The sequence below is a fragment of the Camellia sinensis genome, chromosome 13 (assembly GCF_055761805.1).
Source record: "Camellia sinensis isolate YWXY chromosome 13, ASM5576180v1, whole genome shotgun sequence".
Classification (NCBI taxonomy): Eukaryota; Viridiplantae; Streptophyta; class Magnoliopsida; order Ericales; family Theaceae; genus Camellia; species Camellia sinensis.
Genome location: NC_138973.1, coordinates 7,587,169 through 7,659,257, shown reverse-complemented (window position 1 = coordinate 7,659,257; position 72,089 = coordinate 7,587,169). Strand labels below are relative to the sequence as shown.

Sequence of the window (72,089 nt, the reverse complement as noted above, 5' to 3'; positions counted from 1 at the left end):
AACTGGCTTCTCGTGCACCAAGAGGTCTCTTGTGTTTGTAACACAGTTGAGTGTTGTGTTCGTGTGTTTTGTTTGTCTCGATTCTTGTTTTGAGTCGTTTAAGTGTCAATAGATGTGTTTAGGTTGTTCTACCTTTGTTTTCCATTGTTGAGTCGTTTTGGCTGTGGTCAGTTGTAGGCTCAATACCCGGTTGAGAACTCTTTTCTCATTTCAATTTCAAAAATCGTTTTGTGCTCAGAGTGCCGTGTCGTTCTCTACATTTGTGCAAATCAGGATTGGTTCTTTCATAAAGTCGCGGGATTCAACCCAGGTCATGTGAAATCGGTAAAACCAGGACCCATCTGAAGCTATGAAAGTTCCGGGCTACAAAGTAAAAGAAAAGAGGAAAAATGTCGGGCATCCGAGATTGTTTCAACTTCGGCAAGTTTCGTCATTGCATCCTGTATGTTCAGAATGAGCAGTATCTTGTATGAGCTGTGTGCCGAATAAACAAAATATTGTGTTATGGGCTGTGAGTTCAGAATGAGTTGTGTTCTGAACGGACCGTGTGTTCAGAATCAACGGTGTCCTGCGTGAGCCGTATGTTCCAAAATAAGTAGAATATTGTGTTTTGAGCTGCGTGTTCAGAATAAGCAGTATGCCGATACGAGCTGTGTGTTCAAAGTGAACAAAATACTGTGTTGACTGTTTCACTATTTCAAGCCAGAATGGTGATCAGAAGTGCTCTCCCTAAGTACCATTCCCCGTGAGAGTAAAACGGTTTACCGCCACTCACTCCATAAGGTGTTTTCTAAAGTGCCGCTTTGTTTGTTTATTGCATTCCTTAAACATCACGCTCCGCATTGCTTGCAACATGCATCGTATCATCACACTTATTGCATTTATTTGCATCTTGTGTTATCTCTTATTGTTTATCCTTTTACGCTGAGCACCGTTTAGGATCGTCGTCCCTCGGGACTCAACTTAGGTTGCGTGGAACACGCTCCCGAGTTGTTTACCACTTTTCACGATTTCAGTGTGGTTAGAGTGTTCTTTTCCTCATACGATTTCAACGTGTTTGGATTTTATCTCAGGTTACGTTGTGCGCGCACTTGAGTGGTTGTTTTCAGACCTCTTCTCACGTTTCAACGTGGTTAGAGTGTTCTTTTCCTCACACGATTTCAGCGTGTTTGGATTTTATCTCAGGTTGCGTTGTATGCGCACTTGAGCGGTTGTTTTCGAACCTCTTCTCACGATTTCAGCGTGGTTAGAGTATTCTTTTCCTCACACGATTTCAGCGTGTTTGGATTTGATCTCATGTTGCGTTGTGCGCGCACTTGAGCGGTTGTTTTTGGACCTCTTCTCACGTTTCAGCGTGGTTAGAGTGTTCTTTTCCTCACACGATTTCAGCGTGTTTGGATTTTATCTCAGGTTGCGTTGTAGACGCGCTGTGCGGGTTGTTTTTGGACCGCCTCTCACGATTTCAGCGTGGTTAGAGTGTTCTTTTCCTCACACGATTTCAGCGTGTTTGGATTTTATCTCAGGTTGCGTTGTGCGCGCACTTCAGCGGTTGTTTTCGGACCTCTTCTCACGTTTCAGCGTGGTTAGAGTGTTCTTTTCCTCACATGATTTTAGTGTGTTTGGATTTTATCTCAGGTTGTGTTGTGCGCGCACTTGAGCGGTTGTTTTCGGACCTCTTCTCACGATTTCAGCGTGGTTAGAGTGTTCTTTTCCTCACACAATTTCAGCGTGTTTGGATTTTATCTCAGGTTACGTTGTATGCGCACTTGAGCAGTTGTTTTCGGACCTCTTATCACGATTTCAGCATGGTTAGAGTGTTCTTTTCCTCACACGATTTCAGCGTGTTTGGATTTTATCTCAGGTTGCGTTGTGCGCGCACTTGAGTGGTTGTTTTCGGACTTCTTCTCACGATTTCAGCGTGGTTAGAGTGTTCTTTTCCTCACACGATTTCAGCGTGTTTGGATTTTATCCCAGGTTGCGTTGTAGACGCGCTGGGCGGGTTGTTTTTGGACTTCCTCTCACGATTTCAGCGTGGTTTAAGTGTCCCGTTCCTCACACGATTTCAGCGTGTTTGGATTTTATCTCTGGTTGCGTTGTGTGCGCACTTGAGCAATTGTTTCCGGACCTCTTCTCACGATTTCAGCATGGTTAGAGTGTTCTTTTCCTCACACGATTTCAGCATGTTTGGAATTTATCTTAGGTTGCATGGAACGCGCTCCTGATTGATTTTCTTTGTTCTTCCTGCACTCACGAGTCCAGCGTGGTTGGCGTGTGTTCACCCTTTGCATCTATTGCATCACATCTATTACATCGTATCTATTTTACTGTCTGGTCTAAGAGACCTTAAATCCTCCGGTCTAAGGAGACCTTAAATCCTGCATCTTTATTCGCGTTGTCTTGTGCACTCCCGGGTCTAGGAGACCTTAAATCCTCTAAAGGTGCAATTCCTTTGGTGTTTGTCATGCCCGAACGACTTCCAGTGGTCTGGTATAGCCACCTGCCTGTGTTAGCAGTGAGTTCCTAGGAGATCAACTGAGACGATGGAAACTAGAGTTCGAATGGCTCTTGCCTAGAACACAAAGGTTCAGGATTTCCGAGACTAAAGTCTGGTTTAAATACCCAGGGGTATATACTCGGCTTGAAATTTGTATGGCAGCCCCATAGATTGAGATAGCATATGTATGCGCCTCAATTTTGGATACCGAATCAACCTAGTTTGTCACCTTGTTGGAGAATAGGGAAAGCTGCAACCATAGTCAGGGAGAAAAGTAGTACCTGCAGTTCGACCAAGGAGAAGCGAAAGATCCCCAGCGGCATGAGGTAAGTCATTGCCAATGGTCCCCGTAAGGTACCTTCACCTCTTAGCTATTACATTGCATTTTAGCCACTACATTACAGTGCATCGCATAAATCCTCAATTTTTAAACCGGCTTCGCGTAGCGTATAAGTCCAATCATCAAAATCTTCCCGCATATCATTTTATCCTACCCCTGAACTACGCTGGTTTGATTCCTTACAAAGGGATACGTAGGCAGCCTGCGGGCGCAACCATTTATTTTTCTGTACTTCACCTGTTTGTCTAAGTCTTCGGCCTTGTCAAAAATGGGTCGTCTTTGGGGCTTTGACATTCACTCCCGTCACTTATGACTTCCAAGTTCTGTCAAAGAGGGGCAACTGTAGACACCCCATTTTGACCGACCTTAAGACTCAGACGTCACTGATTAAGCGCTCGGTGATATTGCATATCGTGCTTGTTCAGAAGTTTCAGAGTCTCTGCTGCGAGCCTTGCCTCCAGACTTCCGGACTCTTTCGTGCCTTGCCTCGGTTTGCGAACCAGGCTCTGTTTTCTCTATTTTCTCTCCCCGAAGGGAGAGAGAGGTCTCATAGATCATCTCTCAGTGGCCGTAGGCTACGTTTCGTGGTCGTAGGCCATTTTTCCCATTTGGAGCCCGGTTTTCGATTTTTCGGAGCCGACGGCCGTGTGCCTCTGTTCAGGACCGCCTAACCACCTCCGTTTGCTTCAGTTTTTGGCACACACCTTGTTTCCTCCCTTTTGAGAAACACTGTGGCCCGAGAGACCAACTTCGTGGTCGAACGCCACCTCCGGTGCTTAACAACCAGTTTTCGGGGCCCCCAGGCCGCATGTTTCGGTCCTCGAACTTTCGCTTTGCATCCGTTTTGGTTCATTTTTGGTGGAGACCTTATTTTCATTGTTAGGAAGCTTGTAGGAGGGTGGGAGGCCAGCAATTGTTCTGAAAAGCCAGCTTTATTTCTTCATCGCTCTCCGTCGCCCGTTTTCCTCACTAAAAAGCTAATGTTGACTACCCCGGGGCCACTTTCTTTAGCCCTAAACCCCATATTTGTGTTGTGCACACCTGGGAGGCCACCAATATGTATAGGCCGGCCAGTAATTGTCCTTGACCCTTTCGAACCCCTCTAAAAAGTTGGCTTTTCTATCTCCTGGTTCACATTTTCTGGATTTTGACCACATAGTTGTGTTGTGCACACATGGGAAGCCACCTTTTTGAGGTGGCCGGCCAGCAATTTTCATTGACCCTTTTGACCCCTGGACGGCCAACCACCTGAACCTTTTGAACCTAGCCGGCCAGAATCCTCTCTCCAAATGCCTTCCAGTTATACCCTCTGTTTTCCCCCAGATTTTGTATCCGGTGGGCTGCCTTTTGGGGCAGAAATTTGAATTTGTTTTTCCCCCCCTTTCCTTGGCCTCTCTCCCTTTTTAAAACCAGCACTCTCCTTCATTTCTAAGGGTTACAAAAAATTGTTTAGGGCCATTGCATACAATCATCCCTCTCCCTCTCTTCCAAGCCTTAAAACACCCTTGGTTCTTAGCCATTTACACACCAACCCATAGCACAAGGCCTCCATCCTCCATTCCAGCATTTTGGGACTGTTTTGAAGGGGTTGAGAGCTCAGAAATTTGGTCCAAGAGCTGCTGAAGTTTGGTCTTCAAGGGTAAGTCTTCTTCTCCTCTTTTCTTGTCTTATTTTGATCTATATCTAAGCCATATTTGCTAGAATTTTTGGGCTCCAACCCAAACTGGAAATGGTCTTATTTTGAGCTTATCTTCATGTTTGATCAAGGGTTTTTCTCTGTTTGAAGCCACCTGCTACCCCTTTCCCTTTATCCCTCTTTTATGGCTATTTCTTGCATGATGTGTTAGCCCTGCTTGTAAGCATTTCTGGGCTTCGAGCCAAACTATAAAGTGCTTCATTTTGAGCCCCTCTTCAACTTTGTTGAAGGGATCTTCACTTTTTGAGGCCAGATACTGCCTCTTGCTTTCTATCTCTCTTTTAGGGCCTTTTTTACATCATATTGTAGCCCTACTTATGAGCTGTTTTGGACTTGGTCATAAACTGTAAAGTGCTTCATTTTGAGCCCCTCTTCAACTTTTTTGAAGGGCTCTTCACTGTTTGGGGCCATCTTCTGTCCCTTGTCTCTATTCTCTCTTTTAGGGCCATTTTTGCATGATAGATTAGCCCTATTTATGTTCATTTTTGAGACTTGTTATAAACTGGAAAAAGGCTTTTTTTGAAATCATCTTCATATTTTATTAAGGGAATTATTTTATTTGAGGTCACATGCTTCCTTGTATGCTTGATTGTCCCTTGTTTTGAGCCTTACACCTAAGCCCCAATTTCATGCTTTGTTTGGACTTCTAGCCACTGAAATCCAGTGGATTTTTAGTGGCTAGAACACTATTTTGAGAGCCAAGATTAGAGGGGGGTGACCCCCTCTCTCCTTCTCTTGTTTGGTGGCCTTTTTGGCCTTCCAAAGAGACCCTACCTTGCATGCTTCGAAGTCACTTTCCAAGGTCAATTTGGTGAGTTTTAGGACTACCATATTTGATTTTCATAGTTGTTTATGCCATGCTAAATGTCTACCTTGCATGTGCTTAATAACTCCTTACATGGCCCTCCAAAGTAACTCATTATTTTTGCATACCATGGTTGCATATCAGTGGTTATTTGGGCCTATTTTCACATGATTTATTCACTGATTTTTTCTAGTTTGGTGAGATTACATTTGCTTCATATACTTGCCATGTAAACCATGATTGCAAATCAAGATTGCATGCTATTTTGTCCACCATGCTAGCATCTTTTGGCCATACTTTGAACTAGAAATGTTCATGTTTTGGGACTGCCTTGGCTCTGTCTTCATGCTTCATGATCAAATAATGCATGCTTTGTATAGCTGTGAGTCATTCCGTGTGCCTAGTTTCAAGTTTCGGGTTTCATCTTATGCATCGGGTGCCATTTTTTCATGTTTCGGGGCTATTTAGCATCATATTTCAGTGCTGGAATTTGTGAGTTTGCATGCCATCTTGCATCCCTTGCCATGCCTTGTTAGAGTTACATGTTATGCCTTAGGTTCGGTCCTCGGTTTGCGTGCATGCGTGCATGCATTTTGAGAGTCTCATTTTCACCTAATGGCTACTGATGTGAGTGTGGCTGAGGTTTGCTCATGTTAGTGTAAGTCCATTATGTATTGTGTATGCCATTTCATTTCATAGCATTGTGTATGCTAGGTTGTATGTTAGAGCATTGTGTATGCCTCGTTACATCGTGCATTGTGTATGCCATTTCATAGCATTGCGTATGCTAGGTTGCATGTTAGGATTGCATTCATGCATGTCATGCATATTGCATTGTTCTTGGGATAGGAGTTAGCCCAAGTACGGGAAACGAGGGACGTTTCGTACTCCGAATGACGGAACGTGTCTCAGATCCCAGTCGCCGACACTCCGAATTATCCATGATGGAGTCTAGGCCTTGTTGTGTCCATATGTGCATGTAAAAATAAATTGATGTATATTATTGATTGATATATATTGATTGATGTATTGATATTTTTTGTCTATTACAAATGGTTCCTTATATAGATGTAGGTGTAGTGGATGGTGTGTAGTGGATGGTGATAGTGGTGTAGTGGGTTAGGTTTAGTGGAGTAGGTGAGGTGGTAGTGGTGTAGTGGGTTAGGTTTAGTGGAGTAGGTGAGGTGGTAGTGGTGGTAGGTGATGGTAAATTCTAACAGCCCCCCGCAAACTCAAGGAGGATAGAAACTAACCAACTTGAGTTTGAAGAGAGGAACAAAACAAGAAAATACATAAAAATAAAGAGGATAGGAGACACGGTATGGTCGTGTCAGACCGTTGGTGAAGACACTGAAAGGTGGTGTCATAACGTTGTAGAGGACACTGTATGGTGGTGTCATAACGTTGTAGATGACACTGTATGGGGGTGTCATAACGTGGTAGAGGACACTGTATGGCGGTGTCAGACCGATGTAGAAGACAGTTTATGGGGTCATGTCGGACCGTGGTAGAAGACAGTTTATGGGGTCATGTCGGACCGTTGTAGCAGACAATTTTGTGACAGTTGTTGTGACAGTTTACGGAGTCTTGCTGGACCCTTGTAGAAACTAACCGGAATCAATGTCGGGACAGTTTACAGAGTCTTGTCGGACCCTTGTAGAAACTAACCGGAATCTAAGTCAGGACAGTTTACAGAGTCTTGTCGGACCCATGAAGTAGCTAACCGGAATCAATGTCGGGACAGTTTACAGAGTCTTGTCGGACCCCTAAAAAGTCGCACCCTCAAAAGGTGTGCCCAATCTGTTAAAAGGCGTGCCCTCAAAAAGCGTGCCCAATCCATAAAAAGGCGTGCCATCAAAAGGCGTGCCATCAAAAGACGTGCCATCAAAAGGCGCGCCCATTTTGTCTTCGAGCGCCGAGCGGCGCATGATGCGCGTGTCTGCCTCTTCGTCAGGGTCTTTATAAACTGAGGCGGAGGCGGTGCTTGAGGCAGAAGCGAAGACAAAAAAAACTTTGTGAAAAACTTCTGAAAAAACTCTTCATTTTCTGAGAGAGATATTCGTTTTCTGAGAGATTGTCTCTAAGAGCTGCAAATCTTGAAACACTCTGTAACCAACCCTTCTCTGAAAAACTCAGCAACCCATAACATGGCCTCTTCTTCCCGTCCAGCTAACCAGAACATGGCCTCCTCTTCCCGTGGGCTGCTTACGCTCTTTCCAGAACTGAATGAGTCCACAAGAGAAATAACTGGTGTGGTGGCCAGTGAAACTCAACCAAACACCTCTGTGTTTGCTCCGTTGAACTTTCCGATGCGGTCGGTGGAGCAAAAAATGGCGGTGCAAACTGATATTGAGGCCAATCAGTATACTCTGAAGTCATGCGTGGAAACCATGACTGCGGTCACAAATTTGTCGCACCGGCTGCAGAGCAGGACAAATGAGGTGCAACAATTAAACTCCCAGCTGGCTCTGCTCCAACGCATGTATAAGGATGCGCGAGCAGAGATTAGTGTGCTAAAGGCGGAAAATAAGGAGCTGAAGCGGAAGGCCACCGTTATGTTCCGATTTGGAGGGCCGCCATATGCTGCAGTGGAGGAGCAGGGAGTTGGCAACTTGCTTGGTGGTCTAGGAAGCATGGAGGCAACACCGTCAAGGGCCGCTCAGGACGGAGGCAAGAAGAAGAGACCGGCGGCAGAGTAGAAAAGGGAAAATCCCGCCTGTGGATGTGGTTGTTTGGTTTGTTTTTTTTTTTTTTTTTTTGGTTTTTTTTTTTTTGTTTTTGTGTAAGATTGTGATCGGGGTGGATCCCTGAGATGAATAAAATATGGGTGGTTGTGCAAATTTGTAAATTGTGTTGGTTTTTTTTTTTTTTTTTTTTTAATATTTCAACCCACTCTTTCACCCCGTGCTTTGAGCAGTGATTGATTTTTTATTTTATTTTCCTCTTCTTTTTTAAAAACAAACATCATCATCTCATTTTTTAAACCCACTCTCTACGCACTAACATCTTACTATTCTTTCTTTCTTCTGTTTTTTATTTTTCTTTCCCTTTCACATGCCCCAAGATATTTCCCTTTAAAAAAAAATAAATAAATAAATAAATTCCATACGCCCTAACATATTATTATTATTTCTTTTTTTTGTTTTTGCTTTTTTCGTTCACTTTCTTTTTACCCTTTTTTTTTTCAGAAAAGCCAGAGCATTATTTGGTTTGTGGGTCTATGAACAATACAGATGCCATGCGTTGCCATAAAGCAGTTATTATATTGTTTAATCTCCTCAAATACTTTACAATAGGCCAAGGAGGACCAACACAGAATTGGGAGAGTGGGGATGCTTTCAACAGAATAAAAAAAAGAAAAGTTTGTGCAGATTTCTTTTCAAAGAAGATGGAATAAAATAATAAAAAAAAAAGAAAAAGAAAGTTAAGTGGGTTTTCAAGGTCCTGATTTACAGCTCACAGCTCACAAGCACTGGGCGGGCACCAGAATGCTCACAAGAGAGAGAGGACAATGGCAAAGCGGGCAATGTGGCTTGGAGTTTTGTCTGATAGGTATGCCAGCTTGGCATCTCTGCCACTTCACGGTTCTGCATTTCGGTCCCTTGGGATGGAGGCTCATGCCTCAATGCACCAAAGAATGTTGCCATCATCTGCAAGGCCTCCTTTGCCCGAGGCAAGAGGTGGAGCAAGGTTCGAACAAGGCTATTTCGGGTTGCCAGTATTTGTGGAAGATGACGATGCAGAGCTGTTTGGCCCGTGAGTTTTCGCCAAATTGGTGATGGAGTTACTGGTAATATGGGTTTCAACTCAGGACAAAGTTCAAACATAAATTTTGTAGCTGTGGCTCCAGCATCTCAGCCGAGGATGAAATAGCGGGTATGGATCTGACCCGACATGGTGGGTTTGCATATGTGTATCAGTATCATGATGAAGATGAGTCAAGGAGCAGCAGCTGGAGCGAAGGGGAAGAAGAAGGGAGCGATGTTCGTGATCGACTGTGCGAAGCCGGTGGAGGATAAGATCATGGAGATTGCATCACTGGAAAAGTTTCTCCAGGAAAGAATCAAGATCGGCGGGTCAGAGGGAAGAGAGTTGGAAGATGCAGGAAACTGAAGGTATGTGTAAAGGTCCGGCGGGCGGCCAAGGCGAGGCTGCCGCCCGCCGGTGAAGCAGAATTATTCGATTCTAAACCAGCTCTGATACCATGTAAAAATAAATTGATGTATATTATTGATTGATATATATTGATTGATGTATTGATATTTTTTGTCTATTACAAATGGTTCCTTATATAGATGTAGGTGTAGTGGATGGTGTGTAGTGGATGGTGATAGTGGTGTAGTGGGTTAGGTTTAGTGGAGTAGGTGAGGTGGTAGTGGTGTAGTGGGTTAGGTTTAGTGGAGTAGGTGAGGTGGTAGTGGTGGTAGGTGATGGTAAATTCTAACAGTGCATTCATTTCATATTGAGTCATGCAATTCGACTTCTCGGCCATCATGCATCGAGATGCGTGATTGGTGGCACGAGGATCGAGGACTACACTTCCTGAAGAGTAGTCATGCTTACATATGTGAAAATACTTTGCCATGCCCCTTTGTTGCTCTCTATTGTAGCAAATTAGAAATCAGCAACCTTCCGGAGCCTGGCACGCATCGCAAGAATAATTGCAAACAGAGGCAAACCGGGGCATCGCAAGGGATTCTCCGCACAAGGCAACCCGAGCATGCATCATTCATCATTTGGAACAGAGCTGAGGTGGTCCATGGATTTGCGTGCCAATTTACTGCTTTTCTAGATTAATTTGTTAATTAATTAGATTCTGTATTTATTCGGGACTGTATTATTTATTCATTTGGGACTGTATTATTTATTCGGACCCTCTGCACGAGGGCCATGTTGTAATAAGTGTGCGTGTGTGTGATGTATGTCTTCCAACCCCACGTCTTTCTCCCTTTTATTTATCAGCTTATGATGGTTAGATTAGGGCATGTTTCAATTGGCATATAGTATGATAGCATGTTTGCATTCATTCATCTGTCTTGCATGCACCGGGCTCGGCGCATCATACTAACTGCATTTGTATCTCAATTCCAAGTTGAATACATGTTAGTTGTAGCATTTCACGTGCCATCTTTAGAATAACCGAGCCTATCTTAGTTGCATTTTGCATGTGTTGCATTAGGCATTTCTGTATAGTTAGGATCATGCATGGATTTCTAACATAGCTTTTGTTTTGGCTTGGAGTACTCGGTAAGTTTTATGCTTTAGCATCCTTGTATGCGTGTGAATGACTGCCATGATAGCATGCTTACCATGAGGCTATATGCTTATGTGACATAACTGCCTGAATGCCTGTGGGTGAAGGTTGGATTATTTGAATTGGGATAAATGCATTGATTGTGAGTTTTAAGCCCACTAGATAGTGGCAAAATCATGTTTTTCTAAGCCCACCTGAGGGTGGCAAATCCACATTTTAGCCTACTTGCGAGTAGCAAACCGTTTTCAAAACAAACATGAGATGTTTCGTTCCAATTCAGGCGATCCAGTCTATACTTGTATGCTGTGCGCATCACATAGTAAATCTAGGCTAATAACCGGAATAAGAAAGCATAAAGTTTTCAAAACTAGATATCATGGTTAGTAGAGGCCGATTTTTGATCGGGCGAGCGGGGGTGCTCACGAAGTGACCTTCCCCAATCGTACCCAAGTTCCCGAGCTGAGGCAACTTTGGTGATGACGGACACGTGGCCTTAGGTAACGAGTCAGGGTTTCCTAAATTTCCCAAAAATAAAATATTTAGGTGGCGACTCTGTATCTGGCAAAGCAGTCCATGTTTGGCACTTCTTTCAAAAAAATCTGTTTTCTCAAAACGATTTGCCGGATTTGGACTCTTTGGTTCAGATTAAGAACCGTGACATTTGAGAGTCCGAACTTGTAGTGAGCCCAAATGAACAGAACGGGACTCATCCTCCCGGGGCGTTCGGGGACGTCTACAGGAGGACTTAGCCAACTTCTAGACTTGTTAGTTAAATGACGAAATTAACCCTTAAGTATATATATATATAATTTATTTGGGTATATTACACTTACCTCCCCTGAGGTTTCTAACAAATACAGAGACCTTCCATGTAGTTTCAATAATTACAATAACCTCCCTACTTTATCTGACAATGTCAAGATTCTCCCATTTTTTGACTGTCATTTACACACTTCACAGAATATGCTGATGTCATCAAAGCTAAACACTAAAATGCCTAAAATGCCCTTAGGTGTCCTCAACCCATCTATATATACCAATACCAAATATTGGCTCGTCGTCCACCCGAACGTCTGGAACAGTGCTCCTTGTTTTCTTTTTCTTTTCTTTTTTTTTTTTACAATTGCAACCTTTTACTTAAAAACACAATAACAAGTAGGCTATCCACAACTATTAAAATTTATTCTTATTTATTTATTTTATAGTAGTACTCCAATCAAAATTTTAGCTTACAATAAGGTGAACACTAGAAGCATAAACAATTAATTGGAAAAACAATAACAAAGAAACATACACTTTAAGTCAAATTTCAATTTAATCCTTCTATTCAAATTTGGTTAATGTTTTGTACGATTGATAAATGCAAAATCATTAATTTTAACTTCCAATTTAAGCAGAATAACCAAATTAAAATTAGATTTAAAGTATAAACAATCAAAATAAAATTTGAATCAAACTACGGGCATCAAAAGTATAATTAACTTATTTTTTTCGTTTGAATGCCGGCACAGATTAGTATTAAATCAATCATGTGACATAATAGTCCAACATAGACTTAATGTTTCATTTTATGCATAAGTTATTTTCAATTGACTTCACTACTGAATCCATTATAGGGTGAATTATATAAAATTGGTAAATCACTTAGAAAATATTTTTCAAAGCCATGGTGGATTCTCAACCAACTAAATCCATTTTAGAGTGAATTATATAAAATTGGTGAATCACTTAGAAAATATTTTTAAAAGCAATGGTAGATTTTCAACCCAAAATTATTCAGTTTGACATGTAATTGCATAAAAACAAAGTAGATAGAGTGTGCCATGTCTCTCTTCCCTTTTTTTCAAAAATAAAAATTTGAGAATTATTAAAACATGAAGGTAGCCACTAGAATCTATGAATTTATTGAAACAAAAAACTAAACTTGATCAAGGACCCTATATTCATCCACAGCTTTTCATCCTAAAACATCCTCAGTCATAAAGATTTACTAAACTCAAATGGTACAATAGCTAAACTTAACAGTAAAAAAGAAACATATGCTAATATATGGTATGAACATCTAGTATTTTTCTCGATCTTTTATTCCCCATCTTCTCCACCTACTATTCCATTCCGTTCAATTCCATTCGCTTGTCTCTAGCTCTGCCTAAAATCGAGTTCTGATCTATACTTAACATATTCGCAACCTCCACTATTAGGTTATCCATCAACAATTTCTCAATTTCCGTACCTATCATATCCACGCCATCCCCAGAATCGAGTCACTATATCTTCCTATCCAATACCCTCTCTGTCACGTCCTCATGCATGCTTTTCTCTTCACTTGCCAACAACTTATGCAGCTTGTAACTGATCCCATGTTTCTACCTTGTAAGGCCCACCTTCCCTGTTGGTTGCTTCACCCACGGGAGTGAGTCCACGAACCGATGGAACATTTCAAAGAGCCCAGAATTTATGCGGTCAAACAGGAGCTTTCTTCCAGACCTCAATAACGTTGTTTCATTGGAATACTTCTTCTTGACGTTGTCAAATAAACAAGGGTCCAGAGGGCAATCGAGAGAGTACCATGTTGACACGAAAATGGCAGGGTCAGCATCATCATATCTAGAGTCGATTAGCACTTCAGCTAGATAGATAGATTCCCACTCTCATCATTAAATACTTCATTGTCCTCGGAGACGTAGACAAATCCTTGGCCAACATCATTGTCACTTGGTGTGAGCATTAGTCCATCTGCATTTGCTCCAGACTCCATCTTGAGTAGCTTAAGCTGCATTGAAGGCCCTACCAGTAACAAAGAACATAAAGAGAAATTAAAGCAGAGTAGTTAAATTGTAGTTTATCATACAATGATTGATGTAGTATATGGAATTTATCGTTCAATGACCGATGTGGTATGTGGAATGGGCTTGATCTATGCTTACTAAAGGCCAAAAAAAGGTGAGATAAAAAATTGACTTAGCTTACAAAGATTCATGTACCCTAATCCAAGATAAATGGTATAAAGCTGGTGAATCATACCATTTTGGGCTAGATTCTAAGTTGCTCACACTATACTACTCATTAAAAATCAGAACGGTATCAATTCATTAACTGTTTAAGATAAATGCTAACCCATTGCACCTATAGCTTGTGTATAACTGTATGATGTCCCAATATTGCAATGAATTTTTTGTTATCATTTGTTAACATCATGGCTTTTGTATATGGGCCTAGCCAACACAACCTACAGGACAAATTAGATACAACGACCATAATTCCAACAGTTCCGACACACTAGTAAATGAATAAAAAGTTTTTGTTTGGGTTACCGTGAAGATCGGCATTGACTCTCTCAAAGCATTCTAAACCAGGTGATATTAGGTTTATATCTTCCACAAATGGGGCTTCCAAACCTAAAACCCAAGTCGGATGATCAGCCTTCTTTGAGCTTGTTGGAGATTGTGGTTCAGGTACTGGACACTGCAGCTGAACCGTCTCTTCTTCAGATGGCCCAATTTGAGGTACCTGGGACATCATAAATGAATAAGAAGAATATCTTCAAATGAAAAAAGAAACATCGTTAATTTAATTATATTCACAGGAAGTATTTTGCAAGCATTTAATGTATGTATAATGCATTTATTGATGATAATGTAAAATAGAAAGAACTATCGAACAATTAAGAATTTCCAAATAAATATTTATATTATGCACCATCAATTGTCTACAAGTTTCTAGAAAATCAATCCATTTCTAGCAAAATCAAGCCTCCCAAAAAGAAGCGAATGATGAATAGATCAAGATATAAAGCAAACTGATTCTGGTTTGGGAGAGGGCGGGGAACCAAAAAAAGTAAAAATACATAAAGTTGCGATTACACATTTGTATGTGCATACAAATGCGATTCCATACTTGTTCACTCTGTGTGGGTCCTCGTATGTCAATATCTATACAAAGACCAAACTGGGATTGACAGATTTGTTAAAACAAATTTTGGATATAATTAACAAAGTACCACAGAAACAATTACAAAAACCATAAGGGCAATGGAGAGTTTTGAATCAACTGAAAATGAAAGAAAATAAAATAAAACAGAAGATAAACAATTAGCATCAGGATAAAAATATTCTGAACTCTAAAGCTTTCTCAACAAACATTTTTTTTCCAACAAATTTTAAAATTAAAAATAAATGAACTCCTGCAATGTCTCACTTTCTGATAAATTCTATGGTGGATAAACACTTACAAAAAGTCAAACCACCAATATCATGCAATCAGCCCACTCTTGTAAGAAAGGAAACATTTGGTTTGGTTAAGATGTGGATTCAAAATGCTAACAAGGATCTACAATATAAAATACCAAGAGAAAGAAAAGATACAGTAGTTCGTTAATGAACAAATCACACTGATACTTATACTTCCTAACTCAAAATACTTCTCAAAATGTTTGTGACTCTGGATACTTTCTATATCATATACAAAATTAATGCTTTTGATCTTATGATACACGTTAACGTCAAAATATATAAAAACATAAACAAACATAAAAGTAAATCAAAATATATAAACATATGTGTAAAAAAAAATTTAATGATTAGATAGTGATATACAAAGCAGCTGTGAATGTACAAATCACACTGAAACTACTTTCCAAACTTAAACATACTTCTCAAAATATATGAAGCCAATATTGACTTATTCAATCTAATAATATAAGTTAACTACTTAGTCCATGCACAATAATCAGTGCGGGATACTCATACTTCCAAACTCAAAATACTTCTCAAAATGTTTGCCACTCTGGATACTTTCTATATCATATACTGTATCAATGCTTTTGATTTATGATACACGTTAACGTCAAAATATATAAAAAACAGAAACAAACATAAAAGTAAATCAAAATATATAAACATATGTGCAAAAAAAAATTAATGATTAGATAGTGATATGCAGAGTAGCTGTGAATTGGGCTGTGCAAAATGCCTCTCAATCTGCTAAAACCGCTCTGATCCGCATCAATCCGCACCGCTCTAACCGCTAACCGCGGTTTAAACTTTAAAATTTATAATCCGCCAACCGAACCGCTCCGCTCTGCTATAGTTAATACATACATATTTTTTAATTTCCAATGAAATATCAATGTAAAAATGAGTGTGAAAGAGATTTAAGATATGAGATTTATTACAAATTGGTGGTTATATATATGAAACATATTATGTAAAATTACTTTATGTTATATATCTAAAAAATATTATACAAATTAGTGTTATATATTATGCAAATATATGATAATTAGTTAAAATATTATTCAATCCGCCAAAAATAGCCCAAACTGCAATTTGTCAATCCGCTAATCCGCTAACCCGCTATTCGGTTTGTAATTTTACTCTCAAACCGCCCGAACCGCACCATGCACACCCCTAGCTGTGAATGTACAAATCACACTGAAACTGATTTCTAAACTTAAAAATACTTCTCAAAATGTTTGCAACTGTGTGGGACTTTCTATATAATGCGTCGTATCAATGCTTTTGACCTTATGATACACATTAACCTCAAAATATATAAAAATACAAACAAACATAAAAATAAATCAAAATATATAAACATATGTGCAAAAAATTTAATTATTAGATAGCGATATACAGAGCGGTAATGTGTTATGCTCATGCATAATATATGAAGCCAATATTGACTTATTCAATCTAATAATATAAGTTAACTACTTAGTCCATGCACAATAATCAGTGCAGGACAAAATTTGATAATTGTAGTAATTCAAAAATGATATTTGTGTTGTAGTAAGCAGGCATGGAAATTAACAAAAAGGAAGCTAGTATGTGCTTGCACTCAACAATTATATAGAATAATGTAAATGGTTGGAATGAATATATATATATATATATAAGAGCAATTATTAAATTCCAAGCAACATGAGAAAAATGTGGCATTAAATTCCAAGAAATGTAGAGAGATATAGATGCAAAGGAGGGCAAGGAAAGCATCAACTGGTAGACCTGAACTGCCCTACCCTATTAAGATAGGAGCGCGACAAGGTTAAGTGGGGTACGCTTGGGAATGGGACAAGCTGAGTTAAATTAGATTTGGAGCGAGTACAAGTTTGGAATGCAAGCTTGCTAGAGAGTATTTTAAAAATCACTATTAACTTAGTGGCTTTGCATAGATAAGATGTCAAGCAAGGACACTCCTAATTCCACAAAAGAACTGGTGGTTTTCAATTTGGCCAAGTCAATGTAGATGGGCATTATAACATGACGCAAAATGACATGAGGCAACCTCGATTGAACATAACAATAACGACACAAATAACACAAGATAATTAGATGATTACATAACCATCCATCTTAGAGGAAAATGCACTCTAGTGTGTATTATAAAAGGAAAGTTTATTATAATAGGAATCGGGAACTTTATATTTAAAATAAAATAAAAAATGTGAGAGACAGAGGAGGGTCATTCTAAGAGAGATATATATGAGGGTATATATGTGAATGAAGGATAGAGGGAGTAAAATAGTAATTTTACTTCGGGGGGAACCAGGGCCGGGGACGGGACGGGCCGGGGCTGAAAGCCTGCACCTCCAAACTTACTGCTCTCAGGGGCCACGTCGGCATTCCATTAAACCCGACCATTGGACCATTGGATTGTTCCAGGTCATCTTGGTGAAGGTCAAGCTCCTTGTAAAATCTGACATACATGATGTCACAAGAGTTGCCCTAGTCGATTAGAATTCGCTTTACCTGGCACTCTCCAATCTGGAGGGATATTACCAAGGCATCGTTATGTGGATGTTGCACCATCTCTAGGTCGCCTTTAGTAAATGACACCACTGGTCCCTAGCACTCGTCTGCCCTAAGTCTCTTCTGCCGAACCTGATACACATGTTGCAAGTGTTTTACCTTATGAGTTTCCCCATGTATCTTGTTCTCATTGACCTTCGAGTGAATCACATTGATACTCAAGGTCCGTCTGCTTGTAGTTGTGGTGCTGGTAGAGGCGGTGCTACCGGTGCCTGAGGCAGTCTCGCTTGCTCCTCCATTGTCCTTAGGAATGGCAACGGGGCGGGGCGGGGCGGGGCCGGGGATCACCCTCCCCGTCCCCGATCCCCGAAACTACAAAAATCCCCGTCCCCGGCCCCGATCCCCGACGGGGAACCCACCACTCCCCCCCACCCCCACCTCCAACGGGGATCGGGTTTCTCCGACCCTGGAAAATCTCCGTACTCATCATCATCAACATCATTCAGCAACATCATCCAAAAAAAAAAAAAAATCATCAACAAAGACATGGCAGCAACATCATCAAAAAAAATTCATCATCATCAAGGCAGCAACATCAACAAAAAAAAAAAAAAGATACAGATGATCTGTTGTTACAGATCATGTATAAACACAACAGATCTATAAAAAAAAAACGATCTATTACAGATCTGTTACCGATCATGTATAAACACAAAGATAGAGATGATCTGTTACCGATCACCATCGGTGAGATCTGTTACCGATCATGTATAAACACAAAGATAAAGATCAAAGATCGGCACGATGGGTGGAAGGAGAGGACGTCGGAGAAGCTGCTGCCAACACCATTGGTGATGGTGAGATCGGAGGGAACGACGTTGTCGTCGGAGGTCTCGGAGGAGAATGAGGTGGCCCTCGTCGGAGGAGGAGGAGGAGGAAGAGGAGTTGGCGCTCCTCGTCGGAGGAGGAGGAGGAGGGTCTGAATCTGTAGACACCTATCTATCTGCCATTGATCTTCAATCTACACAAGAGAGAGAGAAAGAGGGAGAGAGGCTGAGAGTGTGATGTGAGTGAGAGAGAGGACCTAAACAAATAATATAATATATATAGTACCCTAAACAAATAATATAATATATATATATATATATACTATAATTACTCAGCGGGGATCAGTCGGGGATTAGTCGGGCCGGGGCCGGGGCCGGGGTTGGAGAACTGATCCCCGTCCCCGGCCCGAAAATCATCGGGGATTTAATTTTTAATACCATCCCCGGCCCTATGGGGATAATTTTCGGGGAAAAACCGTTCCGATCGGGGTCGAGGGATCGGGTCCCCATCAGGCCGGGTTTAAATTGCCATCCCTAATTGTCCTAGCCTCACTACGAGGTCCCTTAAATGACCCTATCTTACCAGGTCTTCCAGATGTGTTTTTAGGGCTCTACATCCTTGAGTTAGATGCCCATCCTCATTGTGGTAGGCACAACATTTCCCCAGACTTCTTTTCATAAATTCATCAGGAATCTTCTTTGGTGCTCTATAATAGGGCTGATTCTGGATTCTTTCCAAGACTTTGTAGACCGAAATTCAAAATACGGTTGTGACTGCCTGTGCAACCCTCAATCCTGTCTCTTGTTTATTGTATCCACCATTACCTCGGCCTCGCTTCGGCGAGTTGTTTCTCTTCTCTTATTTTGACGCCTTTGTCCCCGGTGTGTCCTCATCGGCCCTGACATACTTTTCTATCCTGGCCATAAGTTCCTCCATACTTTTTGGCAATGTCTTTGCTAGTGATTTTAGAAGCAGACAATCATCGTTCAGGCCGTTCTTAAAAGACACGATTGCTACCTCTTGGTTGCATCATGGTATTCAGTTGAACACCTCATAATACCTTTTGGCATAGGTCCTAAGGCTTTCATCCTCGCCAATTCTCAGAGCCATCAGGGAGTCTACCCTCAACGGTTATAGTTTGTTTGTCACGAATCTAGCCACAAACATCTCGGCTAGGCCTTTCCAGCTTTTCACAGTTCCTTTCGGCAACTTGTGAAACTAGTCTAACGCGATTTCCCCAAAGGAGGAGGGGAACACCTTGCAGAGTAACGACTCATTCCCGGTGTACAATGCCATTGAGTTCAGGTACAAGTCGACGTGAAAGTTAGGGTCAGACTTACCGTCTTATATTTGGAATCACGGCATATGAAACCTCTTTGGGGCTTCAAATTTGTCAAATTCTACCGAGAACGGTGTTCTCGACTTGACCGGAAAGGTTACCTTGGCATCTTGTCGCTTCCTCTGGAGATAATCTCTCAGATCCTCTATGGTCCGTCTAGGAGCTCGGCTATCTAAGGATTTTAGCCTCTTTGGCACGCTACTCCCGGTGTCGTTATGGGTCCTCTTGGACCTCCCTCCCTCCATTGGTCGTGTCAAAATAAAGTTCCTTCCCTTGAACATGTCGATGTTCTTTGGGATCAGCTTCTTTGGTACGATGTGTCCTCCGAGAATCTCCCTTCATTGACTCTCCTCGCCCGACCTCCCTTGAAGGCCGGTGAGAGTGTTCCTTGGTCCTGGTATACTGGGGGACTGGAGGAACTGTTTTCTACCCTCCTTTCTGGACATCTTTTTTGGCCGCTAGAATCGGCGTATCTTGTAACAAAAACTGTGGCTACATGACGTTGTTCTACATCATGAAATTGACGACCGATTGTAGGTCTGCAAATTTGTTCACCATTCCGTTCATCTCGCCGTCCCTCCTTAGGCATCTATTTTTCCATACTTGGAAGTCGTCCTCGTTATAATACCCGCCTCGATCTCACTTCTTTGGTATGTCGCCCTCCTGGCCAACGTCTTTCTCTTCGAGATTCTGATCCCGAGTTTCTTCATTGCAGTTGTCCTCTTCTACGTTAGGATCAAAGTGTTTACCACTTCTAGTAGGAATGTCGTCCCCAATCTTCTCTTTCTGTTCATTGTTGGCCATCTATTCTCCTTTCTTTCCCATAAACGATGCCAAATTGTGTGTGTTGTTTTCTGACCACACTGCCAAACAGGTACTTAGCTAGAGAACACTAGTAGAATAGATTGTGCCCGAACGACCTGTCACAAAAAGAAAAGACTCTGGCAGTGGTTCTTCCACCCGGGGGCACTCCGATGATCAAGTCAATACTCAGTTATCTCTCAAAGATAATAATTAGTGCTTAACTCACTAGCCAGAATACAAAAAGCGTACCTTAGACCCACGACGGTGCCCTTCTTTTATAGCTAGTACTAACCTAATCCCTATAGAAGCCTAGCTCCTCTTGAACTCTGGCTCAATGCTTATCCTAGACTCTCCAATAGATAGAGATAAACTCCCTAAGAGCTTTATCCTTATCTAGGCTGAGGTCCTTCTCCAATCTAGGATTCTTATTCCTTATCCGTTCATCTCGGATTCTGGTATCTCCTCAGATAATCTCAGCCTAGCTGAGATCACCTCAGTGCCATGACCAGGACAAGTAGCAACTCGGCAAGGCACTTCGGTGCTACCTTGACCACGTGTCGTTATTCAAAAAATATGTCCCCACAGTACCCACTTCATTAAGCAATTGACAAAGGCTAACAACATCTGTGCCGGAATAGAAAGTCCTCCCATTACCCTTCAAAATTGAAGATTGTAGTTTATAATCCAAACACAATAACACTTGAATTAGATCAAATATATAAGAAGCCACAAAGCTAACGTTGATAATACGGAAGCATTAGGGAAGAAGCCCAAGTATGAGGGTACTGTCAACTTTGGAAAGATGCACAGCAAAATTGGACGTGTTGATAGCCTTGATAATGATGGTTTTCCATTCATTGGAGCAAATCTCCAGAATGTTGATATTGTCATTGGGAAATGTGCTGAATCCAGGGTAGACCACAGTACAAAATTGAAGCACACTGAAAGAGGCATGGTTCAGAAAGTCGTGCTATCTGCTAATGATGATGGGAAAAACTTTGTTGTAGTATCTTTCAGCCAGGTAATTTCATTTTATAATTGTGATTGAATTTTGGTATGCATATATGTTCATGAAAGTGATTTGCTTGATACTTTCAGTGTTCAGGTTTTGCCTTTTTCTTTCTATAACAGTTGTTTGCCATAAAAAGTTCAATTCCTGATTAACAATTGAATTCTTAACTGTTTATTTCTTGCACAGGTTTGAACGCCATGTCTCGGTAACAAGTTCTCTAGCATGCATGGGCAGAAAGGTGTTTTGGGTTTTCTGGAATCTCAAGAGAATTTCCCTTTCACAATTCAAGGGATTGTCCCGGATATTGTCATAAATTCTCATGCATTTCCTTCACGTCAGACTCCTAGTCAATTGCTAGAGACTGCCTTGGGAAAGGGCATTGTATGTGGTGGTTCGCTAAGATACACCACCCCGTTTTCCACTATTTCTATTGATGCCATAACGGATCAGCTTCATAGGTAACAATACCATAACGAAGGCATCTTTTTACATTGTGTCGTGCTTATTGCAATGCATGTTGGCCTATATTTCATATGTGCTCCATACATTTTCTAGAAAACGTTTTATATATCTTTTGACATTTGGTACGATGAAAACAAAAGTTAATGGAAAACATTTTTTTTTGTCAACGGAAAACAATCTTATTTGGATGGAAAATATTTTTCACTTTTAAAAGATTGAAAACTTTTTTCCAAATTGAACTCTTCCTAATACCACCACTGCCGACGCCGCCGCCACCACCACCATCACAACCACCACTAACACCATAACTAATACAATCACTCACACATTAGTTCCAAGGTTGCAACCAAACATAGGAAAATGCTTTCTATGGAGAAAATGTTTCTGCCAAAACAAATGGAGTGATGCTATCACTCATTTTGTCATATAAATATAGATATGGCAGGGCTGGATTTTCAAGATGGGGGAATGAAATAGTGTACAAAGGCCGAACTGGTGAGATGAAACACTCTCTTGTATTTATGGCCCCAACATGCTACCAGCGTCTGACTCATATGTCCGAAGACAAAGTGAAATTCCGCAACACTGGACCTGTCCATCCGCTCACCAGACAGCCCGTGGCAGACAGGAAGCGCTTCGGAGGGATCAAATTTGGCGAGATGGAGCGTGACTGCCTTATAGCCCATGGTGTAGCAGCCAATCTCCATGAACGACTCTTCACGCTCAGTGACTCCTCCCAAATGCACATCTGCCGAAAATGTAAGAATATCGCAAATGTTATTCAGCGGCCAGTGTCTGGCAGTCGTAAGATTAAGGGTCCGTATTGCCGATTTTGCGAGTTTGTGGAAGATATTGTCAGAGTGAATGTGCCCTACGAAGCGAAGTTGCTGTGTCAAGAGCTTTTCTCCATGGACATATCTCTGAAGTTAGATAATGAAGTCTTTTGAGTTGTGAAAACTTTATCTGTTAATGTTTGGAGCAAAGACATATATATGTACTTATAACTTATCTAGTTGTATTGCAACCATGTATTAAGCCATGAAGGGTGAACTAGTCTTTTGCTCTTGTGTTTTAATGGGTTGGTTTTTTATTTTATTTTATTTTATTTTTTTTCAGTATTTACATTGTAGTTCTGAGACAGGTAAAGTCAATGGAAGGTGAGCGAGCCAGAACCAGAAAGAGTTGCTTAACTACATGCTATGATTCATTTGGCACCTCTTATAAGCTCATTTTGCCAAAAAGAGTGTCAAAAGTGTCTTTACTCGGCTTCAAGTGTCATTAGAGAGGATTCTATATATGTACATTGAGTTTAATAATTTACAAAAAAAAAAAATTGACATTTTTATTTAATAAAAATAAATTGATGATTTATATTGTAAATAAATTTAAAAAATCGAATTTAAATTAACAAAAGAAAAAATACAGGGTTTGTTTTGTTACAAGACTCAAATTTTGAAATTTTTTTAAATAAATTATTAAATAGAGTAAATAAAAGCAAAACATGAGAGAAAGCAGGCTGAAGGAAACACAACTTGATTACATGATAGGAAATACAAATTTGGAAGACGACGGAGCAAGTAATATTTCAATTATTACAGCTCCTTTTTGGGGGGTTTGTTCTCTTATTATTGATGTTTTTATTTAATAGCTCATTCTAGGCCTTCATTGGTTGCTTCATCCACTAAATGAAGGAACAAAAGGAGTGGGAACTAAGCACAACCCATTTCTCTTCCTGACAATAGCTCCATGCCCCTCATTCATATCCAAATCTTCTGGCTTCATCTCCCCTGGAAGCTCCCAATCGAAGTGGTAGAGAAGTAGAGCTAGAGGCAGCTCAACATTTGCCAATCCAAACAACATCCCCGGACATATCCTCCTCCCGGCTCCAAACGGAATAAACTCAAAGTTATTTCCTGTAAAATAGTGTTGTAAGAAGAATAATAGAGAGAATCAAACTAATTATAATACGGTCTGTTTTGTTAGGATCAAACACACACCCAGAAAATATCACACACACACAGAGAACACAATATTTACGTGGTTCGGCCCAATGCCTACATCCACGGACAGAAATGAGAATTTTCACTAAAATGGAGCAAAATACAAAATACAGAGGAGGAGATGAAACTCACTCAACTCACAGCTCTTACTCTCCAATTTCTGATATCTCTCATCCTCTCCCTCCCATCTCTATTTATACACACAAGGAGTAGGTGGGAGAGCCTTCATTCTTGACTTGGCTAGCCTCCATTCTTGACCTTTGCTATGGTTGGTGGCTGCCAAGCTTGACTTGGTTGGTTCCCATGTTTTTCATGCATGTGGGTTGGAACAACAATTCTCCCCCTCCATACCCAGATGCATGACTGACTTCTCACTTGAAGTCCATCCCGGCAATGTCTCTGCAAATTTCGAGTTTGTCTCTCGAGACCACCTTTGTAAGCATGTCAGCTGGATTCTTATCTGTGTGAATCTTGGTCAGTTCCAATAACTGCTTGTTCATCACTTCGCGTATCCAATGATACCGAACATCAATGTGCTTTGTGCGAGAATGGTACATTGAATTCTTGCTCAGGTCTATGGCACTCTGACTATCACAATGTACCGTGAACTTTTCTTGCTTTAATCCCAATTCTTGGAGAAACCGTTTCAACCACAACATTTCTTTCCCGGCTTCCGCTGCGGCAATATACTCTGCCTCAGTTGTGGATAAAGCAACACACTTTTGCAGCTTGGACTGCCAAGACACAGCTCCCCCTGCGAAAGTGAACAGCAATCCTGATGTAGATTTCCTACCATCAAGATCGCCTGCCATATCTGAATCAGTATAGCCTTCCAAGACTGGTTTAGCATCTCTAAAGCACAAACACATTTTTGCTGTACCCTTGAGGTACCTCAGAATCCACTTGACTGCTTCCCAATGCTCTTTTCCTGGATTGGAAAGGAATCTGCTTACAACTCCAACCGCATGAGCAATATCTGGTCGGGTGGACACCATTGCATACATCAAACTCCCTACAGCGGATGAGTAGGGAATCGCCTCCATCTCTTGTCTTTCCTTCGTAGATGAGGGACAAGAATTCTTGCTCAGCTTGAAATGATTAGCCAGCGGAGTACTGACTGGCTTGGCATCTTTCATGTTGAACTTCTCAATTACTCGTTCAATGTACTTCTCCTGTGACAGCCACAACTTCTTGGCTTTCCTGTCACGCACAATATTCATGCCCAAAATTTGCTGTGCAGGGCCTAGGTCCTTCATGTCAAAGGACTGTAATAACTCCTTCTTCAGTGATCTGATTGTTGTGGCATCTTGTCCAACGATCAACATGTCATCAACATAGAGTAGAAGTATGATAAAGTTTCCACCGGGAAATGTCCTGACATAAACACACTGGTCTGCAACAGTTCTCTTGTACTCATGACCTACCATGAATGAGTCAAACTTCTTGTACCACTGTCTCGGCGCTTGTTTGAGGCCGTAGAGACTCTTCTTCAATCTGCAGACTAAGTTTTCTTTCCCTTTGACTTCAAAACCTTCTGGCTGCTCCATGTAAATTTCTTCCTTTAGATCACCATGGAGAAATGCTGTCTTCACATCCATTTGTTCAAGTTCCAAATTCAAACTAGCTGCTAGTCCCAAAACTACTCGAATGGATGTCATTTTTACAACTGGCGAAAAGATTTCATCAAAATCAATACCTTTCTTCTGCCCAAAACCTTTGACAACCAATCGAGCCTTATACTTGACTAGCTTTCCGCTGCCATCTTTCTTCAACTTGAACACCCATTTGTTCTGCAATGCTTTTCGACCCTGGGGAAGTTTCACCAAATCATAAGTCTGATTCTTCTGCAAGGATTGCATTTCTTCTTGCATAGATTGCTGCCAGCTACTCTTCTCCTTATGATTTTGAGCTTCTTGAAAACTTTCTGGCTCCCCCTCATCGGTAAGCAAAATATACTCAGAAGCAGGGTATTTGGTTGACGGCTTAAATTCTCTTGTTGATCTTCGTAACTGTGGACCAACAGTCTCTGGTAGAGGGGGTTGTGGCTCCCCCTGCTCAACACCCTCTGCTTCTGGATCTTCTTCTTCTAGAAATCCATCCTGCAACTGTACATTATTGACTGCATGCTGCGGTAACTCTTCTTCATCAGTGGCATGCTGTGATGGTGCAGGGTTTGGAATAATTTCTGAAACATCATCAACTTTGGGTTTGGCTGGTTGCCCAAAGTCTTCAAAGGTCTGGCCTTCTTGAAACACCACATCTCGGCTTCGAATGACCTTTTTGTGTTTCGGATCCCACAATCTGTATCCAAATTCTTCATCTCCATAGCCAATAAAGATGCATGGAGTGGCTTTGTCATCCAGCTTCTGTCTGTGCTCTTTGGATACATGTGCAAATGCTTTGCACCCAAACACTCTCAAGTGAGAGTAAGAAATCTCCCTTCCAGACCATACTTCTTCTGGAATCTGAAAATTCAGTGGAACTGATGGCGATCTGTTGATCAAATAGCAAGCAACACGAACAGCTTCTCCCCAAAATGGCTTTGGTAGCTTTGCCATTTTGAGCATACATCTGACCTTCTCCACAATGGTTCGGTTCATTCTCTCGGCTATACCATTGTGTTGTGGGGTTCCAGGAACAGTCTTCTCATGCCGGATGCCGTGAGTAGCACAGTAGGCTTTAAATTCCTTTGACGTGTACTCGCCTCCATTGTCTGTTCGGAGACATTTCAGCTTCTTTTCAGTCTCCCTTTCCACCATAGCATGGAATGTCTGAAAATGCTGGAACACCTCAGCTTTGGTCTTTAAGACATAAACCCATACCTTCCGTGATGCATCATCAATGAACGTCAGAAAGTATTTTCTACCACCCAACGATTCCACTTCAATGGGACCGCAAACATCAGAGTATACTCTGCTCAACAACTCTGATTGTCTTCTGGATGATGAATGGAAAGCTACTCTATGATGCTTCCCAAACAAGCAGTTGTCACAAGGATTTAATTTTGCATCTTTGGCAAAGGGAATAAGTGACTTCTTTGCCAAAATCTGTAACCCTTTCTCACTCATGTGACCCAGCCTTTTGTGCCACAAATTTGGTGAAGTCTCATCTTCTGCTGCGTTGAGACTATTTGAATTCACCTCCACATGAGTCTTGTATAGTGTGCCAATTGCCTGTCCTTTGGCTACCACGAGAGATCCCTTTTTCAACTTCCATATGCCTTTGCCAAAGTAGTTCTCATAGCCTTGTCGATCTAAGGCTATCCCTGAAATAAGATTCAGGCGTAAATCGGGAACATGCCTGACATCTTTCAACACCATTGTGCACCCAACTTTGGTTTGGATATGAACATCACCAATTCCCACAATTTTTGAAAAACTGGAGTTACCCATTTTCACTGTACCAAAATCTCCAGCTTGGTACGTACTGAAGAACTCCTTCTGGGATGTAGCGTGGTAGGAAGCTGCTGTATCTACCACCCACTCGGTGTCGTTGTCTGACATATGGAGGCATTCTTCTTCTTCAACAGAGAATAATGCAATATCCTCTGAGACAGAAACTGCAGTGGTCCCATCTTCGGTCTTTGGCTGTCTATTGCCTTGTTGTTGTTCTCCCTTCAAGGCATAGCAATACTTCTTTATGTGACCCTCCTGGCCACAATGGTAACATTTGAACCTTGGCCGGCTCGTTCCTTCTTTGAATTTCCCTCTGTCTTGAGATCTTCCTCTGCTGCGTCCTCTACTTTTGCTTCTTCCCCTGCCCCTGCCTCTGCTTTTATTTTCTGTGACGAGGGCATGGGATTGATCTCCACCCATTTCTTTCTTTCTTGCCTCTTCACTAAATAAGGCATCTGTAACCATGCTCATGGTCAGTTTCCCTTCTGGGGCAGAGTTGCTGAGAGACACCACCAATGTCTCCCAACTGTCTGGCAAAGAACTGAGCAGCAATAGGGCCTGCATTTCATCATCTAACTCCATTTTGACAGTTGTTAGTTGGTTCACCAAATTTTGAAACTCACTGGTATGTTCAGCAACAGAGATACCGCCTTTCAACTTCAAATTCACAAGTCTCCTCATCAGGAGGGCTTTGTTCCGAGCAGTCTTCGACTGGTACATGCCTTCTAACTTTATCCAGAGAGCATAGGCATCAGTCTCCTGTGCGACATGGTGGAAGACACTGTGATCAATCCATTGTCTGATCTGGCCAATGGTCTTTCGGTTCTTCCGCTTCCAGTCTTCGTCTTTTTCCGTTGGTGGTTTAACGCCATTAAGCTCAATGGGGTCAAACAAATCTCGGCAATACAAGACATCTTCCATTCTAGGCTTCCAAATGGCATAATTGGAAGCATTTAACTTTATCATAGAACCTGAAGTCGACGTTGATTCCTCCATCATACAATAATGATCGTTGGCTGAAAAACAAGTTTTGCTGTGGAGTCCGGACTGGTCAAATTAGCCGAAAAAGCACTTCGGATTGCCAAAATAAAAACTTCAAATTTTTAAAAACTTATTTGCAAAATCTGACCGTACGGATGTGTCCGGAATACTCCAAATAGTCGGAAACCACTATTGGATCACCCAAATCGGATCTCAAATGGCTTAGATCAAGCCAAAACAGATTGAATGGTTCAGATGGGCAGAATCTGGTGCGCCTGCGAAGCACCAGATTATTCCTCCGGTTCTGCTGACGTCAGCGGCTCAGTCAGCGGCTTGGTCAGCGGCTTGGTCAGCGGCTTGGTCAACTCGGCTTCGGCTCGGCTTGGGGCGCGCGTGCTGATGGCGCGTGTAAGACACGCGCTGGTCCTCAGTCGTCTTCCTCCTTGAACCGCGCGTGTAGCGCGTGTCTGAGAGTGGGATCACGCGCCGGGTACCTGAACGGCGCGTGTGGGCGCGTGTCTGAGAGTGGGATCACTCGCCAACTTCCAGGAGCGCGTGGAAGCGCGTGCAGCCTCCGTTTGGTGTCTGTTTTATATTTCTGGACTCCTCTCGTCGAGTCCTTGCTCCTGGTATGCTCAAAATCGGATTTCGAGCAATACGATTTCTGGGCAGTTTCGAAACAATACTCTGTTTTTCCGAAAAACGTATAATTTGGCTCTGATACCACTTTGTTAGGATCAAACACACACCCAGAAAATATCACACACACACAGAGAACACAATATTTACGTGGTTCGGCCCAATGCCTACATCCACGGACAGAAATGAGAATTTTCACTAAAATGGAGCAAAATACAAAATACAGAGGAGGAGATGAAACTCACTCAACTCACAGCTCTTACTCTCCAATTTCTGATATCTCTCATCCTCTCCCTCCCATCTCTATTTATACACACAAGGAGTAGGTGGGAGAGCCTTCATTCTTGACTTGGCTAGCCTCCATTCTTGACCTTTGCTATGGTTGGTGGCTGCCAAGCTTGACTTGGTTGGTTCCCATGTTTTTCATGCATGTGGGTTGGAACAACATGTTTCTCAAACCGATGGAACTTAACCAATCATGGTGTCGGTTTTTTTTGTTTTTAAATTTAACACAAATATCAACATAAATAATATATTTAAATACTTTTTATTTTTTTGAATATTAGAAAATAAATTATAAATGCTATATGTTTTACATTAAAGATTAGGATAGAAAACATTTATGAAGCATCCTTTCTATCTCTTTTAATTTATTCTAATGGAGGAATCTATAAATTTTTATAAAAGGAATATATACTCACTACTTGAGTTTCAAATCTAAATTAGAGAGTGTTGTTCGGATGGTTCACAACAAGTTTTGTTTTAATGATTTATATCATTGTAAGCTTTATGATGGGCACCGCAAAGGCCCAATAATCACCAACTGGAAAGAAATCTGCATTACTATTTTATAGAACTCTTAAAACTTCATATTGGTAACGGTTAAAATCGAACCCTAACATGCCATTTCAATTTCTCAACTAATAATAATAATAACAAATAAATAAATAAATAAAGAGTGTGCTTTCTTTCAAGTTGATAGTGTTTGGATTTTGTAGGTCTATTTTGACATTAATTTCAATGATCCAAACAGTTTACTTTTTAAGATTTGTTGAGTAAAATATTTAAGTACAAAATTAAAATGATTAAATATCAGTAATTATATATTTTAATCATATTTATTTTTTTTTTTAAAATAGGCAAGAAATATAATTTCAAAAATAATCGACCTACCTGCAAAATCAATGGAACTGAGTTCGAATCTCTCCGGCATGAAGGTCTGAGCATCATCCCAATAGTTGGGGTCTCTTCCGATGGCCCAAGCATTGACAAGGACTTGGGTATTGGCGGGTATGTTGTATCCATCAATATTGCAAGGCTCTCTGCTTTCTCTTGGGAGCAACAATGGTGATGGAGGGTGAAGCCTTAGGGTTTCTTTGATCACCATTTTAAGGTAAGTTAGTTTTTGAATGCGAGTCTCATGGGGGAACCTTCGCTTTTCATTGAGCTTTAAGAGTGATTGTCTCAACTCTGCTTGTGCTTTCTTCATTACAATTGGGTTTTTCATCAGCTCTGCCATTGCCCATTCGACCGTTGTTGATGAAGTTTCAGTTGAACCAGTGAACATGTCCTGCATATTCAATTCAACACACATATGGGGCTACCTTGTTGGGTTCACAAAATACACTAATGATCTTCAATGTATGTACTGTTCCAATGTCATTTTTGGTTATCAGAGTTCCAATTTTTATAATTTAATCCTTATACAATGTTATATAGGCCCGTTTGGTAAAGCTGTGGAAAAGTGATTATAGCTTGTACTTTAACAGCTTATAACTTATAACTGTGAATATAAGCTGGTTTTTGACTTATAAATTAAGCTTCTCCCCCCCTACTCAAAGAATAAGTTGATTTTTGACTTACAAAATGCTATAAGATGTATTGTTAAACTGAACCAAACACATCAAAATAGCTTAAATTAAGCTAAAAGCTGAAATAAGTTAGAAATAAGCCCTACCAAACAGGGCCATAGAAAATAAAAACATGGGATGATGGAGCAGGGAAATTTGACAAACTATAATATAGAGAAGAAAAGCACATATGGTGTAAATTAATTGTTAGGAAATATGGATACGGATATGATATGATGCGGATATGATGATATGACAAAATCTAGAAAAATAGGATATGGATACGACTAGGTTACGTTTGTAAAAAAAATATTTTTGAAAATATTAACTTAGTAGTTAGTTATGAGCTCAAAAATGTTGTGAAACTATACTATAATTTTATAATGCAAAATAATAATTGTTAAGAAATAGGTAATAATTTAAGTTGGTAGCTAGTTTACTTCTTTTACTTTTTAATTGGTCTTATAAATATTTCATTTTAATATCAAGTTTAATATGTTTATATTACAATAACAGAAAAACGATATTTAATTTAATTAATTCTTACTTTCTATGTAGTTATGAAAATAAGTCAATTTGACAAATTATACTCTAATTAACTATATTCTTCTTATCAAAGAACTAAGTAAAGTATTGAAAAAAAAGTTATTGTTTTTATCCTCATATATAATTATATTATATTATAATACTATGCAAGAAATACTACAATTCTAATTTTGTGACTTGGAGTATTCGATATTTTAAAATTAATGAAAAATTAATTAAGAAGTATCCGATACTTTTAGTAAGTATCTGATACGTATATTCTGTCCTTTTAAAAGTATTCATACTTCATAGATTAACAGAATTAGAACTTTGGGAACATATGTGAGAGGGAACACATATTTTAGTTACATATGTATATTCTAATACACAATCATCATTTGAAATTGGATCATTAAGACACAAATTAAAAAATTAAAATTAATTTTAGACAACCAAATTAAGAAACAAACGAACACATAATTTAGGTTGCTTTTATCTAAAAACAAAATTATGGAATTATATATAATACTATAACACAAGAACTTACAAAAATGATAGCTTTAATGTTGTCGTCTGTGATGGGAAACTGAAGGCCACCAGTTTTCTCAAGCCTTAGTAGAACATCTAGTAGATCTTCGTCTCTTTGTTCACTTTCTTCTTTGCTTGCCATTCTTCTCTCTCTGATAATGCTTTCAAGGACATCATCAATCTTCCTATGCATTTTCATCAACTTAGGCTTCATCCCACTAACCACATGTAGCAACTTTATGGATGGAAACAAATCAGCCAAGTCAAAACCTCCTGCCAAAGATGTGGTGTCTTTCATCAGCTCCATTAATACTTCTTGGTCTCTGCACTTCTTTCCTATTCAAAAAAGCAAAATCATGAAAATCAAGCAATCAAAAAACAGTAAATAATAATAATAATAATAATAATAATAATAATAAGGGGGAATTAAATGCAGTTTGGAAAAGGAAAACAAAAATTATCAACATAGGGAGTGTATAAGTATGTTTGTGGTGGAGTGCAATTGAAACTTACCCTCCCATGTATTTATTATTTTTTTCTCCTTTTGTTTCACTTACATGTAATTTTCCCTAATAATAATAAAAGTATGAAAAGGAAAATAGCTTGCGAAATTAATGCGAAATACGACAAGTTATTGTACAACTATATTCCCCTCCCTTCCTGCAGAAAGAGATGTGGGCCCTATATTCATAGGAAGAATTACAATTAAGTGGATTTTGAAAAACTAATTACAGATGCATGCAAAAAATTAAGAATTTTAGTTAGTAATATTTATAAAGCTCACCCTTGATGAATAATTTATTTCCTAAATCTACACTTAATTGTATGTTTCCCATATATTTATAAATAATGGACATGTAAACATAACTTCTTATTATCAATATCCGTGGTGCCACATGCACTAATTAATGTACTAACTAATGTACCAACTAGTGTTATGACATTATTATTGATCTCATCCATTATACAAATTGCAAATATTTAAAAATTCTAAAATTATGCTATATCATTGATTAATACACTAAGTTCATACACTAATTAATATATATAACAATTATTCTGTCAATATTGTTGCTTAATTAACTTTCCAACATTACCCACTGCTGCTTTGCAAGTTATGTTACTTGTCAGATCATAAAGTTTTTCTGACAGATTGACTGGGACTCCGGATGACAACTTTATGTATTCAATAAGATCCGAGACTTCATTTTCTCGAATGCCACGGAAATACCGGACTTTACTGGCACTCAAGAGTTCCTCCGTGCAAATTTTCCGCATTTGTCGCAAATAACCACCGTAGGGAGAGAAACCGATGTCAGAGCAGTACAGAAGAGTCTCGGCGACAAGAAGTCTCGGCCTGTTTGCTAGGGCAAGATCATGGGTTGTCATCACCATTTTGGCTAGCCGAGGCGATGATATGACAACCGCAGAGACCTCGCCGAGCTGGAGGTGCATTAGAGGCCCGTGTTTGGTCGCTAAGTCTTGAAGACTGCGGTGAGGAAGAGAGGATAGCTGGTGGATGTTTCCGATGAGAGGTAGCTTCCAAGGACCTGGAGGGAGGTTTCGAATGGTGGTTCGGGTTTTGGGTCTTATCCATTGCTTTACTAGCATGAACAAGAACAGGATGAGGAAGAAAAGAGTGGTTAGAGAGAAGGGAAATGGGGCCACCATGGTAGATAGAGAGAAGAGAGTGTTATGCGTAACCTATTCTCCAAGATTTTCGTAACATATATACGGTGATATTTGGGAATTGAGTTTTTTTTTTTTGTAGATTTTTTTAGTTATAGGATATTTTTGGAATTTTTTTTTTTTTTTTTGTGTTTGGTAAAATAGTTGGGTTTTTTTTGTGGTTAGATGTGATTGTGAGGGAAAAAAAAATGATTATGAGATTTGATGTGATATTTTGTTTGAATTTATTTTTTTTTCTTGATTTTGTAACTAATTTGTCTTTTAGTGAAAAAAAAATTAAAAAAAAAAAACCTAAAAACTAACTTCCCAAACACCCTAGGGTGTTTACGAAATGCTATTTTTTAGCTTTTTGAATTAAAATTTACTAAAAGATAAAATATGTTAAAATAGTCAATAAAATAAAATATCACATCAAAATCGTTATTATTTCATTTTTTCTCTCACAAATATCATATCAAATTAAAAAAAAATTCAACTATCTTTCCAAGCACAAAAAATTTAGCCTACTAAAATAGCCCAAAACTAAAATAGCAACTTCCTAAACATCCATAATATATCATTAATAAAAGGTAAATTACAAATACACTCTCTTAGATTTGCTTAAAGTACAAATTACTTCTTATGCTTTAGAAAATTATAAATACTCTTATGAGAATTTTGTATTGGATAAATTATATTGACACCCCTTAAGGTTTGCAACTAATACAATGTGTCCCTCACATTTTAGAAATTACAACATATTTTCCAAGATTTAAAATAACATTATCAATTACCCCTCTGGTAGTTGACTGTTTAGTCAACACACAGTTTTTACTTATGTCAGCAATAGTTCTTTTTAAAATAACGCATTTACCATTGATCTTTTATCTATGATTTTCTTTTTCATTCATTTCATTCCTTCCACACCACTCTGTATTACATAAATCAACCAGAACCTTACAATACTTTAATTACCCTATTTTAACAATACTAACTATTTAACCGTCCTTAAAAAAGGAAAGAAAAATCTAGAATATTACACCCCACCCAACGTTGACTTAGCATGCATTCAAAAATAAAAAAATTCTACAATCCCATAAATAAAATGAGAAAAAAAAAATCAAAATATCAAATCACGCCACCGCCACCACCACCACCACCATCACTACTATACCGCCACCACCATCATCGCTATGCCACAACTATTACTATCACCATCACCATCGCCGCTATTATCACTACCACCACTACTACCATCACTTTCATCACCATTATTATTATTGTCATAAACAATCGCTACCTCCACCACCACTATGCTATCGCTACCGCCATCACTACAACTACCACTAACACTACTACCACTGTCACAATATAAAAATTAAAATGTACAATTTGAAATAAATAAATTTCAAATTTGATCTAATACATATCAAACAATTTATTTTTAATTCAGTACTTAAATTTTCATCGAACAGTTTTAATTTAACAAATTAAGCATTTAGTTTTTAATACTTAATTTTCAATATTTAGTTTTCAGTTTTATTAAACACCACCTAAGTGTTGTGAGCCAATACTTTAAATAAATCTAGACCACTAATATTCAATTTGGCATATATATATATATATATATATATGTGTGTGTGTATTTTCTTAAGGAATTATAAACCCATAGTGTAGCGGTGAGAGAGTCGTTGTGCTAGTAGCATTGAGAGTAGAAGAGAACAATGAATGGGGGAAGAGATGATAGTAATTCCATAAATTAATATCTTTAGTGGAGGGTATTAATTTCATTACACTTTTTCCATTAGTCTTTTAAAAAACAAACATTGACAGGGAGGGAAGTGTAATTTCTGAAATGTCAGGGGGATTAGTATTAAATTGAAATCTTGGGGGGTGTCAATGTAATTTATCCTTTTTGATTTAACAGAATTAATTAAAAAAATAAAATTCATAATTACTCTCTTATACAATAATAAAATTACTTAAATTATTAATTGAAACATATTTCTAACATCATTAAAAACAGCTAATTAAATTGATGATTTATTAATAAAATGAGCAATTTCTTATGAAATTAGAAATCTCAGGAGGTGGAATATAATTTTCAGAATCACATGAGACAATTTGTATTTTAATCAAATCTCAAAAAATGTATTTATAATTTATCCTTTATTTTTTATTATCATTTTGTATTTCATCATTTATTTCATTTATCATTTATTTTAACCTTTTACTTATATAATTGGGCAAATTATGATGTAGTCGTTGTACTTTATTTCTCGTATCATTTTAGTTTTTGTATTTTTAATTGGTTCGATTTTAATCATAAATTTATAATATTGTGTCAATTTAGTTCAATTAGTTATAATTCTTAACATTTTTTTTTTTATAAAAAATGAGTACATAAGTGCCTTGTGTCATATTTTTAAGGCAAAATTATAAACTCACTCAACCTAGTTAATTAATCTCAACCAATTTAACAATATTTAAAATAAAAAAAAAACACTAAAGACATTATTAATTGAACCAAATTAAAACAAAATCCGGAATTAAGAGCCAAAATTGAGCTAATTAAAGTATAGAAACCAAAATAATACAAAGATAAAATATATAAACTACTAATATAATTTGCCCTATATAATTATGAAGTTGGATCATCTTTACATCTTTACCGTATGATCGGTTTGTCAAATTTGATCGTAATGGGGAGAGTCTCAATACGAAAAATTATTGATTGGTCTAGGGGTATGTGGTCATGCTCCGGTCAATCACAAAGTTCTATACTCCTCATATTTCTTAATTACTAAATACAAAATTATAAATTTCAATATTTATCAATCAAAATACACCTAGAGCACTATGTGACTGTATCCTCAGACCAATGAATAACTTCTCCTCAATACGTGGGATAGGTGAGACACCTTGCGAAAAATTCTATCTAAAAATTCAGGAACTAGCAGAAGGCCCACGATCACCAAGTCCAAGCTCTAACAATAACCACTAATTTATACACAAATTTGGGAGAGAAATAAATATTATAAAAAATTCAATTCCTAGACATAGGATTTGAAATCGTAACTTCACGGCAAAAAAAGTATTCCCACACGATCATTAGACCAAACACCCCTATTGTAATTTGAGATCGGAACACTTTACCTCTTTATAGTTCAAACATAATTAGAAAGTTTTTATATGACTTTGAACAACAATGTAACCATTAATTCCGTTAATTATATATGTGAAATCATTATAATACCTTCAAACCTTATGCCTCTGTTTTATTATTTTCTCTCTCTCTCTCTTCTTTTATACACATAATTTATAATTTCTAACATTGATTCAGTTAAATTACAATTAATCATAAATTCTAAATTATTTATCGTAATTTTTAACTTTTAATATAATTATATTTTAAATCACAATTAATCCGAAATCTTTAATTATTTATTGTAATTCCTAACTTTTTAATCTAATTATCTTCTAGATCACAATTAATCCTAAATCTTTAATTATTTATTATATTTCTGAACATCTTAATCTAATTTTAATTTAATTATATTTTAGATCAATCTTTAATTATATTTTATATTTAGATCAATTCATTATTACATTTTAATCTAATTACTCTGGTCTAGGTATAAAATGAATTTTATCTTTCTTTTTTCAACTGTTTCACTTGCGTTGAAGTTTTATATAAAGTTTCATTAATTTGTAATTTGTTTCTCACCTTTCACTGAGACGTAATTTCCACTTTTTTGCTCTGTAGACATTTTACAAATTTCATTCGAAACTTTCAGAACTAATAATTAATGGGAAAATTACTGTCCAGTAATATGCCCCACAAAATTATTACAAATTGATGAAAAAGTTTAAGAATTTTATTATTAATATTTATAAAATTTCTCAATTGATCTATAATTATTTCTTTTTTACATATATACTGATTTTAAATTTCCCCATAATTAATCAACAATGTATGTTTTGGGAGCTTATTGTGGCAGTACTACCACATGATTGATAAAAAATAATATAGGGTTAGTTACACTGACAATCCTAAGATTTCTATTTAATATAAATGCTTCTTTACATATGAGAAATTACGCTTACTTTTTTATTAAATTAAAATGACATATTTGTTTCTTAATTTTTATACATATAAAATAATATAAATATTTTGTTCATATCATTTTCAGATAAATAATAAGCATTTTCTTTGGTTTAACTCACACAAAAAATTGAGTTTTTTATTTTTCAATTTTTACTGAATTTTTTATTATTTTAAGAATTTTTTTTTTAATTTTTAGATACACCAAATCTAAATATACTTAAGAAGTATAATATTTTGTGATTTTTTTTAAATTCGCCAAATACAAAAAAAAATACAAAAATTTAATATTTTATTTGTTGTATTCAATTGATTTGTTTTAATTTTTTTTGTAAAAATTTTGTACTTTTTAAATATATTTAGATTAAATTGATCTAATCTAGATATAATGGTGGAAATAAAAATGAAAAATTATATTCATATAGAAAAGTTTATACAAAAAATATCATAAAAATATTGTGATAGTGATATTGTTGTAAATATTTATTCATATTTATGTGTGTTTTGTTTTAAAGTAAAAGGTTGCCATTAAGATATTATTGTGTTTAAAAATTCTATATAAAATTTATATTTGTATATCATCATTCAATAAAAATATGTTCAAGTATAATTTAATGATAGAAAGTTGTATAATGTAGTCATAATCTGTGGCGGAGGGAGCATGGGACCGGGGGGTCATGTGCCCCCTGGATTTTGGGTTTTTTTTTTTTTTTTTTTTTGCAAACATAAAGAAAATATTTTAAATAAAAAATTACAAAAATATTATTATATTGAAATGTCAATGACATTTTAAAAATTATGAGAACAATAATGATTATTTTGATTGAAAATGAAGAGACTACTATAAATAAACCATATTATACATGAAAATTTTATGAAATTTTTGTAATATAACGGTAATATCATTATTAGTAATATGCAAGTATAAGCAATCTCACTATAAAGATATGAAATTTCTTGAATTGTTAGTTACATTTGACATGTAAGGTTCACTCTTTATGTGTTTTTTTACTGGGTGACATCACATACCAATGATGACGTGGTATTACCATTGTATTGAATTTTTAATCAAATTTTGCATAAAAAAAATAGTTTATCATTATATAATTTATTTTAAGGCTTATATCGATATAATTTTTTTTTGTGTTGTTCATGATACACTAGTTACAAATAATATTATCATTTTTTTTATATTTCTCAAAATCAATTGTAAAAACTTGCGTGAAATATTTTTATAAAAATTATTGTGATTAATAAGTGCCGTATCTAATTTAATTTTCTGGCTTTGCCACTAGTCATAATGATACGAAGAAAAAATGGTAGAAAAAATGACAAGATGGTCATTTAAAAAATTTTAAGTCATGATATCAGTAATTCAAGAAGCAATTTATAATGAGATTACAATCTTTGGAAAGAGTAATATAATTTTTCAAATATAAGAAAATATTTATATTAAACAAAAGTTTCAAAATTGTTAGTGTAATTTATCTAAAAATAAAAAATAAAAGATTCAAAATGTGCACCACGTGTCTATAACTATTTCACTATTTATATCTCAATGAAATGATATGATATTGATTTGATTTATACAGCTTTTACAAAAAAAAAAAAAAAAAAAACAAAACAAAAAAATTTTTTTGATACTTTTTGTAGTAGTGTTTATTTATATGTTATTATGGGGGTTGTGGTAGTTTGTTAGGCGGGCTTAGACTTATGCTTAGGTGATTGTGTTGACTTTCTATTTATGATTAATTAATAGTCTTTTTTATGATATAATATTTTTGTATTTATAAATATTGAGAAAAAAAAAATGTTCCAAAACTGATTTTTATTCGTTAAACTCGTTAATTACTGATTCATCATTTTAATCATATTTTCTCAACAAACATGTTAAAACTTCTAAAAATTTTAACCATTATACTAAATATTTACATAAGTGGTTCGCGTCTTGCACGCATGTGAATATTATATAAAATATTTTATAATTCATTTGGAATTGCACGTTACTCATGAATTCGAAGCTTGTGAGTATTACCAGGGACATGTATTTTCTTCCATCTTCCTTCGCTCCTGCATTTCCTGCTTTGTCTCGTACGATTTTTTTTTGTTTTGTTAAAGAAGTGGGGTGGGAATGAGTTTTGCTTCCCCCACCCCATTTTAACTCACCCTACCCCATTTGTATCTAGTAAATAAATTTATATGTATATAATATATCATTTAGGTTTTTTTTTTTTTTTAATATGATAAAAGTAAAACATAAAATATTACATTATTTATTTTTATTCATTTATTTCACATCTTGCATCTTTTGGCTATCATTAATTATAAATTACTATCTACAATATATTGTATTATTTATAATTTTTGTTAGTATTTCTATATTTTTTTAAGTTATAAAATTAAGCTATCCCCGCCTGCTCCCCCCCGCCCCCGCCCCCGCCATCAATCCAATTTGTCACATCCCCATATGATACGGGATGAGAACAGAGGATGGCAAAACCATTTCATAGCCATCCTTTTTTTTTTTTTTTTTTATCAGCAAAAAAAGAAGAGAGCTACTATTAGCACCCCAACAATTATTTTGGATCTCCTATTTTTTAGGTTTTTTTTATTACAATAATAACCTCAAATGAAATTACTAAAAATGACATCAACAATTTTGGGACACCTCATTTCACAATTAAGCTCACACATTCACTACATTATGAGTTAGGGTTTATGAGAGCACCCACTTCCATCACTGTTACACCCCGAAAATAATACAATAATTCAACCGTAAAGACTAATGCAAATGACATAAACATAGTATTAGACTTTCATTAATCAAAGTCCATTTACAAAAGGGCACATGCATTACACATTCATAAACTGTACCCTGAATCTATAGCATGTGACACCAAACTAAGTGATCAACGAAATAAATGCCTTACGGGCTTAAATCTTTCTGTAAATCAAAGTATTATATTACAGCGGGAAAAAATATCAGAATCATACCTTGTGGCGAAGAACCTCGTGGGTAAATCACATGCTTCCAAAATCTGAACAACGAACCCAGCAGTGGAGTGATACTACAAAATGAGTATCACCCACACAAGTCACAGTGCAAAATGACTTGATCATTGTTTTATGGGAGAGAGTCAGAGAGAGAGTATGGGAAAAATGGTTATGGGTAAAAAACCACATAACGTATATCTGATATACGTATCTCATTAGATTAACCATATAATCTAATATATAACCATATATATATATCAATCTATCCATCTATCCATATCTACTAATATGATAGATATAGATATCCTGAATGGTTATCCAAATAAGTTTTGAATTCAAATTCAAACTTATATGGATAAGGTTCAAAAGGTTCAAGTTCAAAGGGTCATGCCACATGGGCGCCCAATTTCTAACATCTCCCACTCGGACATGAGTTGGCATGACACTGCCACATCTCTATCTCAATCTTCCCAAAAAATAAACAATCTCATACTAGCTACTGCACCGTGCGACGGTTGAGAACACCTGCATGTGGGAGCTTTATACTAGAAACTCAAAATGAGCCAGTATAGAGACATCAACTCAAAAAGAACAAAAATAGTGTTTCATATACCCCAGACCCATCTAATTACACCGGTCCAAAAAACATCTCTAATCCCTCAAAAGTGCATGTTTGACCCTCTCAATTCTTGCAATATATTCACACTCAATCCACTTCCCATACAAAGCGATGTGAGTTGCCGACAGTGAATATACAACAGTGGTGTAATACTAGATGATCTTCCCTTTGCCCTCATGATATTTAGTTTTGGATTGACCGCTTTCCCAGTGATGTCCCTTAAGGCCGAATCATACATGACCGCAGGCAACATACCAAAGTAGCAGAACATCAACCCCTTACCTTATGACATAGTCAAAAGTCACAAAAGGGTACATAAATGAAAGTCATATCAATAATGACAAGTAAGACTCACACGGTGAGGAAACAGGGATCCATTCTCTCACCTCATTACTCAGTCGCCAAGCACATATAGTATAAATACATGTTACGGTGGAGTAACTCTTCCAAAAGAGTGACGTCATCCTCGATACACCGTACAGATATAAGTCTAGTCGCTTTCTAGCGCCTAACCCAAATTCTCTATTTGCTCGCCTTCTCGGCGACAAATGAGATCTCGTATCTGGCTAATCATAACAGGCACAACATGGAAAGTGGGTACTAATATCCATGTTTGATCCTTAACACGACCTCATCTTGGTTGTAACCAACGCGACATATATAGTGGATTATTTAAGCCTCTCTTGGCTCCAAATAAAAATAAACCACTAGTCTCATCCTTGCTCGCTCCCAAGCGCCAAGGGTGATTGCTCGTGTGAGTGAGCTAATCTTGCCTGCTGACATCATCATCTGCTAATCATTATGACACAAACCATAATAGTGTCAACATACTATCATCTCAAAATAAGTGATCGATAAAAAAAAAATTTGACCACAACTTGCGCAATTCTAGATTCCAAATATAAGCCTTATCAGCACCTCTTGCGATAAGTATATACAACGGAATCCACTATGTGCGCCTCACATGAAGTGATTCAAGATCACAATTCTAGATTCCAAACATAGACCTTATCAGCACCTCTTGCAATAAGTATATACAACGGAATCCACCATGTGCGCCTCACATGAAGTGATTTAAGATCACTACCTCTTGCGCAATAACCTCTCTAAAGATATTTTGGTGACCAATTAGCGTTCATTCTTGATGCGCCCAACTAGTGCATATGCACCCAACTAGCGCATTGAATCTTACAAGGAGCAAATTAATATACTACTAGTAAAGCATTTTATCCACAGTTTAATGAGTAAGGTCAATGTCTAAACAACTCAGTTGACCATTTACCAAAGATAACACTTATCATGCCGAATACGCCCACATAGCGTACTTTAGGCTCCCACAACAAAGAAAAGATCAAGGAATATAGGCCATTTGTTTCTCCCAAAGACAATCCGAGGATTCACTCAATAGCTAAGGCTCTGGCTTTTACCGATAAGTAGGTCAATGGGTTTGCAATTTTGCATCTAGAATCGTTCTAGGATATTCCTTATGTAAGTCATCGAAGACAAAACATGAATTCTCCCAAAGCAATCCCTAAGGATCGTACATCCGAGCATATAAATTACATCACCCATGTCCATCATATCTAAAATAGAGGACTGTCCACCCTAGGTGGCGACAACCTTATAAATTCCTGGCTCATAATGACTAAGTAAGGAAAAACTTCTTTTGGACCATTGATCATGCCTCAGTGGTCTTCATCGACTATCGTTGGCCTATCATGGCTTGACGAAATCTAAGAACCACTATTTGGATAACTGTTTTAGGCTGTAAAAGATTTATTGGAACTAACAACCTTTTTGCGCTCCTAACTTTTCACCATAAAAACAGAAGGTAAATCCCTACGGATCTACTTATCAAATTCTCTAACGAGAAAGTTGGGTCACAATGTCCACAAATCAATGTTCCAAACTTATGTCAATCATAGCCTAAGTCAAAATAACCTCACTCCCTAGGAGGAAGTCTTCTCATGGTCTACACTTCCCTCAATGGTGCGATCTTTCGGTATCTAACGAGCCTTATGCCTCAACAATGACTATCCAAATTATGCATAACTTTATAACAGTTTTGCGTCATAATGGAAAGTCAACCAAATTATAAAAATGGTTAATCCTCAAAGACTTTGTCTTAAACTGCGCAACATTGATCCACTTTCTAAAAATAGGGGACTAGAGCCTTAGGCATTATCCTTGGCTCTTTATCATTTTGCGGAGCAATCATGAATGTTTCCCTCTCAATCACCCAGTGATGACGTGAAAAATTTTCACATTCGCTACCACGCAACTAAGAATGTAGAGTATTCTTCTCTAATGGAGTAATCCATTAGTAGGCACATCGCTCCCACTGTCCCTAGGATATTAGAAATTTCTTTCCATTCTCAACTAGGCTACATAGAGCGCTATGCTTAGAATTCTCTATCTTATAGAGTTCCAAAAACTCTATTCACGTCACATTTACTAATAAAACTTTATGTGACTTAGTTACACTACCACAAAGCTGCTTACCTATATGCACATGACCCAGAGGGTTTGCATGACCATATAATAATGCGCCACATGACCCTTTGTGTTTACAAGACAGCATACAATAATGCGCTATAGAACCCTAGGTCTTAATTTCGCAATCTTATGAGAAGTAAAATAAAGATAAGCTGCTTAACGGTTACAGATCGCCCATAGATGGCTCTCCGCTAACCTATTACTCAAAATGGAGTGTAAAATCTGATATGGAGGGCACTTAGTTAGGGATATAGGCAACAAACTAGTGCAATTTTCAATTGGGAAACATTTTGCGCCATTATCCACCTAACATTAACAATATTTAATCCCTTATCTCTACTACACCATTGTGTTGTTGAGTACTAGGAATAATCAATTTTCTAAGTATCCATCTCTCTTTACAGAGTTTTCTAAAAATAACTCAAATAGATACTTGCCACCTTGGTCAAAACTAAAAGCACGAAAGCTGTTATCTAATTGATCTCAACCTCATATGTGCAATGTCAAAAATCATCTCAAAACTTTTGACTTATGGGAGATCAAATAGTCTTGGCTCAGATGTGTATCATAATCTATAAATGTGTCGAGATTGAGGCTTAGCTATCATACCCTTACACATATCTAGTCACAAATATCATAGTGGACTAAATGCGCCAAAACAAATGACCTTCTACGGCTTTCCTACTTACTTGTGCGCACCCATTGCGAACAAAGTTACACATTCACATGAGAGCAGGATGTCATAAGCGAGTGGGCCCGAGAAGGCCTACTCAAACCATCGTGTCATCATCTCATTAATGTGATTAAGTATAATAAGCCACTGGTTCATGACCAATGTCATAAACTAATTCCAATCATCTTAATGTGTGAGTTCTCGAAAACAAGTTTTAAAGGTTTAGGCCCAACTAGGTAATGACTCACGACTAATTCATATTCACTAGATCATAAAAGGATGTCATGGAGATATCAAGTGCGCCTAAATCGCAAATTTAACTAGTAAGTGCTAATCCCCTGCACCTTCAAGTCAATTTTATTCTCCATACACTTTACCGCATCTAGTTGAAAGATGACGATACTCCTTTTGCCATATCTATTTCTTGCTTCATAGTTATTTGCAATTAATTCTACTATCCACAAGAATGAGAGAATAAGCTATCAACTATGACAGCTCCCAAGTAACTTAAGTGCAAATTAGGTTAAAGAGTCTAATTTAACATAATGCTTTCACAAGCGATGCGTCACATTCTTAGAGTCATAACAACCTTGTCGGCCTTGACCTTTTCATCACTATGCCGCAAGTTCGCACTTAGTGCTAAACGTTATTAAAAAACGTTAGCCTAGCTAAGGAATCATACAAAGAAGCCCCTCCTCATGTCTCACACTCAAGTGTGGAAACAGTAAGTGTCCAGACTTAGATAAATTGGCAATGCTAATAGATTTTGCAGTTTCTAAGCGCTAATCTTTTCACTTAGTGTTAATAGATTTTGCAGCTTCTAAGCACTAATCTTTTAACTTCACGTGATATTTCAACACACACTATTATAGTGCATGAAATTTTGCTCCATCCACTCTCAATAATTGGGTAGAGAGCAAAACACTGCTTATACTGGCTACTCGTTTTACACTTAATGACTAATTTATTTAAGCTTGCATTTCTTGGATGACGTGACTCTTGAATGTTACTTCATCTAATGATGTAACATTATTTACAAGTCAAATTACAAAGTCAATCTGCGCAGCTCAATAGTCAAGATCATATACAGATCTATTGAGGGCTTACTAATTTCATAACTCCAAAACTCGCCAACCAAAACTACGTAGCGTGCCGCTAACCATAGCGCACACATTAATTTTATTATGCCAAACAAGGCAATAAAACCACGGCGACTTTGAGTCATATTTCCTTACTTTGGCTCAATTAAGACTTGACCTAAAGTCTCCAAGACTTTTGCTCATCTAAAGAATGGGATTATATTGTTCACATTTGAACATCTTTACTAAGTCTAGGTCAACCAATTAACTTTCATAAGTTAAGTCAATTTAGAGAGAAATTCGCATTGGGATTAATTTGATTAGCATAATATAATTTTGCCACAAAAATCTAAATTAAATAGTGACAATATTACACAAGTCGCAAGATCGAAAATCCGCTATGCTCGTAATCATCTCTTGCGCCACAGGTGACAATTATCCAAAATTTAATTTAATTAATGCGCAAAATATTAGTTTTCGGGAGTTAATCTACAAAGATTTCTCTCAACCGAATAACCTCCCACTGACTATGGCATGTCTAAAAGCATGATAAAATATTCTAATTCCATATAATAGAATCATAATGTAGATTCACAATCAATACATGTTATGTTACATTTAATAACGGAATTAAAATAAAAAACAATTAATCATGCTATTCTAATCACAACATATTACAAACCCTAAAAAAAATAATATGTTGTATTTAATATTCAAATTATGCCATAACAGAAACTGTATCACTTCTGAAATTTTCTGGAATTTTTTTGAAATTTTCTGGAATTCTAAATAACTAATAAACACACATTAAATTAGAAATAAAAAATTTCAGAATCTGATAAACTGAAAAAATTATTCCAATAAATAAAAAAACATTTCAGAAGTCTACAATAAAAAATTCAACCCCAGAAAATAATTTATGCAATACTAGAAGCATTTTAAAGCATAAATAATGATTGTAATCACAGGAAAAATACTTTTTATTTTCATAAAATTTTCAAAATTTTACAAAAGATAGAAAATATAATTCTGAGTTTAACGGTACTAACCACGCTTAAAACAAAGCTATAACGAATTACTTATGATGATTTAAAACAGAGCCTTAGAACCAAGCCAGCTGGGAAAAATGGCACGGCTCGGCTCGGCTCGCGCTGCTCAACTCAGCACAACTCGGCGCGAGGCGGCTCAACGGCGGCGCGGCGCATGGCGCACACGTGACTGCGCATGTGGCGCGGCGAGAAACGGCGCGGCTAACGCGCACGTGGGAAAGGCGTAGACAGCGCACGCGTGGAGCGCGTGGGAAGAGCGCCTAACGTGTGGTGGCGCGTGGAAGCGCGTGGTGGCGCGTGGAAGTGCGTGGAACCGCTGGGCGGCATTATATAGCGCGTGAGGCACACACGTCACCTTCGACGGTGTTTTCTGGTTTAATTTTGGTACTGCCGGACTCCACTTTTCACAATAAATACATTTATAGTCTAAAAAATGACATTTAATAGACATAAAAATGAGATGTATCACATTCTCAATCTAATTTTCATGCAAATAATATGTATGTATATTTGAATAAAATTATACACATTTTATCACATACAACTAAGCACGAAAATACCCATATTAGGCTCTGATACCAATGTAAATCAAAGTATTATATTACAGCAGGAAAAAATATCAGAATCATACCTTGTGACGAAGAACCTCGTGGGTAAATCACGTGCTTCCAAAATCTGAACAACGAACCTAGCAGTGGACTGATACTACAAAATGAGTACCACCCACACAAGTCACAGTGCAAAATGACTTGATCGTTGTTTTATGGGAGAGAGTCAGAGAGAGAGTATGGGAAAAATGGTTATGGATAAAAAACCACATAACGTATATCTTATATATAACCACATATATATCAATCTATCCATCTATCCATATCTACTGATATGATAGATATAGATATCCTGAATGGTTATCCAAATAAGTTTTGAATTCAAATTCAAACTTATATGGATAAGGTTCAAAATGTTCAGGTTCAAAGGGTCATGCTACATAGGCGCCCAATTTCTAACACTTTCCAACACAGTTCTTGCTTACAACAAAAGTGTGCCTAGCTCAACACGATTTAAAGCCATTGACCATACAAAAATAGATATAACAAAATAGAAGCTCTTGCTCCCAATCCCTTTAAGCTACAGCCTTGGTGGAGGCATATTACTAGCACTTGAAAATAATTTTTCCCAAATAGAGTGAGCCAAAGCCCAGTAGAGACAATCTAGCACAATATATGAATTTTAACAAGATTATAAACGTGATGCACATGGCCAATGCTCAAAATAAAATCATTTACAACTCTCCTTCCCAAATCCATATTATGCCAAGTATGATACCCCAATCCATTTTATATCAATTCGTTTCATGTCATTTTATATCTCCTCAATTCATGAGTCATATCCATTGTTATCCAGACAACCTAACTGAGATTACAACTAAGTGGTTTTCTTACCACACAACCATTACACACAAACACTTCAATTTGCTATTTTACGAAAATTTTGTCCGCAAGAATCGGCACCCATGTATACACAATGTTTTTGAGACTATCACCCTGGACGTATAGGCCAACTTAATTCAATGGAGTCCATCACCTTTCTCCTTCCAAACGTAGAGTATATCCCCTTTCTCCTCCCAAACATCATACATATATAATGTATTAAACTCAGTCATATTCAATGACAATCAATAAGAAATTGGTTTCAATTTACCTAATCTTCATGCAATTTCTACAACAATCATAGTTATCCTCCACCGATAGCTCAAAACAGATATTTCTAAACATATACAATCTTCTCAACAGATAAATTATTCAAATTTCCATATGTGGGAGGTGATACACATCCAATGTCATTATTTATGCAAAATAATTCCTTGAACATTTTAGGGCGAAACTCTCTTCTTCTTCTTTTTTCCAATTTCATCCCAATCACTAAAAATTAACCATTTATAGCATAACCCAAGGTCATATTGTAGACGTCCCCGAACGACCCGGGAGGGATGAGCTCCCGTTCCATTCAATATTGGGCTCACTACAGCTCAGGACACTCAAATTGTCACGGTTCTTAATCTGAACCAAAGAGTCCAAATCCGGCAAATCGTTTTGAGAAACAGATTTTTGAAAAGAAGTGCCAAACATGGACTGCTTTGCCAGATACAGAGTCACCACCTAAATGTTTTATTTTGGTGAAATTTAGGAAACCCTGACTCGTTTGCCTAAGGCCACGTGTCCGTCATCACCAAAGTTGCCTCGGCTCGGGAACTTGGGTACGATTGGGGAAGGTCACTTCGTGAGCACCCCCGCTTGCCCGATCAAAGATCGGCCTCTACTAACCATGATATCTATTTTTGAAAAACTTTATGTGTTCTTATTCCGGTTATTAGTCTAAATTTATTATGTGATGCGCACAGCATACAAGTATAGACTGGATCGTCTGGATTGGAACAAAACATTTCATGTTTGTTTATTTGAAAGTGGTTTGATGGTGCTACCCGCAAGTAGGCTAAGACGTGGATTTGCCACCCTCGGGTGGGCTTAGAGAAACATGATTTTTCCACTATCTAGTGGGCTTAAAACACACATTTGATGAATTGTTCCAATTCAAATAACCCAACCTTCACCCACAGGCATTCAGGCAGTTATATCACATAAGCATATAGCCTCATGGTAAGCATGCTATCATGGCAGTCACTCACACGCATGCAAGGATGCTAAAGCATAAAACTTACCGAGTACTCCAAGCCAAAACAAAAGCTAATTAGAAATCCATGCATGATCCTAATTATATAGAAATGCCTAATGCAACACATGCAAAAGTGCAACTATAGCAGGCTCGGCTATTCTAAACATGGCATATGAGGTGCAACAGCTAACAAGTATTCAATCTTGGAATTGAAATACAAATGCAGTTAGTATGATGCGCCGAGGCCGGTGCATGCAAAACAGATGAATGAATGCAACATGCTATCATACTGTATGCTAATTGAAACATGCCCTAATCTAACCATCATAAGCTGGTAAATAAAAGGGAGAAAGACGTGGGGTTGGAAGACATGCATCACACTCACGCAAGCTTATTACACTCACGCAGAGGGTCCAAAAGAATAATACAGTCCCGAATAAATATTACAGTCCAAATAACATAGTCCGAATAAATAATACAGTCCAAATATGTACAAAAATCCTAATTAATTAACCAATTAAACTAGGAAAACAATAAACTGGCATGCAAGCCAGGGACTGCCTTGACTCTTCTTCGGATGATGAATGATGCATGCTTGGGTTGCCTTTGCACGGAAATCCATTGCGATGCCCCAATTAGCCTCTGTTTTGCAATGGTTTCTTGGAAAGCGCGCCAAGCCCCGGAAGACTGCTGATTCTTGGTTTGCTGCAACAGAGAGCAGGAAAAGGGCATGGCAATATATTTTCACAAGTGTATGCATGCCTCGATCCTCGTACCACCAATCACGCATCTTGATGCATGATGGCCGAGGAGTCAAATTGTGCAACTCAATGTAGAATGAATGCACATAAAAACAAAACAAAACCTACACTCCATCATGGATAATCCGGAGTGTCGGCGATTGGGAATTGAGACACGTTCCGTCACTCGGAGTACGAAACGTACCTCGTTTCCCGTGCCTGGGCTAATTCCTATCCCAAGCACAATGCAACATGCATGATATGCATGAAATGCAACTAAGATACAACCTAACATACACAATACTATGAAATGGCATACACGATGCACGAGGCAACATGTCATACACAATGCGCTAACATACCACCTAGCATGCACAATGCTATGAAATGAAATGGCATACACAATGCAATATGGGCTTACACCAACATGAGTAGACCTCAGCCACACTCACATAAGAGGCCATGAGATGAAAATGAGACAACTCGAGATGCGTACACACATGCACGCAAACCGAGGACCGACCCTACGGCACCAAATGCCACTCTAACAAGACATGGCAAGGCATGAAATATGATATGCAAACATGCAAATTTCAGCGCTAAAATATGACCCAAAACAGTCCCGAATCATGGAAACATGGCACCCGATGCATGGAATGTGACCCGAAATGCAAAACTAGGCATGCGCAATGGCCTATAGCTATACAAAACATGCACTATTTGATCATGAAATGTGAAGACAGATTCAAGGCAGCCCCAAAACAAGCATGTTTACAGTATCAAGCAAGGCCAAACAATGAACACAAATGGGGCTAAACTAGCATACGAAAATGGCCCTAAATATGAGATAAAGAAACAAGTCACAGCTGCTGATCCCAAATAAGAGAGGGCCCTTCAACAAAGTTGAAGAGGGACCCAAAACATGGCATTTTTCAGTTTATGATCAAATCCAAAACAGTGCACAAGCATGCTCAAAATACTATGCAAAACAAGGCCAAAAAGAGAGCTATAACACAAAGTACAAAAAGGATGCCTCAAACAGTAAAAGACCCTTAATTAAACATGAAGAGGGGTTCAAAATAAGGCCATTTATAGTTCAGACCAAAGCTCAAAAACAGAAGCATAAGAGGCTAACAAATAATGTAAAAATGGAGCCAAAAGAGAGATACAATGGAAAGTGGAAAATGGAAGCGTCAAACAGTGATGATCCCTTCAATAATGTTGAAGAAAAGCTCAAAATAAGCCACTTTACAGTTTATGACATGCCTCAAAACAATTTATACATAGGCCAAAAATACTACACAAGAAAATGGCATACAAGAGAGGCAATGAAGCAAGTGCAACAAGGAGGCCTCAAACAGTGAGAGGCCCTTAAACAAACATGAAAAATAGCTCAAAATAAGCCTAGCTCCAGTTAGGGTCGAATCCCAAAACAACAAGCAAGTATGGCTAATGTATTGAACAAAATAAAGCACAAAAAGGAGAATAGGGACTCACCCTTGAAGACCAATCTTTGACAGCTCCTTGGCTTGAGTTTGGTGGCTCCTTAGCTCTAAAAATAGCTCTGAAGCTGCTGGAATGGATGATGGTGATGTGGTGCTAGGTGGTGGTGTGGAAATGGTGAAGGGCTTGAGGGTTTGGAGCTTGGAAATATAGAGAGAGAAAGAGATACAAGGCAAGAGGCTTGGGGGGAATTTTTGTAACCCTAAATATGCAGCCGGAGGGCCTGCTATATAGGCAAAAGAGGGGGGAAAATGGAGGGAAATGAATCAAGTTTCCCCCCCAAAATGCAGCCCCCCGGATACAGAATCTAGGGGGAAAAGGAGGGTGTATCTGCACTGTACTTGATGTAAGGATTCTGGCCGGCCAGTTATTGAGACTATAGATAGCCGACCGGCCCTCCTCATGGCCAGCCGGCCAAGGGTCAAAAGGTTCAAGTAGATTAATGGCCGGCCACCATATATTGGTGGCCTCCCATGTGTGGTCAACACAATCATGTGGTCAAAAACTGGGGATAGTGAACCAGGAGAGAGAACAACCCACTTTTCAAAGGGGTTCAAAAAGTTCAAAAGCAATTATTGGCTGGCCACCAAATATTGGTGGCCTCCCAGATGTGTACATCACAAATATGGGGTTTAGGGTGCAAGAAAATGGCCCAAGGGTGGTCAACATTGGCTTTGAAGTGAGAAAGAACGGGCGAAGGAGGGTGATGAAGGGATAAAGTTGGCTTACAGAACAATTACTGGCCTCCCATCCTTCTGTGACCTTACTAGCAATGAAATGGAGGTCCCTGCCAAAAACAAACCAAAACCGATGCAAAAAGAAGGTTCGGGGGCCGAAACGCGCAGCCCAGGGCCCCGAAAACTGACTGTTAGGCACCGGGAGTGGTGTTCGAACACGAAGTCGGTTTCTCGGACCACAGTGTCCCTCAAAAGGGAGAAAATAAGATGTATGCCAAAAACCGGGGCAAACAGAGGTGGTTAAGCGGTCCCGAACCGAGGCACACGGCCAACGGCTCCGAAAAATCGGAAATCGGACTCCAAACGGGCAAAATGGCCATCGACCACGAAACGTAGCCTATGGCCACTGAGAGATGATCTACGAGACCTCTCCCTCCCTTCGGGAAGAGAAAACAAAGAAAATGGAGCCTAGTTCGCAAACCGAGGCAAAGCACAAAAGAGTCTGGAAGTCCGGAGGCAAGGCTCGCAGCTGAGACTCTGAAATTTCTGAACAAGCACAATATGCAATATCACCGAGCGCTCAACTGGTGACGTCTGAGTCTCAAGGTTGGTCAAAAATGGGGTGTCTACAGTTGCCCCTCTTTGACAGAACTCGAAAGTCATAAATGACGGGAGTGAATGTTAAAGCCTAGAGACGACCCATTTTTGACAAGGCCAAAGACTTAGACAAACATACAAAATAACACAGATGTGCCCGCAGGCAGGAAAAAAATGCAACTGCCAATGCAAGAAGCTGAACATAACTTATGATCATCCAAAGAAAGCTGTAGTGAAGCATACCATGCAACAGTTTTAAGCAAGTGAATACAAATCTAACTACATTTCATGCAGAAAGGATGTAAGAAAATTATGCAATTCTCACTGCATTTCACGCGGAGAAGGCTGAAAGCGACTACTGAGAATACCCGGAGTCTTACACACAACATCTCTCTGCGTATCACACATAGGAGAGGAAGAAGGTAAATCTCTCAGCGTATCACACGCAAAAGAGGAAAGGTAAACTTCTCAGCATAGCACACGCAAGAGAAGAAAGGCAAATTCCTCAGCGTATCACACGCAAGAGAAAACCTCTCAGCATATCACATGCAAGAGAGGGAAGGCAAATTTCTCAGCGTATCATACGCAAGAGAAAACCTCTCAGCATATCACATGCAAGAGAAAAAAAAGAAATTTCTCAGCATATCACAAGCAAGAGAAAACCTCTCAGCATATCACATGCAAGAGAGAAAAGGGAAATTTCTCAGCGTATCACACGCAAGAGAAAACCTCTCAGCATATCACATGCAAGAGAGAAAAGGGAAATTTCTCAGCGTATCACACGTAAGAGAAAACCTCTCAGCATATCACATGAAAGAGAGAAAAGGGAAATTTCTCAGCGTATCACACGCAAGAGAAAACCTCTCAGCATATCACATGCGAGAGAGAAAAGGTAAATTTCTCAGCGTATCACACGCAAGAGAAAACCTCTCAGCATATCACATGCAAGAGGGAAAAGGTAAATTTCTCAACGTATCACACGCAAGAGAAAACCTCTCAGCATATCACATGCAAGAGAGAAAAGGGAAATTTCTCAGCATATCACACGCAAGAGAAAACCTCTCAGCATATCACATGCAAGCGAGAAAAGGAAAATTTCTCAGCGTATCACACGCAAGAGAAAAACCTCTCAGCATATCACATGCAAGAGAGAAAAGGGAAATTTCTCAGCGTATCACACGCAAGAGAAAACCTCTCAGCATATCACATGCAAGAGAGAAAAGGGAAATTTCTCAGCGTATCACACGCAAGAGAAACCTCTCAGTATATCACATGCAAGGGAGAAAAGGGAAATTTCTCAGCGTATCACACGCAAGAGAAACCTCTCAGTATATCACATGCAAGAGAGAAAAGGGAAATTTCTCAGCGTATCACACGCAAGAGAAAACCTCTCAGCATATCACATGCAAGAAAGAAAAGGGAAATTTCTCAGCGTATCACACGCTAGAGAAAACCTCTCAGCATATCACATGCAAGAGAGAAAAGGGAAATGAATGAACATCGGAACTCGTCCGAATGTTGAGGTGAACACACAGCACACACTAGTTGAGAGTAGAACACGCAGCCCAAACTGTTGAATTTCTGAACACGCAGCCCATTTTTTGAGGTGAACACACATCACACACTAGTTGAAAGTCGAACACGCAGCCCAAACTTTTGAATTTCTGAACAGGCAGCCCATTTTTTGATTGTGAACACGCGGCGCACACTTTGTTGAAAGTCGAAAACGCAACCCATTTTTTGATTGTGAACACGCGGCGCACACTTTGTTGAAAGTTGAACACGCGGCTCAAACTTTTGAATTTCTGAACACGCAGCCCGTTTTTGATTGTGAACACGCAGCACACATTTGTTGAAAGTTGAACACGCAGCTCAAACTTTTGAACTTCTGAACACGCAACCCATTTTTTGATTGTGAACACGCGGCGCACACTTGTTGAAAGTTGAACACGTAGCTCAAACTTTTGAACTTCTGAACATGCAGCCCATTTTTGATTGTGAACACGCAGCACACATTCGTTGAAAGTTTGAACACGCAGCTCAAACTTTGAACTTCTGAACACGCAGCCCATTTTTGAAAGTTGAACACGCAGTCCGAACTCTTGATGGTGAACACACAGCCCACAGTTTTTAGAAGTCGAACACGCAGCTCATTCATTTCATTTGCACGCTGCTTATACATCACACTTTGAACACACAGCTCACACATTTCACTTGTGAACACGCAGCCCACACATTTCTCTTCTGAACACGCAGCTCATTCATTTCATTTGCACGCAGCTTATACTGAACACACAGTTCATACACTTTACTTCTGAACACACAGCTCATTCACTTCAGTTTGAACACGCAGCTCACATATTTCAATTCTGAACGCGCAGCTCATTCATTTTCATTTGCACGCAGCTCATTCTTAATTCTGAACACGCAGCTCATAAATTTTCACTTCTGAACTCACAGCTCATTCACTTCATGTTGAACACGCAGCTCACATACTTCAATTTCTGAACACACAGCTCATATACTTTATGTTGAACACGCAGCTCACATACTTCAATTCTGAACACACAGCTCATAGACTTCAATTCTGAACACACAGCTCATATACTTTATGTTGAACACGCAGCTCACGTATTGCAATTGTGAACACACAGCTCATATGCTTCAATTTTTGAACACGCAGCTCATAACATAACACTGCTCAATTTGAACACACGGCCCATAACTCAGTAGTCTTTTAATTTTGAACACACAGCTCATTCTGAACCTACAGGATACGATGACGGAACTTACAAAAGTTGAAACAAACTCAGATGTCCGACATCTTCCTCTTTTCCTTTTGCTTTGAAGTTTGGAACCTATATAGCTTCAGATGGGTTCTGGCTTTACTGTTCCCAAATGGCTCTGGTTGAACCCTGCGTTTTTTGAAAGAACAAAATCTTGTTTTGCACAAATGTGGAGAACGACACGGCACTCTGAGCACAAGACAATTTTTTGAAATTGAGAAATGTGTTCTTAACTGGGCATTGAGCCTACGACTGAACACAAAGAAAAAGACTGAACAATGGAAAAGAAAAGGTAAACAACCTAAACGCATCGAGACACACTCGGAACGACTCAAAGCAAGAATCGAGACAAACAAAACAAAAGACACGACACACAAACGTGTTACAAAGACGAGAGACCTCTCAGTACGCGAGGAGCCAGTTTCTTCGGGTATTGTTTCTCACCCTTTCTCATTTGTGATTCTCACACCACTCGGCCCTCAGGCTCTGTTTTTCTGAAAAAGCCCTTTCCTCACTTCTTCTCTCAGCGCACACCTCTCTATTCTTCAATCTCTCATTTTGTTATCCCTCCCTTAGGTGGTTGATGGATAAGCGGGAAGTTGTAGGCTTTTGCCCCCGGTATTTTACCAGATTCTTCTTCTTGTTCACAACAGTGAGTTTCTTCTACAGAAGGGCTGTGCTACAATTGGGTGTGTAGCAAATCTGCAGCTGACATCGGTTGACGATGCTCTGTTGGGGAGTTCGGACGTGATCAGATCTGTCCAGATAAGGGAGTGGAATATCTTGTCCCACTCCGGTTCGTGCTTCGCACTTGGCTTGATACCTTGTTGCTTGGAGGATGAGAGAGCTTTTAGCCCTTTGTTGTTAACTTCAGTTGTGCCCTATTCTGGTAGGTAGAGTGCCCTTCTTGGCAAGTATGTTGACAATGGGAAAGATAGGAAGCCTGACTCAACTGTGCCCCTAGTTCATCATTTTGACCATTTTTTGTTTTAGTTTTCTCCTAAAAAAAAATTTGACCAAAATGAGAGTTAGATTAACATGCTTGTTCAATTTTCTGATTTAAAATCATGCAAGTCAGGCCATGAGCACTGAAAATTTTCCTCTTTTGGGTCCAAGAAATGGTCCAATTTTGAAAATGGAATACTTTTCGAGAAGATTAGTCAACCTCAGTAAAAATTCTCAAAAACTATTTTTGCAAACGACCACTGCTCAACGAGCACAGAACCTACTCTTGAGATGCGCAACCTCGGATCCATGGCAATGGAAAATTGCCCCTTGTCTGAAGGACACTGCATGGCAACGAAAAGTTGCCCCTTGTTTGAAATGACATTGCGGCGTTTTGAATGGCAACGGAAAGTTGCCCCTTGTTTAGATAGCACCGCAGCGCATTGTAGTCAGTCTTCAGAGCGACGAACACAACCAGACTCTCAGATACAGAGAAGACAAAGATGACCAAAACCATCGCATGGACACAATCGAATTTGGAAGTGTTTGTGGCTGGACTTCAGAATGAAGTTGCCTACGTATCCCAAACATGGGAATCAAGCCTTACGTAGTTCAGGGTTAAGGTACACTCGGGTATTTAACCTCTCCTTTTTATGCTCTAACTTTTTCCAAGGCGCCCGTTGCGGGTTTTCGACCTTGTGAGCTTTGTTTTTCTTCTTTTCAATTTTTGTGTTCTTTTATTTTCTTTTCATTTCTTTTTTTGATTTTCTTTTTTTGTTCTTTTCTTTGCATCTTTCTTTTTCGTTCTTTCGTTCTTTTCTCTTTTTTGTTCTTTTTCTTCTTTTCTTGCTCTAACTTTTGCCTGGGCCGTCCTTCCGGGTTTTCGGCCCAGCGAGCCTCTCAAGGGTAAAAGTGTAGCTTTGTCCATGTCCAATGGTTTTGAGATCCTGAAGTCGTCTGAATCCAGGAGAATGGCTGTTATTTGCTGACGAAGTAGAAGTCCATCCAATGGGGGCTGAATTTGCCCCTAGTGTTGTGGATAGGAACTCGGCTGTCCTTCAGCAATACTTTCTTCTTTCCTCCCTTCTGGGATTTGGCATTCTTGCCGATCTTCATTGACTTGCGGAATGATCCACCTTTGGCTCTTCGAGCTGTTTGACATTTTTTTTGCCCCTAGTTCGAAGGGTGCTTCTGACCTAGCTTCGCAAGCTTCTTTTGATGACATCTGGTCTTCTTAATCTGACTTCCTTGCCTCTTGTTCGAGGGCTGCTTTGAATCTGGCCACACAGGCCTCACATTGTAGTTGACCGTCGAACGTTCTGAATTTGAGTTCAAGGTTTTGAAAGCAGAGGGGTCGAGTCTCGAGGCTGAAAGCGATCCTAAGCTGCACAATCTCAAGAGCGATTCTACACAGGTCTTCGCAGGACCGCGCAAAACATTTTTTGAAATCTTTTAAGAAAGCGACCAGTCGCTCGCGCTGAAGACAGTGTAGAACCAATCTGGATCAAGTCAAGATCCTTCCCAGTACTCACACTAACAAGTATGATTTCATTCATTAAGGGCTTAGCACGCCTTTCTTTCTCTCGAATGATCAAAGTTTTGCAAAACCCGAGGAATTCCTTCCTCTTCGTTTTCACCGCAGTGTTCGAAAAGTTTTGAAAAACTTAGGTCGATGCAATGAATTCAAAGCACAGAAAAGACACAGCTTCTAATCAAATAATGCCATCTCATTTGGAATTTCTGGTACAACTGGCACAAGGCAGAAGCAAAAATGCGAGAGCGTGAAAATCACTGCTGTTTCATTCAAATCTGTTGGCATTACTGGCTCCTAGACAGAAACAGACTCAAAAGAAAGCAAAAAGACAAACACAAAACAAAACAGTGATGCCCGAGGTAACACCCCTGGAATCACCTGACTCCAACAAAACAGGACTGACTCGGTACAACAAGACAGACCCAACTGACTCAGTAAGAAAAGACTGACTCTGTACGACACAACAAGACTGACCCAATACCCAAGTCAGAAAACACAAAAACTGGTATTTGCATATTGCTCAGAACAGTGCATGCCATTCCCACGTCTGGAGTTAATCGAGCGCTGCCTGCAGGTGGTTTATCTCCCGATCATATAGTCACATTATTCCCCCCCAAGTTCACTGATCAAGTGTTGATAGACTTTGCAGGACTTGGTGCGACGATGACCCCGTTGTCGATCAGATCTTGTATTTCGTGGCGGAGATGAAAGCACATGTCAGTGTCATGGCCAGTTCGCTGATGGAATGCACAGTATTCGGCTGGGTTGTGTGAGAGAGGGAGGTTCTTTGGTAATGGCTGCGGCTCCAGTGGCTTCAGATGCCCTTTCTTGATCAAAACCCCTAGAGCCTTTGACAAAGGCATATAAAGTGGGGTGAAAACCTTATTGGCTTGGGGTGGATATTTGGCTGCTTGCGAGCTACTCCCGAATGCACCGGTGAATGGGGTAGCTTTTTTTAATGTGGTAGTGGTGACCATGCCCACTTCAGAAGATCTTGCAGCTGCATCACCACTGGTGGTCACATTCGAACTGCGGGTAAACGCCCTCCTGGGCTGCTCCTTCTCCTGGTCAATGAGGCCCTACTTCATAGCATCCTCGATCTGTACTCCTATCTCATGTAAATCTGAAATGGTGGGGAAGGGGAGAGCGATCATTTTCTGCATAAGCTTGGGCTGGAGATTGCGCACAATCATCCGAATTTGATCTTTGTCAGTGGGCCTAAGGGTCATCATTAAGGCTTTGGCCCTCCAGCAGGCCACGAATTCTGAGAAGCTCTTCTTAGGCTCCTGTCTCGTCGTCTCAAGATCACGGGTTGTAATCTCGATTTGGGTATTGTATGAATATTGTGCGACGAAGGCCTCGGCCATCTCCTCCCAGCTTCGTTTCACAGAATCCTCCAATTTGGCGTACCAGATGGCCGCGATACCCGACAGGGTCTTGTCAAAAAGGGAAAGCTTCTGTAATCTTGTCAAGCCTATCGGGCGCAGAACATCTGAAAACAAACTCAGGTGGACCATGGGATCTCCTGACCCGTCAAAACGATCGATGTGAGGCATCTTGAACCTGTCCGGCAGGGTCACAACTACGTCGGTGTACCCGTCCTCAATGTCCGGGATGGACTTTACCTCCTGGGATTTCTTGAACAACTTTTCAAGCTTGCTCAACTTCAACGCTGTATGGTCTACCTCGAACTCAAAGGGAGAGTCCGATGGGTTGATTGGTGCTTTAGACAGCTGGGGTAAGATTGGGGGCGGAGCCAGCCCTGTCGGAATGTCCGTACCTTCTTGGACATTTGGTGTCTCCCTGGGTATTGGATCTACTGGTGGGAGGGGAGCTTGATGCGAAGCAGATGCTCCGTTTTGCTGTTACAATCTGGTGATTAGCTCTGCCTGTTGGGCCATGACCGCAGCCTGCTATTTGGCGAATTCAGCTTGGCGGACAGCATCTTGCTGCATGAGTTTCATACTTTCTTTCATCTGGCGTATCATTGCCTCCATCCCTGATGTGTTCTGCTGATCCATCTAACTGACTGGTATCTATCCCTACAGTAGAAACTGAGACCTCAGCCTGACTGTTCACTGGTGGGGTAGATAAGGGCCACTGATCTAGTAACTGCTGAACTGGTGATTTGTGCCTGACTGGCCCTTTTACCTTGCCTCTGGCAAAGGAACACCGATTGCCCTTGAACTGAATCTCTGACCTGACAAAGTCTATTAGCACAAGTTCGATGAACCTCGGGGGATATCGGAGCCTTCTGAAGCTATAGTTCCCAGACTATCTAGCAAAAGAGAAAACATGCAGCATCTCAGCCTAACTTCACCAAAATAGATACGAGCATAGTAGGATGACTTTGCCCCCTACTGAATTCTGCCCCCAAAATTCTACCTCAAATCTGATACCCTCGGGTAAAACTGATTCTTCAGATTCTGATGCCCGCAGACCTGATACCTAGACTTGCAAACTGATACATGCATTCCTGCAGAGACGCACTCTAAAAGCACATAACAAGCAAGTGAGAGCTAAAACACCCCTATGTTGGGGTAGGGTTTCCCTGTCCTATTTTGTCAGGAGCTAGGGTTTCACTATGCACGCAGCGGTTTCAAACAACCTACGATCGGGTAAGCAACCTGTCCTAGCTTGGAATGGTCACTACGGATTCTAAATATGCACTAGGTCGAATGGTCAAAAGGGTGCCCTGGTAAAACTGGGGTTTGTGTTCCCATACTGGCAGAGCCCACAACCGGTCAGCCTTATGGTCATGCCTTGACAAGACAAGCCTCCGGCAAACTGTTCAGGAATAGCAGATGGCAAACATGGTGTCCTAGGCGCACCAATGCAAATGCAATGCAGAGAAACACATAAGTGTAGTCAAAACCAGATATCATGAGTTCGAGTCAAGTTCTCTAAGTCCCCAGCAGAGTCGCCAGAAACTGTAGACGTCCCCGAACGACTCGGGAGGGATGAGCTCCCGTTCCGTTCGATATTGGGCTCACTACAGCTCAGGACTCTCAAATTGTCACGGTTCTTAATCTGAACCAAAGAGTCCAAATCCGGCAAATCGTTTTGAGAAACAGATTTTTGAAAAGAAGTGCCAAACATGGACTGCTTTGCCAGATACAGAGTCACCACCTAAATGTTTTATTTTGGAGAAATTTAGGAAACCCTGACTCGTTTGCCTGAGGCCACGTGTCCGTCATCACCAAAGTTGCCTCGGCCCGGGAACTTGGGTACGATTGGGGAAGGTCACTTCGTGAGCACCCCCGCTCGCCCGATCAAGGATCGACCTCTATTAACCATGATATCTATTTTTGAAAAACTTTATGTGTTCTTATTCCGGTTATTAGTCTAGATTTACTATGTGATGTGCACAGCATACAAGTATAGACTGGATCGTCTGGATTGGAACAAAACATTTCATGTTTGTTTATTTGAAAGTGGTTTGATGGTGCTACCCGCAAGTAGGCTAAGACGTGGATTTGCCACCCTCGGGTGGGCTTAGAGAAACATGATTTTGCCACTATCTAGTGGGCTTAAAACACACATTTGATGAATTGTTCCAATTCAAATAACCCAACCTTCACCCATAGGCATTCAGGCAGTTATATCACATAAGCATATAGCCTCATGGTAAGCATGCTATCATGGCAGTCACTCACACGCATGCAAGGATGCTAAAGCATAAAACTTACCGAGTACTCCAAGCCAAAACAAAAGCTAATTAGAAATCCATGCATGATCCTAATTATATAGAAATGCCTAATGCAACACATACAAAAGTGCAACTATAGCAGGCTCGGCTATTCTAAACATGGCATATGAGGTGCAATAGCTAACAAGTATTCAATCTTGGAATTGAAATACAAATGCAGTTAGTATGATGCGCCGAGGCCGGTGCATGCAAAACAGATGAATGAATTCAACATGCTATCATACTGTATGCTTATTGAAACATGCCCTAATCTAACCATCATAAGCTGGTAAATAAAAGGGAGAAAGACGTGGGGTTGGAAGACATGCATCACACTCACGCAAGTTTATTACAACATTGCCCTCACGCAGAGGGTCCAAAAGAATAATACAGTCCCGAATAAATATTACAGTCCAAATAACACAGTCTGAATAAATAATACAGTCCAAATATGTACAAAAATCCTAATTAATTAACCAATTAAACTAGGAAAACAATACTCTTCTTCGGATGATGAATGATGCATGCTCGGGTTGCCTTTGCACGGAAATCCACTGCGATGCCCCAATTAACCTCTGTTTTGCAATGGTTTCTTGGAAAGCGCGCCAAGCCCCGGAAGACTGCTGATTCTTGGTTTGCTGCAACAGAGAGCAGGAAAAGGGCATGGCAATATATTTTCACAAGTGTATGCATGCCTCGATCCTCGTGCCACCAATCACGCATCTCGATGCATGATGGCCGAGGAGTCAAATTGTGCAACTCAATGTAGAATGAATGCACATAAAAACAAAACAAAACCTAGACTCCATCATGGATAATCCGGAGTGTCGGCGACTGGGAATTGAGACACGTTCCGTCACTCGGAGTACGAAACGTACTTCGTTTCCCGTGCCTGGGCTAATTCCTATCCCAAGCACAATGCAACATGCATAAGATACAACCTAACATACACAATGCTATGAAATGGCATACACGATGCATGAGGCAACATGACATACACAATGCGCTAACATACCACCTAGCATGAACAATGCTATGAAATGAAACGGCATACACAATGCAATATGGGCTTACACCAACATGAGTAGACCTCAGCCACACTCACATAAGAGGCCATGAGATGAAAATAAGACAACTCGAGATGCGTACATGTATGCACGCAAACCGAGGACCGACCCTAAGGCACCAAATGCCACTCTAACAAGACATGGCAAGGCATGACATATGATATGCAAACATGCAAATTTCAGCACTAAAATATGACCCAAAAAAGTCCCGAATCATGGAAACATGGCACCCGATGCATGGAATGTGACCCGAAATACAAAACTAGGCATGCGCAATGGCCTATAGCTATACAAAACATGCACTATTTGATCATGAAATGTGAAGACAAATTCAAGGAAGCCCCAAAACAAGAATGTTTACAGTTTCAAGCAAGGCCAAACAATGAACAAAAATGAGGCTAAACTAGCATGCGAAAATGGCCCTAAATGTGAGATATAGAAGCAAGTCACAGCTGCTGACCCCAAATAAGAGAGTGCCCTTCAACAAAGTTTAAGAGGGACCCAAAACATGGCATTTTTCAGTTTATGATCAAATCCAAAACAGTGCAAAAGCATGCTCAAAATACTATGCAAAACAAGGCCAAAAAGAGAGCTATAACACAAATTACAAAAAGGATGCCTCAAACAGTAAAAGATCCTGAATGAAACATGAAGAAGGGGTCAAAATAAGGCCATTTTTAGTTCGGACCAAAGCTCAAAAACAGAAGCATAAGAGGCTAACAAATCATGCAAAAATGGAGCCAAAAGAGAGATACAAAGGCAAGTGGAAAATGGAAGCCTCAAACAGTGATGAGCCCTTCAAAAATATTTAAGAATAGCTCAAAATAAGCCACTTTACAGTTTATGACATGCCTCAAAACAATTTATACATAGGCCAAAAATACTACACAAGAAAATGGCATACAAGAGAGGCAATGAAGCAAGTGCAAAAAGGAGGCCTCAAACAGTGAGAGGCCCTTAAACAAACATGAAAAATAGCTCAAAATAAGCTTATCTCCAGTTAGGGTCGGAGCCCAAAATAGCAAGCAAGTATGGCTAATGTATTGAACAAAATAAAGCACAAAAAGGAGAATAGGGACTCACCCTTGAAGACCAATCTTTGACAGCTCCTTGGCTTGAGTTTGGTGGCTCCTTAGCTCTGAAAATAGCCTTGAAGCTGCTGGAATGGATGATGGTGATGTGGTGCTAGGTGGTGGTGTGGAAATGGTGAAGGGCTTGAGGGTTTGGAGCTTGGAAATATAGAGAGAGAGAGATACAAGGCAAGAGGCTTGGGGGGAATTTTTGTAACCCTAAATATGCAGCTGGAGGGCCTGCTATATAGGCAAAAGAGAGGGGAAAAAGGGGGGAAAAATGGAGGGAAATGAATCAAGTTTCCCCCAAAAAATGCAGCCCCCCGGATACAGAATCTGGGGGGAAAAGGAGGGTGTATCTGCACTGTACTTGATTGTCACGACCCAAACCCGGCCCTATGGGTTTAGCACCGTAACCGGCCAGTAATCCGAGATTACCGAAGGCCTGCAGAACAGTAATACAGTAAAACAGAGTACAGGGCCTGGCGGAAGCCAGTACAGTAAGTAAATAGTGTCCATTGAGCTGTGACAGTCTGTATGCAAAAAGGCTTTTCATGCATTCATACATAAACGGTACAGAACAGTATGAACAATATTCACATCCATTCAAACTAGGGACTCAACCCTACATAACAGTACAGAAAACATTCCGTCTGTACAAAACAGTACGGTCTATACAAAATTTACAGTCACACAGTACAGGGACCTAATCCCTGTATAACAGTACAGTAAACAGTCAGTCTATACAGAACAGTTAGACAGTACAGAAGACAGGCGGGGGAAAACAAACAAAACACCCCCAAGCCATAGCATGGCAACTCGGAACCTCGCAGTGAGGCGCAAAGGCTGGCTTGACAAAACTGGAGTAACCCTGACGTCTCTAGCTGCGGTCTGGCGCCTGAACACCTACATATATATATGAGCAGTGAGCTAAAGCCCAGTGAATAACATAAAGCGTAAAGAGGTTCAGAATGAATGTCCTTACAGTAATGAAGACAGTTCAATTCAATCAGTATTTCAGTCATTCAGTACAGTAAACAGTCATATGTGGTACATCCATTAGCATAACAGTAACAGTAGGTCTTGAAAGACCGAACAGTAATGATGGCCATCAGTCAGTAAACAGTAGTGGTTCCACGAGGGAACCGACAGAGATCTCTGTAATAGTAACAGTAACAGTAAACCGTAGATACTAAGGATGCCACAGTACAGTTCAGAAATAAAGGACATACATTCATTCAGTAAATAATACCAGTTCAGTAAACAGTTCAGTTCAGTATTCAAAAGATAATCAGTTGAACATATCTTTACACAATTGTTACTCACAGAGTTCTGGGCTACAGTATGCTAGAGCGTGTCTCCCCAGTTGCCAACCCTACACAGTTCACAGGTTGAACACACTAAGCTACACAGTTGGGAAATCTTATAACTTAATCCCTAATTTGCCTTGGTGTGTTCTACAACGATATCCTCATCTAAATGTCTTAAACTAGGCCTAAGAATGCCTAGGATGGGATGAGGATGCAAAAATACACTTAGAAAACATTTCGCAAACTTTGCTGAAAATAGGGGCTTCGCTCGAGCGAGACTTTCTCCGCTCGAGCGTAAGTCCAAAATCAAAGGCTTCGCTCGAGCGAGGAATCCTTCGCTCGAGCGGTCTGCAAAACAGTAAAAGTACTGGATGCTGAAATTTTACGCGCGATGGTCGCTCGATGGTCGCTCGAGCGGAGCCCTGGACAAAGGTGCTCGCTCGAGCGGGGAATCCTTCGCTCGAGCGAGGAAGCCAAATCTGGAATTTCCAGATCTGCCTCCCAAGCTCAAACCAAGCATTCTACCACTCCAAACTCGACCTCTTGGGCCCAAATTCTGGAAAACATCACTAAATTCAATGTATAACAAGTTTCAAAGCTCAATTTATGAATTTAAGCCCCAAAGGTGAGTCAATTAAAACCATATTCAAACCCATTTTCAAGAACAGCATTCAAACATGCATGAATGAGTTTCAAACCAAATCGAAGCTCCAAAGCTTGCTCAAATGAGCTCATTTCTTTCCAAAACCAGATGAAAACATGGTCTATAACAACAATATGAGCATGCATGTACTAATGTCCATGTAATTAACCTCAAAATGCAATAATACCAACATGCATGCAAGAGATGAGCTTCAATCCAACATGTATGCACCAAAACATGGCTTAACTCTACAATTAAAGCATGAATTGTGCAAGAATGAACTCAAGAACAGCAACAAGAAGATGGATGTCCTACCTTAGTCTTGTATTCAAGGTCTAGGAGCTCAAAGTAGCAATCACACTTCAATTCTCAAACAATTCCAAGCGATTCAAGATGAAAACCAACTCCTCAAGTCTCTCTCTCTCTAAGGTCGGTTGAGGCAAGAAGAGGAGAAGAAATGTTTGGTTTGATCACATACGTGGAGTGTAAAAGGCTCAAGTGTGTGTATATGAGATAGTGGCAAAATGGTAAATATGGCAAACTCTTTAATTGGCTTATTTTAATCTAATTTAATCATACCTAGTCAGTTTTCAGATAAATATACCATAAAATCACATTAATTATGAGGGTCACGGAACATCAATCGGTTTCTAATTCGGCCGCCGATAAGGCCTTCAATTACCAGTTTAAACATATAAACATGAACAGATAATCAGACAATCAAACAGATAGAATGCAATTAACTAACATATACTCAGTCAATTCAGTTTCAATTTCGGTCAGTCAGTTCAGTATTTCATTCAGTTCGATTATCAGTCAGTTATCAGTTCCGTTTAGCAGTAATCGGTGATTATCGGTAATCAATCAGTCCTTAATCAGTAAACAGTATGAGGGTTGTTACAGTCTCCCCTCCTTATAAAGAGTTTAGTCCTCTAAACTCGAGTTACCTTCATTCTGGAAGAAAACAGGATTCAGTGGAAACAGTTCGGGATATCTTTTGGCCATGTCATCTTCCCTTTCCCAAGTGGCATACACGCCACCGTGGTTCTGCCAGTCAACTTTTACTAGCGGGATCTCTTTGTTCCTCAGTTTCTTGATTCGTCTGTTTACAATCTGTATAGGCCGCTCCTCGTAAGTGTAGTCATCACTCAACACTATCCGAGCAGGCTCAATCACATGGAAGGGATCCCGGAGGTAGTCTCTCAACATGGAAATATGGAAGACGTTATGCATATGCTCCATTTCAGGAGGAAGCGCAACTTGATACGCCACCGGATTGATTTTCTCAATGATCTCATATGGTCCGACGTATCTCGGTGCTAACTTGCCTTTGACTCCAAAACGAGTCTGGCCTTTCATTGGTGTCATTTTCACAAAAACGTGATCACCCACTTCATACTCTCTGTCCCGTCTTCTGACATCTGCATAACTTTTCTGTCTACTCTGTGCAGTTTTCAGTCTTTGCTGTATCAGTTTCACCTTCTCAGTTGTTTCATACACAATCTCGGGCCCAAGCAAAGGCCCATCTCCAACTTCTGCCCAGCAAATTGGAGATCTACATTTTCTGCCATACAATGCCTCAAAAGGCGCCATACCAATACTCGAATGGTAGCTGTTGTTGTAGGCGAATTCAGCTAGTGGCAGATGACTTTCCCAGTTTCCCTGAAAATCAAGGACACACATTCTCAGTAAATCCTCCAGAGTTTGGATGGTCCTTTCTGATTGGCCATCTGTCTGAGGATGATAGGCACTACTCAGTCTCAGTTCAGTACCCAATGCAGTCTGTATGCTTTGCCAAAACCTCGATGTAAACTTCGAATCCCTGTCAGAAATAATAGACACAGGCACTCCATGCAGTCTTACAATTTCATCAATATAGATGACAGCCAATTTGTCCGCATTATAGATTGTCTTGACAGGTAAGAAGTGAGCAGATTTGGTTAGTCTATCAACAATAACCCAAATTGAATCCATACCTTTTCTGGAGCGAGGTAATCCAACGATAAAATCCATCGTGATATGCTCCCATTTCCACTCTGGTATGGGTAAGGGTTGCAATAATCCGGCAGGTCGTTGATGTTCAGCTTTGACCTGTTGGCAATGAAGACATTTGGACACAAAATCGGCAATCTCTTTCTTCATTCCCGGCCACCAGAGATTCTGTTTCAGATCTTGGTACATTTTTGTATTCCCCGGATGGATAGACAATTTCGAATTGTGGCCTTCTTGCAGAACTCTTCTTTTCAGTTCAGTATCATTTGGTACACACAGTCTTTCTTGAAATTTCAGTACATTATTCTCAAATTTGAATCCCGGTCTCGGTTTAGATTCTCTTTCTTCGATGATCTTCTTCAAGAAGTCATCCAGTTGCTGTTTCTCTTTAATCTCTTCAATCAGCGCCGGTTGAGCAGAAATAGCAGCTAAGGTTCCATCTTGTTCTCTCAAAACAATTTCTATTTCAGATTTTTCAAGGTCACAAAGCAACTCTTTCTGTCCTGTAAGCAAACAGGCTAAGTTTCCAATCGATTTCCGGCTCAATGCATCGGCAACGGTATTGGCTTTTCCCGGATGGTATAATATCTGTAGGTCATAGTCTTTAATCAGTTCCAGCCATCTCCGCTGCCTCATATTCAGTTCTTTCTGTGTGAAGAAATACTTTAAACTCTTGTGGTCGGTGTATACTTCACATGTCACCCCGTACAGATAGTGACGCCAGATTTTCAGTGCAAATACTACTGCAGCAAGTTCCAGATCATGGGTCGGGTAGTTCTTTTCATGTGGTCTCAGTTGTCGGGAAGCATAAGCAATAACCTTCCCATTCTGCATTAAAACACATCCCAAACCTTTATGAGAAGCATCACTAAATACAGTATAACCATCCGTACCTGAGGGTAAGGTAAGAACTGGTGCAGTCACTAATCGAGTTTTCAACTCCTGGAAGGCAGATTCTCTTTGGTCAGTCCAGTCAAATGATGTCCCCTTCTGAGTTAACTGAGTCAATGGTAGAGCAATTTTGGAGAAATCTTTGACAAATCTTCTGTAATATCCAGCCAATCCCAAAAAGCTTCGGACTTCAGTCACATTTGTTGGTCTAGGCCAGTTCACTACAGCTTCAATTTTCTGCGGATCAACAGAAATTCCATTTTTGCTAACAACATGCCCCAAAAACATAACATGGTCAAGCCAAAATTCACATTTAAACAGTTTAGCATACAGTTTCTGTTCTCTTAAGGTTTGCAGGGCAAGTCTCAGATGATGTTCATGTTCTTTTATACTTTTGGAGTAAATCAATATGTCATCAATAAATACAATAATAAAGTCATCAAGGTACGGTTTAAAAATTCTGTTCATGAGGTACATAAAAGCAGCAGGGGCATTCGTGACTCCGAAAGGCATAACCAAAAATTCGTAGTGTCCATACCTTGTTCTAAAAGCAGTTTTATCAATGTCTCCCGGTTTAACCTTCAGTTGATGGTATCCTGATCTGAGATCAATCTTGGAAAACACTTGTGCACCCTGTAACTGATCAAATAAGTCATCAATACGTGGCAAAGGGTATTTATTTTTCACAGTTACCTTGTTCAGTTCACGGTAGTCTATACACAACCTCAACGAGCCATCTTTCTTCTTTACAAACAAAACAGGAGCACCCCATGGCGAAGTGCTAGGTCTGATGAACTTTTTGTCTAACAGTTCTTGCAGTTGCACTTTCAGTTCTTTCAGTTCAGTTGGAGCCATTCGGTAGGGAGCTTTAGAAACTGGTTGTGTTCCGGGAATCACATCAACGGTAAATTCAATCTCCCTGTCAGTCAAATCTCCTGGAAGATTATCTGGAAAAACATCTAGAAATTCTCTGACTATAGGGATACAATTCACATCAGTTTTAACACTATCATCAGTAGACACAGTCAGTACAGAACACAGATATCCTTTACATCCCTTTCTAATCAGTTTAACAGCTTTCACAGACGAAATCAGATACGGAGGAGGTACTACTCCACTCCCATTAAACACAAATTCAGGCAAACCAGGTGGACGAAAAACAACTTGCTTGGTCACACAGTTAATAGTGGCATGATATTTTTGTAACCAATCCATCCCCAATATTACATCAAAATGATCAATGTTCAATGGCAGTAAATCAATAAACAGATGCATATCCCCAACAATGATTTCACATGCGGGGTACATATAAGCACATGTCATGGATCCCCCTACGGGTGATGATACGGCCAGCAGATAGTTCATAGGTTCTAAGGGTCTATTCAATTTCCGTGAAAAAGCATGCGATACATAAGAATGCGTAGACCCCGAATCAATCAATACATATGCATTTTGTGTACAGATAGAGAGGATACCTGACACAACGGTCTCAGTATTTTGCACATCTCCCGGTACTAGTGCGAACACTCGGCCTTGCCTCACAGGCTCTTTCCCGGTAGCTTTAGGGTTAGGCTTTGGTGGAGCATTTGATGCTGCGCCGCTGGTTGCAGCTTCGCTATTGCCTTGAGGAGCAGAAGGGCAATCTTTAACCATGTGGCCCATCTTGCCACACCTGTAACAAGCTCCAGATATTCTGTAGCAAACCCCCTTGTGCTTCTTGCCACACTCAGGACAGGGTGGTATGAAACCACTCCCTTGGCTGGGGCTAGTTGTCGACCTCGTGTTCTGTTTCTTGTTGGCTGGGTTGTGCTTGCCTTTCTTGAATTTGAAACCCTGCCTTTTTCCATGCCATTCAGTTGTCGGTATTTCAGATTGTTTCACTGCTGCAATGTTCGACTCGGCCATCAATGCCCGGTCGAGAACACCCACAAAAGTCGGTAATTTCAAAACATTTATCCGGTCAAGTATTGCCACATTAAGGCCACCTTCAAATTTCCTGGCCTTCTTATAGTCAGTATCCACCATATGCGGTGCATAACGGGCAAGTTCAGTAAATTTGGTTTCATACTCTGCAACGGACATTGTGCCCTACTTCAGCTGTTCAAATTCAATCATTTTTCTATCCCTAACACACTGAGGGAAATACTTTTCAAAGAAGGACTCCTTGAACTGAGCCCAAGTCACAACAGTATTTGTATCACGGATTAACATCCACCACCTTCTAGCTTCTTCTTGTAAGGTGAAGGTAGCTAACAGTACTTTGTTCGCTTCTGAGCACGGAAACACTTCGAACAATTTTTCTATTTCCAGAACCCAAGCTTCAGCTTTTAACGGTTCAAGGCCTCCCTGAAAGGATGGCGGTTTCATCTTGCTGAATTTATGGGTGAGAGCAATAATATCCCCATCATCCACATTCGCATTAGGTTCCGGCTGTACCGGAGGAGGAGGAGGTGGGGGCGGTTGGTTCTGTTGTTGTTCCAGTCTAGCAGTTATCAGTTCTATCATTCTTTCCATTCTTTCCATTCTTGCCTCGGTAGACGAGGATTCAGGTTCATTTGCATTGTCCATTTCACTATAAGCAGTTATAACAGTTTTAAACATAAGCAGTCATTTGTTTACCAGTTTAACACATTAGCAGATATTCAGTTATAACGTAATCACACACTTAACATGCTCATGAGATGCCCTAATCACTTTCTAGGACACCTTATAGCTCATTTGGACACGTGTGTGCGGTATAACTCGTGGTTAAGTATCGCTCTGATACCACTCTGTCACGACCCAAACCCGGCCCTATGGGTTTAGCACCGTAACCGGCCAGTAATCCGAGATTACCGAAGGCCTGCAGAACAGTAATACAGTAAAACAGAGTACAGGGCCTGGCGGAAGCCAGTACAGTAAGTAAATAGTGTCCATTGAGCTGTGACAGTCTGTATGCAAAAAGGCTTTTCATGCATTCATACATAAACGGTACAGAACAGTATGAACAATATTCACATCCATTCAAACTAGGGACTCAACCCTACATAACAGTACAGAAAACATTCCGTCTGTACAAAACAGTACGGTCTATACAAAATTTACAGTCACACAGTACAGGGACCTAATCCCTGTATAACAGTACAGTAAACAGTCAGTCTATACAGAACAGTTAGACAGTACAGAAGACAGGCGGGGGAAAACAAACAAAACACCCCCAAGCCATAGCATGGCAACTCGGAACCTCGCAGTGAGGCGCAAAGGCTGGCTTGACAAAACTGGAGTAACCCTGACGTCTCTAGCTGCGGTCTGGCGCCTGAACACCTACATATATATATGAGCAGTGAGCTAAAGCCCAGTGAATAACATAAAGCGTAAAGAGGTTCAGAATGAATGTCCTTACAGTAATGAAGACAGTTCAATTCAATCAGTATTTCAGTCATTCAGTACAGTAAACAGTCATATGTGGTACATCCATTAGCATAACAGTAACAGTAGGTCTTGAAAGACCGAACAGTAATGATGGCCATCAGTCAGTAAACAGTAGTGGTTCCACGAGGGAACCGACAGAGATCTCTGTAACAGTAACAGTAACAGTAAACCGTAGATA

General features: G+C 39.5%; 1 protein-coding gene and 1 pseudogene across 1 annotated transcript; one reads left to right on the top strand and one right to left on the bottom strand.

Annotated features, from left to right (window-relative positions):
* The first annotated feature begins 18,039 nt into the window (after window positions 1-18,039).
* Window positions 18,040-22,730, top strand: LOC114264341 (DNA-directed RNA polymerases IV and V subunit 2-like; annotated as a pseudogene).
* A 503-nt stretch (window positions 22,731-23,233) lies between these two features.
* On the bottom strand, window positions 23,234-33,416 carry LOC114264299 (premnaspirodiene oxygenase-like). Its single transcript, XM_082901364.1, has 4 exons — window positions 32,799-33,416; window positions 31,721-32,037; window positions 29,972-30,368; window positions 23,234-23,696 (listed from the first exon to the last, which is right to left on the bottom strand). Exons 1-4 carry the CDS (start codon window positions 33,370-33,372, stop codon window positions 23,458-23,460), a joined length of 1,527 nt encoding a protein of 508 aa, XP_082757490.1. The 5' UTR covers window positions 33,373-33,416; the 3' UTR covers window positions 23,234-23,457.
* Window positions 33,417-72,089: the final 38,673 nt, after the last annotated feature.

Bases quoted from the DNA above. Each gene is read 5' to 3' on its own strand.
- LOC114264299 (XM_082901364.1), bottom strand. From the start codon at position 33,372: ATGGTGGCCCCATTTCCCTTCTCTCTAACCACTCTTTTCTTCCTCATC. The intron at 30,369-31,720 runs GTAAGTTCTTGT...TTGAATATGCAG, and splicing joins ACATTAAAGCTATCATTTTT to GACATGTTCACTGGTTCAAC. The intron at 23,697-29,971 runs GTAGGTCGATTA...ACTATTTTACAG, and splicing joins CAGTTCCATTGATTTTGCAG to GAAATAACTTTGAGTTTATT.